Below are 60,948 nucleotides of genomic sequence, written 5' to 3' on the forward strand. Positions count from 1 at the left end.
AACACATTATTACATGCCTTCCAGGAAACTTTTCAGAAATTAGCAAGTACTTAGTATTATGAGTAATTTCTTAGTAAATTCTAAACCAATAAAATGGGTTTTCCAATGTTTGTATTTCTCAGCTTTGAGATGAACCAGTGGTTTTATAACATAACTTAAATGTAATTTAAAGCAAGACATTACAGGTGAATAGGGTGAAATTTTATATTAATAGATATCACCATGAAACTTCCTCAGTTGATTACTTACACAAGTATGAAAAAAATGCATTACAAGTTTTTGAAATTTGTGTGTTTAATTATGCAAATTAGATATAATCTCATTAAATATGCGCAATTTTGCATACATTTTCGGTAGATAGATCTGAACATATGGTGAAGCCAGGTGCAAAATTCTTTTTTTATTTTGTTCACACACAAAATGAAGAACACATTATTGCATGCTTTCTGGGAAACTTTTCAGAAATTACCAAGTACTTAGTATTATGAATAATTTATTTATAAATTATAAATCAATAAAACGGGTTTTCCAATGTTTGTATTTCTCAGCTTTGAGATGAACCAGTGGTTTTATAACATAACTTAAATGTAATTTAAGACGAGACATTACAGGTGAATAGGGTAAAATTTTATATTAATAGATATCACCATGAAACTTCCTCAGTTGATTATTTACACAAGTATGAAAAATAATGCATTACAAGTTTTTGAAATTCGTATGTTTAATTATGCACATTCGGTATAATCTCATTAAATATGCGTAATTTTGCATACATTTTCGGTAGATAGATCTGAACATATGATAAAGCCAGGTGCAAAATTCTTTTTTTTATTTTGTTCACACACAAAAGGAAGAACACATTATTGCATGCTTTCTGGGAAACTTTTCAGAAATTACCAAGTACTTAGTATTATGAGTTATTTATTAGTAAATTCTAAACCAATAAAATGGGTTCTCCAATGTTTGTATTTCCCAGCTTTGAGGGTTTTATAACATAACTTAAATGTAATTTAACTGATAATTGATTTCACTTTCGTAAAATGCAGATAATAAATTGTTCTTATCTAGCAGATAATTTACTTAATCCATTATCCCTCTTGTAGATACGGCTTTCTCTTACTATGCTGTTGCTGTGGTTAAAAAGGGTTCACAAGTGACCTGGCAGAACCTGCAAGGCAAGAGGTCTTGCCACACTGGTATCGGCAGAACTGCTGGATGGAACGTCCCTATGAGTCACATCTACAATCAGACTAATGAGTGTAACTTCAGTAAGTCATTACAGCACACATGAGAAATAACGAGCTCCTTCCTGTAAAAGTTTATGTTACTGTTTATGTTAGAATGTTGCCGCTCAAAAACTGCAGAAGCATTTTTATTGCTTGTAAATGTAAATGTATATTAAAATACCAAAAAGTGCCCTGACAATGCACCTCAGAATATTAATGCAGCATAACTGTATTGTTGCTTGTGTTTAGGACAGTAATATTAAACTTAAAACAAGAACATGATTGATTTGTGCTGTGCAAAAATATAAAATGGACTGAAATGATTTTGTAGTTGACAAAGTCCAGGCAGAAATGTTCGACTGTATGTAATGTTGTAATGAAGTGTTGCCTTTTTGTCCAGTTTTAATATCCACTACTTCATGTCCTTAGCTCAGTTCTTCAGTAGCGGCTGTGCCCCTGGAGCAGACCCCAGCTCTCCGTTCTGTAAACAGTGTGCTGGCATTGGAGAGGACAAGTGCAGTGCCAATGATGATGAGCCATACTATGGCTATACTGGGGCCTTTAAGTAAGAAACAATATTGCACTTATCCCATGTGAAAATCTGAAGTGTATGTGTTCAGTTCAGTTTTATTTATATACATGATTATCTCAAAGCACAGGTCAAGAGAGGAAACCCAGCAAGTCCTTCAATATGATAGTATGTATGGCAGAAACAGATGATGATTTATAATAGCTACACATTAGAGGAGAGGATGAACACCACATTTGTCGTACCTGTATGCAAGACTGGAGCCTGACCCAGTAGCACTTAGCTTAGCATACAGGCCTGAAAGTAAAAAGACACACTACAGACACAAATCAACATTCTCCACTTTCAGCAATACAGTAAATACTCACACTCAGAGTGGAGTAGTCCTCAAGGTTAAGTACCGATGTTTTGTCATTACAGATGTCTCGTTGAAGATTCTGGTGATGTTGCCTTCATCAAACACACAACTGTTCCAGAAAACGCTGATGGTAAGATCTGATGTGTTTACACATAAGTCCTGACAGTGATGTTTCTTATAAACGTTACTTGATTGAACTCTTCTTTTCAAAGGCAATGGTCCAGACTTTTCTCAGTCTTTGAGCTCTGCTGACTTTGAGCTGATCTGCCCCGGGAGTCAAAACCCTGTACCAGTCACTGAATTTGCCTCATGTAACCTGGCTCGTGTACCTGCACATGCTGTGATATCGCATCCAGAGAACCGCACCAAAATAGTCGGTATTCTCCAGGAACTGCAGGTCAGGAATTAATTTTAAGGTTTATTTAATCTTGAACTGGAGTTTTAAAATTATTCAGTCAACTGATTTATTTTTAGGGGATTATTTGACCTTGATTTTTTAAGTTTTAGAAGAACGCCTAACTTCTCCTCACTGCAGGATAATAATAATTTGCCTCTCAGGGAACATTCTTTCCCAAACCATAATACAATTCAGAAGCAAATTTTATCGAATTTCTTTCCCACCCTTATTATTATTTAATATTTTTTGTTGCATGCATGTGTAAAACCCTAGAAGGATATATTTGTATTAGATGGTGAGTTAATCACCTAGATGCACAAAACACAAAGTTATTATTTTAGCAAAACCCTGAATTACCTACACTGGGACATCAGATATAATGGTCCACCTAAGGCAGGGGTGTCAAACTCATTTTCTTTCAGGGGCCATATTCAGCCCAGTTTGATCTCCAGTGGGCTGGACCAGTGAAATAATAGCATAAAAGCCTATAAATAACGACAACTCCAATTTTTTTACTGCAAAAAATAACATTAAATGATGAAACTATTTCTATCCAAAACAAAAAAGATGTGAATAGCTGAAAAAAACTGAAATTTCTGAAGAAAAATACGTACAATTTTATCAATATTATGCCTCAACTTATGATTTATACATGTGCATTACAGATCAGATCTACCAAAGCACAAAACAGGCAGAATATTGTAAAAATTGCACTTATTTTTCTTTAGACATTCCAGGTTGTTCATATTTGTTCAGGTTATTGACATTTTATTGTTAAAGGATATCAGAATTTAATGTTCTTTGCAATAAATCAAAGAAAAAATTGGTGTTGCCATTATTTAGAGGCATAATATCATATTATTTTTCTCACATTAAACCAAGAAGAAAATTTGGAGTCGTTATTGCAAGGTTATTATGCTATTATTTTTGAGTCTGATGCCCTTGACTGTTAATATCTTCAGGGTAATTTTTGCATTTTGCACTTTGCAAATTCATCTCATGGGCCAGATTGGAACCTTTGGCGGGCCGGTTTTAGCCTCCGGGCCACATGTTTGACACCTGTGACCTAAGGCATAGTAATTAAATTAAAAAATAAAAATGGTATTTTGTGCAGATATTTCCTTAAAATATTCATATTTTTACTCTGATTTAGATTCATGAATGTCAATAACTCTAATTTGGAATTGTCCATTGCAGAACAGTTTTGGTCCTAATGGCACCAATACTAGATTCAGAATATTCAAGTCAGAAGGAGGAAGGAACCTCCTCTTCAAAGACTCCACCAAGTGTCTCCAGGAAGTACAAACTAACAATTTTGAAAGCTTCTTGGGAAATGAGTACATAAATGCTGTGAGATCACTCAGACAGTGCACTGCCAACACTCCAGGTCTGTACTTTACACTGCCATAATGTAATAGTAACTCTTATCATTATTCTCATTGCATACATCGCATTCTGTACTTTACGGAATTATATGTCTGATCTGAAGTCTTTTCTATTTTTTCTCTTAATAGTGCTGGAGACATGTTGCACTACCAATAACTGTCAAACGTCAACCAGTGCGAAATGTGACAACTGCCGTGCCTGAGACTCTTCAGTGATTTGCGTACCCCAACCTCACTTCACACACTCAACCCAAAAATTACATTATGTTTGCTTTAGACCAACAATATGATTCACTCCACTAATGTAATCTACAAATCAACAGGTTTTCTCAAATAAAATCTTGGCAGTGCTCTTTTGTGATCATTTATTTTCATATTTCTGTGATATTAGTCTGGATTGCACTACTTCATATGACCACAAGGCCATTAACGTCAATCTTATTAGTGTTATTATAATAGCAGTATTAAATTAAGGTAGATTTCTTGTACTGTATCAGCTGTAAATAAATAAAATACAGTTTTCAGCACAGTGCATTGATTGTAGCCAGTGATGCCTGTGGAACAAATATTGTATTCTATATATGCAAGTAAATCCCATTAAGTCTTAGCTACACTAAACATTTTATGTGGACCATTTTCAGAGAAGCTGCTGGAACGTTATACTTCCACTACAATCGCTGAAACTGGCTACTACAACAATGTATTACAGTCACTTTAACCGTCAAAGACCTAAACAGCCACCAGCATCAAAAAGCCTCTCCACATCTAAAGCCATTAATAACTTTGGAACATTTAATGCTATATCTGCATTTTAGTAATTGAAGTAAAATGCAGTTTCTCAGCTCTTGAGCAACATCAAATGTGTCTTATTTTGATATTGACAGGCTCCATAGTAAATTCAAAAACTCTGTCATGTTCTGCAACATTGGTTCAGTAAAATCCATTAAGTCTGACAAGTAACCATGGTTGTAGGTACTTGTTTTTGTTTTCAGTTAATGACATATTTTAATTTTTTTTCTTCAATTTTCTGTGTTTCAATAAAATAACCTTTCATGAATATCTACATTATCAGTGAATTAAATAAAGGTAAGTGCCTGTTTTCAGTGAAAAATCCAAAATTCAGAAGATATTATTTAAAGAATGATTACACTGGGTTACAATCACCTTGTTTATTTAACGCCACAGCCACAGGTTATGCAATAGTAGGGATCCTTTCAACATATATGACTGAAAAAATAAGTGTCTTGAGAGGAAAAAAAAATCTCATATGGAATGCTTTTAGTAAAGTTTTTTTTTTTTTTTTTTTAACTTATATTTTGTTGTTTCATTTTTGAAATTTTATAACACAAACAGTTGTCGTCCTGTATATTGTCCATTTTTTCTATCGATCTTCACAAGTTACTCGCTGTAGTTTTATGATATAAGTAAGTCTCTCCATTTTGTGAATTTCTTCCACAATGTCTTTCTAATTACACTGGGTTACAAAAAAATGTTTTTTTGCAAGTTGTCTAGGTTTTTTCAACTGAATTAGGACCATTTTGCACCGCTAAATCCAAAAATGACATCTGTTTTTCTCAATCAGGTCAGGTTTTTTTTGCTAATTTGATTTTGAAAAATTTGATCTTCTCACAAAATTGATTACATTTTTGTGACTTTATGAGTTGATTTTTTTATATAGTTCTCACCCAAAATAGGTTTTAAGAGAAAAAAAATCATTTTCTAACAGGATGTATTTATTAAGTGTTACAAACTAGCAGAATACGTCAGGCTTATTTTTGCAAGATCTTCTGTCAAAGCCATTTCATTCACCTGTAATATTAAAAAAAACAATCATAAATTGGCAAAAGTAAAATCTTCAGAGCCCGTTTATTGCAAGAAATATGAAAGAATTTTGTATCATATGATGTGAAAATGCCCATAAATGTAAGCAAAAATGTTAAAAAGCCAATATGTAGCATAGTTCAGAAAGCTGACCTGATTGAGCAAAATTAATGTAATTTTTGGATTCAGCACACCAAAATTATCCTTAATCAGCTCAAAAAACTTAAACAATAAATCCGTTGTTGACCAGTGTTATAAATCACTTAGATTAGTAAATAAGCTTGATAAGATTGAATGTAAAGCAAAAATTCATTTACAAGTCACAACAAAAACATTTCCAGCTCTTGAAGAGTTAAATAAAATCATTTCCGTGCAGTAGGAGGGGGTTATAGCTGAGGAAAAAAAAACTTTCATTCTCTGAGACTGAAGTGGGAAATCTAAGTAAGACCTGGAAGAAAAATCTTAAAAAACAGTAAGCCATGTTAAGTAAAAATATAAAGTCATGCAGAGCTTATCAGTGTAGTGCATCTGAATGATTGTGTGTAATTCTCCAATACAACAGACCTGGGCTCACATGTCCACATAAGAAATTATTAAACTGTATAAACCAGGATAGATCAAAGTATAAAACACTTATCCCATTAGACAATAGCTGCTGTGTGTACACTCTACAGCACATTTGTTTGCAGTCTGTTGTTTTTTTTCTGGCTGGCTGACTGTGTTTTATTGATTATCTATTACATATTATCTGACGTGTCACTCAGCAACATCCAGAGTAAAGACACTTTGTAACAACCAGCGTGTGAATAACATTACTGTCCTGTGCTGCTCGAGCTGACATTCATACATTATTTAATGAAAAGGAAACACTGTTTTTTTTATTCCTGTATTAAGCAAAAGTGCTACCAGACTGAACCAGAATGACTTTGATTTGACACTGGAATTTGTCCTGGCCATAGATTGGTGTTATGCACGTATATGTGTAAAAGCAAAGTGCTATTTTGTTAACCCTTAATGACCCAAACAACCACTGGGGACCAAAACCATCTACTGATCTAACTATTGTTCAATTAATCGTATCAGTTCGTGTAAATAATTTGTGTAAAATGCAGTTTGTCACCTTTTCGTTGTCATCAGATATGACCCATTTGGACGCTCAGAGGTTCCGTAGTGAACGTAGAAACAACATCATCTTCTACAACATTGACTCACCAGCAAAACACATGGAGTTGGATCAATGGCAGCGGATGGACACACTTGGTTTATGTTTAGTTATTGATTTCTTTGCTGAAAAAGTCCAGTTTTCTTCAGTTTTCTCTGTTTTTCGATATAATAAACCTCAACTTTAGTCTGAGTTTTTATGAACATCTACATGATCAGTGAATTAAATATAGGAAAATATCAAATTTTCACACAAAAAAAGAGGATAATATATAATAAATGGTGATAAATCATTTAAGAAAGGTTGAATAGAGAGAAAAACTCATTTAGGAACTACCATAAAAGTAGCACTGGGTCTTTATGGGTTAATAATCATATTTATTTTTCATTGACCTTTAAATCCTGCTGCTCCAGACTGTGAGTGTGACTGCCTACACATCTCTTGATGATGGTAGTCCTCAGTTTGCTGAATCAGACCAGATAAGCTGATAATCAGTGATTCCTCTCAAACAGACAATGCAGAAAGAGTTACAACAAACAAGCAGCTCTTCCCTTAGATGCGTGTGAAATTTGAAAAGGAATGCAAACGTGAAGGAAGCATTGTGTGTGCACTTGACAAGGAGATAAAAAGGAGGCATTGTGTTCCACTGATGATAAATCTCATCAAACCCACTCATGACAGTGTCACCCTTTCAAACAGTTAACAGAGGAGCATCCTGATCAGAAAACATGATGTTATAAGGTTATTTACAGTAACATGAAACTGTGACTAAACCTGTGTCGATTAAAGGGACTCAATCCACCCGATCAATCAATAAACTCATAGATTCGACATAAATTTGGACATAGATTCGGAATCAGTGGCATCTTTTAAGTCACTTCTTAAAACACACTTTTATAGACTTGCTTTTATGTAATGTTTGTCCCTTTTAATTTTATTTATTTATTTATTTAATTTGAATCTTATCCTGTTTGATTGTTGGTTTATATTCTCATACATGATGCTGTTTTATCTCACGCCTTTATTTTTGCATTGATTTAACAGCATCATGTTACATTATCCCTGCCGTCTTTATTCCGATTCATTTAATTTATTCAAAGTGTCGTGTTTCTGCATTGTTGAACACATCTCTCCTATTATGTTGCTTCTGTTTTAATGTTTTTACTTACATCTTGCATCCTGCTGTTGTGCCCTTTATTTGTCTGTCAAAAGCACTTTGTAAACTTTGTTTTTAAAAGGCGCTATATAAATAAAGCTATTATTATTATTATTATTATTATTATTATTACTATTATTATAAATTCACCATCTGTGGCCTTTATCTTGTAACACATTTGAGTGCTACAGTGACAACAGAAAGTAGTAGTAGTATTGTTTTTTTTTGTTTGTTTTTTTTATGTTTTATCCTTTTTATCCTCTGCTGTATAATGTCCTTGGGTTTCATGAAAAGAAAAAAAAAAGTTATTATTATTATTATTATTATTATTATTATTATTATTATTATTGTTGTTGTTGTTAATAATAATAATAATAATAATAATAATAATAATAATAATAATAATAATAATAATAATAATAAACAACTACAAACAGCTCATCTATCTGAAAACACTCACTGAAATTCAGTCATCTGCATACATTAAATTCCCTCAACGTGTGATCGATCACAGATTAACTTCCATTGACTACGTTCTGAGAAGCAGCTGAGAGATACTGAATGATCTGGGTCAACTTCTTCTTATGCAACACACAAACCCTTCAGCCAGTCACAGCTGACTGCCGCTCTTACCTTTTTACCCTTTCAGGACCGGCAGATACATTACAAACAAGCTATCACGTATTGTCATATCTTTAATCCTCCAACTTTTTCTGTGAACACCATCGCTTATGTATTTAGGCTTTGGTATGTAAACTGAAGAACTATTTGTAATGATTTACAGCTGATTTTACACAACACATGAGTTCATATTTTAATTCCAGATACTGTTAACCTTTAAAGATCCACAACTTTTTTTTTTTTTTTTTACTTTTATTGGAATTTTTTATCACCACTTATTAAAATATTATCCTTTACATTTTTTGTGAATATCAGGTATTTTATTTGATTTACTGATCATGTAGATGTCCATAAAAGAGTAGTCAAAAAGAGCAAATTCAAAGGTTATTATATCAGAACAGAGAAAACTGAAGAAAAACTGACTTTTTCAGCAAGATATATCATTAACTGAACACAAAAATAAGCGTCTACAACCACTGTCATTTGTAAAACTCAAAAAGTTTCAATGAGTCATATCTGATGACCACGAAAAACAAAGAAACTGTGATTTACCTGAATTGTTTACAATATTGATAGAATAAGGGCTTTAACTCTTATTAAACATTTTAGCTCACCAGCGGATGTTTAGATCTTTGAGGGTTAAGGTTCAGTTCAAATGTGGAGAATTTCCTTTGGTTCCACACAGGGAAACATAATATTCTTAAAAGAGACAGAAACATAATTTCAAACAAAATCATAATCAACAATAAAAATGGATGGTAAAATTTCAGAGACCTTGGGTTCAGTCACAATTTCAACAATTTAATACCACAATTGCACTGGATAAAATAAATATACTGTAAACTTTTTTATCATGTATTTATTGATTTAATTTTTTTGTCAAACCTGATAATCTGTATGTGAAGTATTCCTGGGACAGAGGAGAATGAGTTCATGGGTTTAACCTCACCTCTCCACTTTTTGTTCATTATACAAAAAAACGGTGGTAAAGGAATGACCTACTTTAGTATCAAATAAGTGAGTGTCATTGTACTGCTGTGTTTGTTCAGCTGCAAGTCCCTTTCTATCAACTCTGACCATTGCCCTGTACAGACTGTGTCCATTATCAGCTGGGGCCCTCATATAAAAGGTGAATATGAGGGGGGAAAAAAGTAGAAGGTAAAACTGCTGATTTATCTGTTTTGTTAAAATACAATCTCTGAATTATAGCAATGTACAGAGACAGCATTTCCTGCTGATTCATAGTACTATTTGTGGAGTGCATATATGACTATTTTTAACAACAGACTGAGAACAGTGTGTTCACAGTCACCCTGAAAGCCCAGTAGGTGGTTCAGTCAAAATGGATTTATTCAACAGAATACTGATAATAAACATATTATTTTTAAGTCAAACCAATAAAGAAGTAGGGCTCGAAAATAAACATGTTCAATGCCCTTTTCTCTGGGAGGTAAAAGATCCATCAGGCACGTCAGGCTTGTGATAGAGTGGCTCCGGAACATGACACATTGTTTTCACACATGGATCGGACACCACAGAGTCCAGTCCTGAATCCAACTGAGAACCTTTAGAATGTGCTGCAGAAGACATTAAGCAGCCGTTCAGCTATCCCATCATTTAATAAAATTGCAACTCTTGACAGAAATGAATGTTGTGATATTGGATAAGCATTGAACAGCATAGACAATGCCACAGTGAATGAGTCCTGTAAACAAAACTAAAGGCAGTCCAATGAAATACTGTTTGATTTTATTTTTCATTTTTGCCACACAGCGTATTTCAATTCATTCAGTATTTCAGTTAATTTATTAACAAAATAATTTAGAGCCAGGTCTGTCTTTCCCTGGTAAAACAGAGAGGAATCAGCTAATGGAGAAAAGGAAATGCTGAGTCGGATTATATAATAAATTCCTATTATGTAATAAAAGTTCAAAATGCAATAAGAATGTCACATCATCCTGTAATAAAGCTGCATTATGTAATAAACTGACGCATTTTGTAATAAACTATGTCAACGCATTATATAGTACATTTTTTCACATTATGTAGTAAGTTATTACAATTGAGAAATTTATTACAAAATGCACCTGACACATTTTTATTTAAAAAAAAAATGTAATAACATGGTTCATTATGTAATAACAATCCAAATTAATATAATTTCAGAGCAATTTAGAGGAAATTAGTCACAGGAGCTACAGGTAATGTAATCAGAACTTTAACCACGCAGTTTAAAGATTAATTTAACACATTACGTTTTCCTGAAAATAAAAATGTGTCAAGTGCATTTTGTAATAAATTTCTCAAATTGTAATAACTTACTACATAATGTGAAAAAATTTACTACATAATGCATTGAGTTAGTTTATTACAAAATGCGTCAGTTTATTCCATAATGCGGCTTTATTTCAAGATGACGTGACATTCTTATTACATTTTGAACTTTTATTACATAATGGGAATTTATTACATAATGTGGCTCAACAGGAAAGCACTGGGTTTTTTTTTTTTGCTTGTTTGTTTCATGTATGAAATCAGTTTTAGATGACCACAGTTATCTAACAACAGAGAGATTACAAATTATTTTTGTTTGCCCAAGATAACTTGCTTGAACCTGAGTTTTTAATTCCAAAGTCTTGCTATATTTTTGTAGTTGTTGCTGAATGTTTAAATCCTCATTAAATTCCTCAAAAAAGATAATGCTTTAAACAGGAGTTAGTTTTAAAGGCATTGATTTACCCAGAAAAAACAGTAAAGAAGTGAACGTCTATTGGCAGCAATTTAGAAATGAAGCCTAGATACTGGATAAATAACAATGAATCACAGGATGTTTGATATTCAGAAATTAGACTGACTAAAATGTACTGACTTAGTCATAGTGGGGAAAGGCTAAGGTCATGGATAAATAATGAGTAGTATTTCAGCAAAACAGAATATTGTGGAGAATCGGGAGTTCGAATAAATGTTGTATAAGTTAACGTTCAAATAGTCACCTATTTCACTACCAGTGTTGAACGATGTTGGTTGTTTTTTTTTTTTCCCACTTGTGGTTTGTTTGTAAGTAAATAGTAAATACTGACCTGACGGTTTTCTCTTTAGTCCCTCCTTATATTTCAAAGAGGCTAACAGAAGTTACTATAGGTTGTAATGCATCCTAATAGTGTTATATCCATTGTCATAGAGTTCAGTGCTATGTCAATGGATTTTCCTGATAAGCTTTGTTTCACAAATCAATGATCCTATTCTGCACCGGAATCTCATTCACAGTTGTATTTATTGATTTTATTTATATGAGGCTATGGAGTCATTATATTGATTTGATTAGCTGTTGTTTACCCTGCTAAAGTCCACGAATTTTTAAAAGTGTATTTTATAACGGAAACTTAGGAAGGACGTAGCACACAGAGCTGCAAGCAGAAACACTGTCACAGCCAATAAAAGAGAAGTGGGCACAGTGTAGTCAACTTAAGAAGGTAAAATAGTAGTTATCGGCAACAGCAATAACATGTGACTAAAACCCTTTGCTATTATTATGCCTAACAAACAGGTTGCTGTTGAAGGCAACACAACACATAAGTCTGATTGAGGAAGGTTCATAGTGAATCAAGATATTTTTCTGGAAACTATGATTTAACACCTCATTAAATTGGAATTAAGAATATTGAAAAATCAGACCAAAGTTAAAATTAAGTATTTCATAAATGTAAACAAAGACAGATGTGGTAATGATGAAAATTAGGAATTACCATGAACCTTAGCTCATGTATTAGGTAATGTTGACTCTGTCAACATTACTCATATGTGTTTCACCATGCAGCTGCACTCAAAGTATCTATCCATCTACATTCTAAGAAATAAAATGTTGGAATTGATTAAAAATGTTATGCAACTTCTTCCACAAAACATGTTTATTTAAATGTAAAAAGATATTGCAGTTAATTGCAAAGATAACCTACTACTAAATCCAAAGCAATTGTGTCAATAAATCTAAAGTAAGGTGTTCCTTTAATGCCACAATTTAAGAATTACATTTTCTAACTAGAAGCACTCGGAGAGCGCAGACCTCCACCAAGGCTGATCAGTGGCCCCCCCCCCGTGGGCCCCCCCACCCCCGATCACCACCAAAATTTAATCATTTCTTACTTATCCCATTTCCAACAAACCCTGAAAATTTCATCCAAATCTGTCCATAACTTTTTGAGTTATGTTGCACACTAACGGACAGACAAACAAACAAACAGACAAACAAACAAACAAACCCTGGCAAAAACATAACCTCCTTGACGGAGGTAATCAACACTATTGGATTGGATTTACACACATTTTGTAGTGATGGGAAGTCCGATTCTTTAACTAACTCGATTTTTTCAGTTCATTCGTCTGTTGCGAATTGATTCCAAATCAATTCCTTTGATTCACCAGTTAAAAAAATAAATAACATCTAGCAGGCATTGGTCTCAAACATGTGGTGTTAAACTACCACGCATATGTTAACCCACTGCACCACCTGACATGATTAAGTATCAGGAGGTCTAACCCATAATATTTGTGTTTTCCATCTATGAATTATCTATCTATCTATCTATCTATCTATCTATCTATCTATCTATCTATCTATCTATCTATCTATCTATCTATCTATCTATCTATCTATCTATCTATCTATCTATCTATCTATCTATCTATCTATCTATCTATCTATCTATCTATCTATCTATCTATCTATCTATCTATCTATCTATCTATCTATCTATCTATCTATCTACCTACCTACCTACCTACCTACCTATAAACATGTATTCATAACTTTATATTCCAGGTCTATTCTTATAGAAGCTGGTGTAAGAGACAACATTCTTACCTATTTGTTTACCTGTTCTCTTAAAGTAGATGGATAAATAATGATATAAATCAGGTACATTAAGTAAATTGTGTTCAAATCATACTTTTTGGAGATAGAACAGGATCAGACTACATTTATAAATAGGCTTTGCTAACACAACATAAGGAAGTATGTGTTTTAATGCACTACCTTGTCATTGTATTGTCCTTAAACACACATGAACATTATCAGTAATTCTATTTGTCCTCTAAGAAATAAAAAAAAAGAACTTTCATTATATTTTTATTTTATAATTTGTGTTTCATGCATGACATTTTAGTTTTATTCAGTCTTTGTGGTAATAGTGTAAACAGTGGTTAAATATTAGAAAAATGTTGGTGAATTTCCATTATGTGGAAATTTTGGATATGTAATCTCTTTCTTCTGTCATCTACACACACACAAAGGGACAAAGGTACTCACACACGAGCCAACATTAGGAAACCTGAGCAAACTGAGGCTTTTTTTCTTTTTTTTGCCCCTTTCCTATAAAAACCTCTCCTGTCTCCTTGTGTCTGTGCTCTGCTGTCCTGGAGTCCCCTTCGTCCAACATGAAGCCTCTCCTCCTTGTAACGCTGCTGGGTTGTCTGGGTAAACAAATTTTATTTTCCATGTGCAGCTATGAAAATTAAATCACATGTTTGAATTAATGTGCGTTTTTATTTCTAACTCTGCATCCACAGCCTCGGTGTTTGCAGCACCCGTTACTGTGAAGTGGTGCGTTATATCGGACGCAGAATTGAGGAAATGTTTGGACCTTTCAGCTCATTCCCCGATTTTCACCTGCGTGAAAAGGGACAGCGCACTGCAGTGCATCATTGCAATCAAGGTGAGTATATAACGTTATAAGGATATAACGACTTCGATTGGTCGATTCATTTAAGGTAAACTACTATCCTGGACCTTTGCATAATTAAAAGAAGCACTAATCATAAACATCTTCCCATTTTGACTGAATAAACTTTTAACACACTAAATTAAAATCATTTAAAAATTATTCCAAATTGCAAAAGTAAGATACAAAAATATTATTAGTTCATACAGTACATATTTGCAGTGTTAAAAGCTAAATTAAAATTATGCACAATGGTCCTAATTTGTTTTTTAAATAACTTTATTTATTTATTTTACAAACTTGATGTTCTTTTTATTCATATCAATATATTATTGCAGCACAGTAGTTGCATGAAATTACTTCAGTAGGCTTCAGTATTAAATGCACTGATGGAAAGTTCATGTTATTAGTTGTAATAAATGAAATAAAATAAAATGAAGTAAAATGCAAATAAATTTTATTTATTTATTTATTTATTTTTTTACAGGCAGGTGAAGCAGATGCCATCACTCTGAGTGGTACTGACATCTACACAGCTGGAATGAAAAACTATGAGCTGGAACCAATTATTGCTGAAGACTACAGCCCCTGTATGTTTCCTAATGGGCTCTTTATTGATATTTGCATGAGCAAGAAGATGTTCAGCATTTTTACAAGTATGATATTTGAATGTTATATGCTTTTTTTTTTTTTTTGTACTATCAGCTTCTGACACCTGTCACTACGCTGTGGCTGTTGTGAAGAAGACCTCCACATTTAAAATCAGAGATCTTCGGGGGAAGAAGTCTTGCCACACTGGACTGGGAGATGTTGAAGGCTGGAATATTCCCATAGGAACTCTAGTGTCCATGGACATACTTGAATGGGCAGGCGTTGAAAACGAGCCTCTGGTAGAGGGTGAGTGCAACCACTAAATCTCTGGTGAACCTTTGGTTATGGTTATAGTTGTCATTTGAAGAAATGTTTTAGAGTTGGAATAACCTGAGTGTTGCTTTTGGATTTTCAGCCGTGGGGAAATTTTTCCTGTCCAGCTGTGTTCCAGGGGCAACAGGGAATCTGTGTCATCTGTGCAAAGGAGACTGCTCCAAATCTGACAGGGACCTTTACTATGGTGATGCTGGAGCCCTCAGGTCAGTGTTGTAGTTATTGTAGTTAACTATTATATTTGTACTTCCATTCTAAATACTGTGATCTATATCAAACTGCAATCATGTAGACTTGTTATTACAACTAATGTTAATGCAGCTATGGTTTGTGATTGGTCTTTTTCAGGTGTCTGGAAGAAGATGCTGGAGAAGTGGCATTTGTCAAGCATGGCACTGTTCCAGGTCAGAATCACAAAGTTACCTATTTCAACAAGATATGGAACAGTTGTTTGATTGAGGCTACAAATGGATATTAAAAAGGACAAAGACAATGTGTAAAATGTTTAACTGACTGTTTGCAGATTCCATAAAGGCCAACTATGAGCTGCTATGCAAAGACAACACCAGAGCTCCTATCGACAACTATAAATCCTGCCACCTGGGTAGAGTACCTGCTCATGCTGTTGTCTCCCGCAAGGACCCAGAATTATCCGAGTTAATCTGGACGAGCCTCAACGCTGTACAGGTACAACACAAAGTTATTTACAGAGCATAAAGACCAGTAGAAGAGCTGAAAGTTTGACTAATCAGTACAGGAAGGAAGAAGCATTACAAGGATGAAATATGAACAAGATTCATTATACTTTCAGTATGTCTGTTTAAATTAATATACTTCATTTCTTTTCAGGGCTTCAACATCTTCTCCTCTGCACCATATGCACCTGCCAACAACCTGCTGTTCACAGACTCCACAGTGAGGCTTGTACAGGTGCCCTCAGACACAGATTCCTTCCTTTACTTGGGTGCTGAATTCATGAGTATCATCCGTTCCCTTAAGAAAGGTCCTGCCAATGCAAACTCAGTACACCCTCCAATAGACATAGAAACCATCAGACACTGGCTCATGTGTGTGTTTTCATTCATTCTTTAGAGCAAACCCCCAGCACTGTATCCACTTCCAATCCCATTACATGGTGCGCTGTGGGTCACGCTGAGACAAGCAAGTGTGATATGTGGACCGTCAACAGTGTGGACGAAAATGATCAGAATGACATTGCTTGCCAGACGGCCAACACAGTTGAAGAATGTGTGAAAATGATTATGGTAAATATAGATATATCATTAGCTTGACCAATTTTGCCCCATTTTGCGTGATGTGTCTTTACCGTCTGAATCTTTCTGTCCTTCATTGTAGAGCAAAGAGGCCGATGCAATGGCAATGGATGGAGGTCAGGTGTATACAGCAGGAAAATGTGGTCTGGTTCCTGTTATGGCTGAGCAGTATGATGAAGGTATAGTGCCTCATAGCATAAAAAACATTGCATATATTTCTGCCATCTTTTCTTCATTAGTAACATTTGTGTTATTTATTCAACAGCGAGGTGTGGTGCCACGGGAGGTATGTCTGCTATCTGTCCTTTCATTTCATATTTAATTTAATTTCTTCAACTAAAGTGCAAATAGTAAATTATTCTTATCTGGCAGACAGTTTGCTTTTATTAATCGTTTGCCTCTCTTATAGATCAGGCCTCATCTTACTATGCTGTTGCTGTTGTTAAGAAGAATTCTGGAGTAACTTGGGAAAACCTGCGAGGCAAGAGGTCTTGCCACACGGGCATGGGTAGAACTGCTGGATGGAACATCCCTATGGGTCAGATTCACAAAGAGACTCGTGACTGTGACTTCAGTAAGTAATTACAGCAAATACTGTCAGGGATCAGCTCATTCTTCCTGTAAAACTTTGCGTACATACTTTTTATCTTAATTTGGTGCAGCTCAAAAATGCAATAGCATCCTTTGTGCATATGAAGGTATATGTAAATACAAAAAAAGAACCCTGTCAATGCATTTCATTACTTTCCTACAACTGGATATCAGCCTGGTATGGTTGTGATTATGTTTGTGTTTAGGACAGCCAAAGCCTTTTAATATTAAACTTAGGAAAAGATCAAGGTAGATTTGTGCTGTGCAAAAATGTGAAATTAAGTGGAATAACAACTGTAGTTGACAAAATCCAGGCAGAAAAGTTTTTCTATATGCAACATTGTTTGGAGACTGGTTTGCTAATAACTACTAAATGTGTTTCATGTCCTTAGCTAAGTTCTTCAGTAGCGGCTGTGCCCCTGGAGCAGACCCCACCTCTCCATTCTGTACTCAGTGTGCTGGCAGCGGAAAAACTGTTGGAGATGAGGCCAAATGCAAAGCCAGCGCCGAAGAAAAGTACTATGGCTACGCTGGGGCCTTTAGGTAAGAGGCAACATTACAGTTAGTGTATGAAAATTTGAAGCATATGTAGGTTAAAGAAAGAGGGATTTTATTATTACAATAGTTACACATTAGAAGAGATGGTGGAAACCATATTTATCATACCTGTGTGCTATGTATGTATGACTGGAGTCCAACAAAGTAGCAGTTACCTTAGCATACAGGTCTGAAAGTAAAGACACACACTACTAGCCTGGCTGTCCAATTAAAATACAAAGACAAAGTAACATTGTGCTCCACTTTCAGCAATACAGTAAATACTCACACTCAGAGTGGAGTAATCCTCAGAGTAAAATACCAATGTTTTGTCATTACAGATGTCTCGTTGAAGATGCTGGTGATGTTGCCTTCATCAAACACACAATAGTTCCAGAAAACTCGGATGGTAAGAGAATGATACTGATCTGTTTACACATAAGTCATGACAGTGATCTTTCCTTGTAAACATAATCTGATTTTAATTCTAACTTTTTAAAGGCAATGGTCCAGACTGGGCTAGGGGTTTGAGGTCTGCTGACTATGAGCTGATCTGCCCTGGGAAGGGTCCAGTACCAATCACTGACTTTGCCTCATGCAACCTGGCTCGTGTACCTGCACACGCTGTGATGGCACGTCCAGAGAGTCGCAGTAAAGTACTCCGTATTCTCCAGGACCAGCAGGTCAGTAATGACTTATTTTAAGTTAGGTTTATTTTAAACAGCTAAAGCCTTTTAATATTAAACTTAGGAAAAGAACATGATAGATTTGTGCTGTGCAAAAATTTGAAATGGAGTTGAATAACACTGTAGTTGACAAAATCCAGGCAGAAAAGCTCTTCTATATGTAATGCAGTTTGGAGACTGGTTTACCAATACCTACTAAATGTGTTTCTTGTCCTTAGCTAAGTTTTTCAGTAGCGGCTGTGCTTATGGCATAAAAAGACACATGACAATACTGATTAGAAGTTAAAATAGGATTCCGTGCATGTATTTCCTTTACATGTGGATATTTTGATGTTGATTTGAATTCGTGACACTCAGTAACTCCTATTGTCTGTTACAGGCCAAGTTTGGTTCGAATGGCAGTGATCCCAAATTCAGAATGTTCCAGTCAGTTGACGGAAAGAACCTCCTCTTCAAAGACTCCACCAAGTGTCTCCAGGAAGTACAAGTTGACAACTATGAAAGCTTCCTGGGCAGTGAATACATGAATGCCATGAGATCACTCAGAGAGTGCAGTGGCAACACTCCAGGTTTGTATAACTTTGGGTTAATTCACGATTTTAGGGACTGTGGTTTTCTCATTACCTTGGCACATCACATACATCATGTAATTGTATGTCTGATCTGCATTCTGATGTCTTTTTTGTATTTTTCTCTTTATAGATCTGGAGAAATCTTGCACTTTCCATACTTGTCAGCAAAACAACTAGTGGGGAGAGTGGAAAATGTAGAGACTCCCCTCAGTGATTCATGCACACTTCCTATACTCAACCCCCAAATTACATTGTGTTTATTATTTTTGATCTGGTTTTAGACAAACAAGATTTAATCCACTACACATCCCCAACCAACAAATAAACAGTTTTTTTTGTAACCATGTTACACTGCCTGTGTTACTGAACCAACCAACTGTTAACAATTTACTCAGTTTTCTCAAATAAAACATTTTCAGTGCTTTTTTGTGATCTTTTATTTTAATAATAGTGTGATGTTGCAAGTGTGTATGTGAAAATTGTTCCTAATACTATTGTGGTCTGTACGGAACCCCCACAAATGACCATGGTGCCATAATGGGATTATAGTTATGATAACAGTAAGCATACAGTTGTGACATCACAGAAATGCTGAATAGTAACTTAACAGCCAACAAAGAAGCAGTCAACACGAGTCATGCACAATCAATTCATTTATTTCTTTAATAAATCAAAATGCAGGCTACTTACAAAAACACAAACGCCAGAGAAATGTGGTGTAGGCTGGGATAGTGCAGGTTGTGCCAAATAAATGAAATTAATAGAACAAAACAGGGCCTAACTGAGCATCTAAATAGAGAAAACAGAAAAACAAAAGAAACACCTAAACTTATCTACAAACTGCTGTCGCAAAAACATACATGGGTGGCACCAACCAATAAACCTAGTGTACTAAACATAAAATGAAGCTGTGCGAATGCAAAAATGTACAGGGTGCCCCAAACTCACCTACGTCCCGAACCTCACACCAACGGCCTATATTCTGTCCCTTTTAAATGAATAAAATACCATTTTTGCTTTAGTGTATCAGTTGTAGCCAATTATACCTGTGAAACCAATGCCTAATGCAGCTTTTTAAAAACACATTAAGTAATCTTTTACTTTCATTGTTAGGAGGTCCTTCAACACCCATTTGCCCCAGATTGGTTGGTGTGTAGTATCAATTATACTCTCCAAAGTAAAGATTTTACCATCTTTGCCTCCAGACCAAGGGGCAAGGACCTTGTGGTGGGAAAATCTGTCAAAAGAAAACTCCAAACTGGAGTCAAAACTGGTCTTTCTTGTGAGTTTATTGCCTCCTGCAGGAAGGACTCCCCCCAAACAAGAGCACAAGGCTGAGTCATAGGAGAGAGTAAGTGAGAATGGAGCAACAAGCCTTATATACAGATGAGGTTAAGACAATGACAAAAGCAAGATTACGGTCTTAGTGAGCTGACAAGCAGTCAAACATCATGAGGTAATCAAGGGTTCTCTGGGTTCAGAGGTCCTTCATATGGAGGCAAATATTGATGTGGTGATTTGGTGCTGGTCCTGTGTGACAGCATGAGATGCTTTGTGTTCTGATACACACAGCGGCTACTGTCCTTGATAACAGAGAATGTGCTGTGCAATTAGATATAGATAGTGTAGAATCGCTCTAAAAAATCATTTTCTTCGAGGACTGAGTCTGGTTTCATTCAGTTTTGTTTTGTTTTTTTTGTTTTTCTGGAACTTCCAGTAACTGATCTGATGGTCCTTTTTTTTTTTTAAGTTTTTCATATTAATAAGATCTCAGGGCAAAATGAAGCTGTGTCAAGCTATGATTGACAGGTCTGCATGACAGCTCACTCACCTGCCGAGTCATATATAGAGTATTTTTTCTTAGTGCATATATCAATTGTAGTTGTAGTTCAATAGGTTCCACTAGTAAGATGCAGTGCTTGATGAAGTTCACTCTTTTATCAGTAATCTATTACTTGGCATTAGGCCACCTCTAATCCTTCTGGACTTCCGTCTCTTGTGGCCATATATGGTCACTTCTGGCTCCAACACGACAACACAGTTTTGATGGTCAAAATCCCAAACTACTGGCTTCAAAACAGCATTTCTCAAACTGATGGGTCACAATGAGCTCAACACTAAACTGACAAACTTGTATTGGTGCCCATGATAATTAATAATTGATTATTGCCCCTTTGTAGATTTAAACAGCTAAAGTAATATAATGATGGACATTAACATTATATTCCATTTCCTTCTAAATCTTGGCTACACTAAACATGCTGCTTACTGTTTACAGAGAGCCTCCTGCAACTTAATGCTTCTACTAAAATCACTGAAACCACAGCAGTGGATTTTGGATCACAATTATCCTCCTACACCTACAGTACTGTGAAGAAGTTTTAAGCCACTTTTAGTCATGTTGTTTTTACACTATGGTTATGAGCATGATGTCTATTTCTCAGTCTCTTTATTAAAATACAACAAGAAAAGACATACTTGCTAAGTACAATAGAAGGTCACACTTAATAATAAATACTTCAGTCAGTGCTTTTCTCAAATCCTTGTTTTTAGTGCTGTTCTATATATCACTTGTATCTTGTTGCAGAGACTGAGAAATACACATATACATCATAATATATCATGATACATTTGCTAAAACAACACACTTTCTTTTGCACAGTACAGTATATCTCATTTACAGCTTTATCACACTGTACTCTCTGTAGACTGTAAAATTAATTCATCTGTGAAGTCATCATTTAAAATCATTCGAAGTGGTGAGCAGAGATAACAACACACGGTGAACACAATCACAAGATAGTTTTGTTGCAAATCAAGAAATTGAATGCATTTTAATCAGAACTGTCAACTATAGTTTGGCTCTTTAGTAAATGAGTTGGTTACTTGCCACACAAGTTCCTCTTCTTATCCAAAGGTTGTTTTTTTTTTTATTTCATTCATGGTTGTGCACTTCATCAGCAGACATTCAATAATCATCAGGTGAACAAACATATACACACCCATGCTCAAAAAGGAGCAGGATGAAGAAAATCTTATATTTCCTGCCCCCTTCTAAATAATAATAGCCTTAATGGTTAGCAATACACAACTAGCTATAAAATCCTACTGTATAAAGTCAGACAAACCAAACAAAATACATCCAAAGATAATACAAAATGAATCCAAAACCAAGTGCAAAACTACATGTCCAGGAAGTACGAAACAAACAAAACATGGGTAAATATATACCTGACAAAATGATGCAAAACAATTACGATACCAGACCAAAATAAGCAAATATCACAAGATGCAAAACAAATATGATGCAAAATGTAAAAACTTATAATTACTCATATAATTTCATTGTTCTGTCTTTATACACGTTTTTCAGTTGGAATATGTTTTCACAGTCCTTCAGCTCATTATAAGGAGAATTCCAGAGTTTAACACTAACCACTAATATACACATCTGCTTCAAAGTTGCACACTGGTGCTGGAAATGACCTTTCCTCCTATGCTCTTCATTCTCTGAAGTGAAGACAAGCATATTTTTTTTTTGTAATTTAGCTGGTAGTACTTTACTTTTGGCCTTAAACATAACAGCTAATGTTTGTATCTTAACTAGCTCCTGCCGTTTCAATAATCCAGAATTAATAAATAATATATTAGTGTGTTCCTGATAATCTGCTTTATGGATAATCCTGATAGCTCTCCTCTGTAAGAGATACAATGGCTTTGTGTTGCTCTTATACGTATTACCCCAAACTTCCACACAGTAGTTGATATATGGTAATATAAGTGTGCAATACAGTGTAAAAGTATTGAAAGATCAGGACATACAATGCTGCCCATAACATTTGAATATTTTTTGTTTTCAGACACATTCTTATTTTTATTGCTGTTTATACACGTCAATAATCAGCTTTGACCAGGTGTAAAGGCTACATATAGAGTCCCTGTTACACTTTATCTTTAAAGAATAAATCATATTGTCAAAATCATTTCAAAAGAAGAGGTACAAATAATTTATACCAACTTCATGGGCAGTGAAGCATTTGGCAAATGAAAATGAAAAAAATAAGCAAAGGGGTATTACAGGCAGAATTTATAAATCAACATGAACCCTAGCTCACACCTTATGCAATGTTGACTTTGTAAACATTACCTTTATGTCTGACATCATACAGCTTCTTTAAAACATTTATATCCATTAATTCATTTCTTCACAAGCCTTTGTAGAAACGGTGTCCTGTGAAAGCCACATCTCGGTCTTCTTGTCTTATCTATAAAATGGTTGCCGCAGCAGTCATTCTGTACAGGTTGTTCACCTATTTACTTAAAGTTGGCAGATAATTTGTCACATAAATCAGTTTGATAAAAGTGCATTTTCCAGGTCAGTTATGGTTATAGCGTCATTACCAAATTATTTGATTGTAGGTGGAACAGGAGTGCATTGAATTTAAAAAAAAGACTTTGATAATGCTGCTTCAGGACATAGCTGGGATTTTTCTTAATCAGTTGATTTAATGCACATTAACAACGTCCCTCAGTCCATCAGTCAGTGATTTTTGTTTGTCCTCGAAGAGAAAAATTTTCAAATACTTCAAATGAGTTCTTCTTTTCTTTTGGTATTTTAACGTCTGTGTGGCATTTCAGTTTTCATCTCTCGTGATGGTAATAGTGTACATAACATGCTTGTGAACTACAAACCACACAAAAGGACAAAAGTGCATGTACCCATATTAGGAAATCTGAGCAAACTGAGGCTTTTTTTTTGGCCCTTTCCCCTTAAAAACCTCTCCTGTCTCCTCTCTGCTGTCCTGGAATCCCCTCCGTCCAACATGAAGCCTCTCCTTCTTGTAGCGCTGCTGGGTTGTCTGGGTAAATAGATTTAATTTTGCATGTGCATTTCTGAACCTTAGATCATCTATATGTTCAATGAATGTGTATTTTTATTTCTAACTCTGCATTCACAGCCTCTGTATTTACGGCCCCTACTATTATGCCGGTGAAATGGTGCGTTACATCAGAAGCAGAATTAAGGAAATGTTTGGACCTTGCACGTCATAGCCCGGTTTTCTCCTGCGTGAGAAGGGACACAACATTACACTGCATTGTTGCAATCAAGGTGAGGAAATTGTCTTTTGTACGCACTTAATAGGATGCACTTAGTGAATATTCAGTAATTAATTATAAAGAGACATTGATAGATTATTTAATTAAAGAGGAAAGAATATCCAGATTCTTTCCATATATAAAAGAAATACTGCTCATTAACATGTGGGCTTTAGAAGTAAAATTTTAAACTAATGTGTACTGATGCATGCACCCTAAAACTGCATTCTACTTTTAATTTTTTTTTTTTTTTTTTTTTTTTTTTACTTAGGATCTCCATTAGTTATCACAGCTGTGACAACTATGCTTCCTGGGGTCCACACAAAAGCAAACAAGACATCCAAACATCTCAACAACCAATACTAAATGAAGTAACATAAGAAATGGACTATTTAGCTCATAATATATTACCAGTGGTTCCCAACCTTTTTTGTCTAATGATCCCATTTCAACATCACAAATTTCTGGTGACCCCAGACATTCAAAACAAAGGCTTTTCTTTCTTTCTTTTTTTTTTTTTTTTTTTTGCTAAAATTAATTTGTTTTTGATCATGTAATAGTTTGCTATACTGTGTTGCAAATAATGGTTAATTTTAGAGGACATTTAGTCTATATAATGTATATTATGATTGATTTGATTCTGATTTGAACTGATAAAGCACTTTGTGACTCTGTCTGTGAAAAGTGGTCTATAAATAAATTATTATGGACAGAGGCAGAAAAGCCAGGTGTAGATTTTTGCACAAAGTGAGAATTTTATTTTCCTTGGTCAGGATATGTACAGTCAGTCCAGCTTGTATTTACAAGGCTGACAATTAATACTGAACAAACAATAACTCAAACTATGAATTATGAAAGAGCTGCAGCATCTGAAACCGACCACAATGAACATTTGACAGAAAAACAGAACCACAGTGCTTCAGTTTCAGCTTCAGTTTGTCATGTTTTTTATGGATTGGGATTGTCTCTGTCAACTCACCATATATTTTTAATTAGTATGTTTTTATTTGTATATTTATCAATTACTAGAAATTTGAGGCAACACCATTTGAATTCCAGGTGACCCCATGTGGAGTCCCGATCCCAAGGTTGAAAAACACTGTCATAGACAAATTAGTTTTACATCAAACAATGAAAGAACAACAAAAGAACTGAAATGAATTGACTTTCAGTACGCTGATAAGAGTTTACAGTGTTTATATAATTAATCATCTTCATGTCAAGATAAAACTAAATGATTTCCCTCTGAATAACTTTTTTTTAAATTTATTTTTGAAGCTGATCGCAACTGACCTGAGGTAAATATGATGATGGATTGTTTCACTTTAGCATGGCCATATTTAGTACATTTTCTTTAAAGCATTTGTTTTATGTAAAGGGAACGTGAAACAGAACATAAAGCTATGTCTTGTATGATAATTATGTCTACACTGTGTAAATTAATGGAGAATGGAGGTATGTTGGGACAGAAGTTGAGTACATTTGTTCAATAACTGAGAATTAAATGAGACTGTTGCAGAGGCTGTAAAGACTCTCTGTCCATCAGGCTGGAGAAGCAGATGCCATCACTGTGAATGGAGGCGACATGTACATTGCTGGATTGAGAAACTTTGATCTGGTACCAATTATTGCAGAGGACTATGCACCAACAAGGGAAGCCACGCATGAAATCGTGCACCAAAAAAGTAATTTATTCACACAAATGAACAAACATAACAAATAAATAGTGTCATATGTAAATGGGAGAGGTATCTGTTATGTTGGTTCTGCATGGTCGAATGTGGTGAGAGTTGGTTCGTGCAGCAAACCAGGCAAAAAAGTAGGTGACGTCACGGCATGTAAGAGCAGATGACCCTCCCAACTACAGCTACAAGCAAACAGTCAGTGTCTGTGCAGCAAAGAATAGAGCATTAGAAGCACACAAGTAGACCAGGAGTTACTTGAGAACTGCTAAAGGCTGCTATATCCTTAAAACTGCCAATAGCCTGCAGAAATGTGCTCTGGCATTGCATGAACAAAGGTCACAAGGTAAAACATGAGTGCAGGATCCATTCACTGATTCAGTTTCATAGTGATTTAACAAACCAATGATGATTTGCATTTAAAAACATTACTTTGCACATTGTATTGATTTGGAAGCAATTTAGGCTTTATATCATTAAAAGTAAGTGGGTAACCAGAAATGTGAGAGTAGAGCCACATCATTTCTCAACTTCACCTTATCTCCTTTTGTTTGTTAATTAGGTTCATGTTACAGATTTGATCACAGTACAAAGTATTTTAATAAACATCTAAAAATGACTAATGACTAACTGTTCCTGTGGGTTCTTTTTTTACTCACGGCATTGATTAATGGGGGCGGGGGGGACTGGAACATCAGGTTATGGCTTCATGAGTTTGTTTAATCATCATCATCTGTGTTTTTTCATCTTGTTCTGGTCTAAAATGACAAAGAGAATGGGCATTTGACAGATTTGACTTGATTTTATACTTGATATTGATTTTACCAAGCTGAGGGATTTTTAATTCTTGATGACAATGGGATTGTGGGAAAACACAAGTGGGGGGCTTCCATATTGTTCTAGTAGTTTAAATACAACCCACAAGAAAAGCGATATTGAGCTTTTTGTAACAATGTTTATTTATTTATTTTTTTAAAACAGGGCCTTATTATAGTGTGGCTGTGGTAAAGAAGAACAGCAAATTTCGCATCAGAGGTCTTCAGGGGAAGAGGTCCTGCCACACTGGACTGGGAGACCCTGAAGGCTGGGTCACTCCCATGGGAACTCTAAGGTCCCTTGGTCTGATTCATTGGCCTGATGTTACAAATAAACCTCTGAAGCAGGGTGAGTTCAATCAGATCAGATTTGACTGTTTTGGTGAACATTTGGTCAGTATTGTGCTGCCATAGGCTCATAGCCTGATTAAAAGCATTAATGTGTGTACATTATACACACATCCTGTCTCCTTAAACTTTAAGTACTGGAGGGGTAATTTTAATAAAACGTGCCTTTAGACCTTAATGCTGGTAAAAATAAATAAATAAATAAATAAAAATACTTCTAACAAATCACTACGAACAAAATGTTAAAATGTTTTGGATAGTGAAATGGCCTAAATCTTTCTGAAGTTCTGACCCTGGCATTACTTTTGGATTTCCAGCTGTGAGCGAATTCTTCCACTCCAGTTGTGTCCCAGGGGTGATAAGTAGCCGTAACCTGTGCGACCTGTGCAAGGGAGACTGCACCAAGTCTGACAGGGAGCCTTTTTATGGCAACATTGGAGCTTTCAAGTCAGTATTACTCTGTTGGTTCATCTCTGTTAACTCTTAAGTCGCTATAGATTTCTGTACCCAATACTGTAATCTGCATCAGTCGGCAACCATTATATGGACATTTATGAATATTATAGTAACTATTTTTCGAATATTTTGACATTTTCTTCTTGTGACATTCTCTTTATGGGAGTATAACATACTGCTGATCTAAATCTATCGTATTAATGCAAATATGGTCTATAATTGATCTTTTCCTACAGGTGTCTGGAAGAAGATGGTGGGGAAGTGGCATTTGTCAGAAATGATGCTGTTCCAGGTCACTCATAAAATTAACTATTCCAATAATTTGATAATTTATTGACTTTTATTAAGTAATTTAAGCTAGGCAAAAAGCTTTAAATATATTTTACAACTAATCTTTAGATTTAGATATATTTACATTCATCTCTAAACCAAACAAATAACCACACTGCTCTCAGTATAACCTGCAGTGTATCCTATATGTGTTCTTATCTCAAACCACTGTCAACAGAAAGTGGTTACATAGCTCCACATATAATCACCAAGTTAAACATAAAACAGAGGGAAAAGTATAAAAAGAGGTTCAAGGAAAGTAGGAGCACCATACCAACTACCAAAATGAACTTATGGATCGAAAATGGATATCAAGATGGAAGTTTGAGTTTAAAAAAAATACTATAATAAGCACATATTGAAATAAAGAACAAAAATATCTTACCAGTTTTATATAAAATGTTTAACTGACTATTTTCAGAGTCTGAAAAGGCAAGGTATGAGCTGCTATGCCAAGACAACAGCAGAGCTCCTATCGACAGTTATAAATTCTGCAACCTGGGCAAGGTAACAGCTCAAGCTGCATTCATACACTGTTTTTCTGGTTCTCGCCCATGTGAAAGTGAATGTGTCTTATCTGAGCCAGAACTGCAAAAAAAACCCTAAAACACATCAGACATTGTATGCTATTCATAAGCACACTGCATAGCATCATTACATTCATGATGAGGAAATTACCAGCAGCCATTGTTTATCCGTAAAAGTATAGGCTCGGTGAATAATTGGTTATTACACCTTATTAAAAGGTCACTTAATTAAAGGTGAAACAATATTTACATACTTTGTTTGAGCAAAAGAAGCACTAGTCTGCACAACATTTAGCCTGAAGAAGTCGACTCTCAATCTACAGTAGCAGACATACATATGAAATCTTGCTTAAGAACAGCAATGTTACTGTTTGCAAATCCTGCAGAATGGTCCCATTGTTCTTACTTCTACTAATTGCATATCCTACTTAGTTCATGACAGTTGATCAGTACATGCACCTACAAAATGTATTTTGTTACAGGAATTGAGTAAAATTACTTTGGTAGCCTATTGCATTTAGTCACCAAAAATTGAATGCATCCTGGGATTGTTGGAAAGATCATCCTAATGGAAATAAAAACACACCTTCTCTCTAACAGGCTGGTGAAGACGATGTCATTACCACTGACGACCAAGACTGTATGTTTCCTAGTCAGCTTTCTTTGCTGATAAAAACATAAGCAAAATAATGTTCTAATAGTTTGGTTTTCTCTGAGTATTATTTCTTTTTTGCAAACCACCAGCCTGTCACTACGCTGTGGCTGTAGTAAAGAAAGGCACAACATTTGGAATCAATGATCTTCGGGGGAAGAAATCCTGCCACACTGGACTGGGGGACTTTGAAGGCTGGATCTTGCCCGTAGGAATTCTGCTGGCCAAGAGTCTAATTAGGTGGTCAGGCATTGAAGACACACCTCTGGAGGAAGGTGAGTTAGATCACCACACGTAAACAGGTGGTCAGGGTTGTATCACTGCCATGGATGACATAATTTGGTACATTTTGTAGATTTTAGATATCTTATGGAGTTGTATACATGATGGGTGCTGCATAGGCGGATTGATGCACAAGAGTATAAATTGAATATGAAAGGATTCGCTTTTTTTTTTTTTTTTTTTTAAATAAATACACACATTCAGATCTTGAAGCTAAAGACTGACCAAAAATATAAACATGTCCAATTTTCAGGGTGTTCTGTTTACCTGATCAAAAACACCCACATGTGTATATTTCATATGTTTAGCCAAACTTGAAGGATTTCCCTAGTTTGAAACAAACTTCCCAAACTATATAGTGAGTTAAAATACTATAGAAAAACTGACTGAAGAAGTAAATATAAATTACATGATTTAGGGTGGTGGAATAACCTGAGTGTTTCTGAAAAGTGTTTCTATGGCCTTATTTTTGGATTTTCAGCTGTAAGTGAATTTTTCCAGTCCAGCTGTGTTCCAGGGGCAAATGAGGCAAGATGGGTAGGCAGAAATCTGTGTCATCTGTGCAGAGGAGACTGCTCCAAGTCTGAAAGGGAACCTTACTATGGTGATGCCGGAGCCTTCAGGTCATTTCCCATTTCCCTACTTTGTATCAGAGTGCAAGCATATAAACATGATGTGGACTAGAAATATATTTGGACATTTTCTTCTTATGTGATACTTGTAGCACATTCTTAGAATACATCATAATGCAGCAGCTCAAGGTTTGTGGTTGGTCTTTTCCTACAGGTGCCTGGTAGAAAATACTGGGGAAGTGGCGTTTATCAAGCATGACTCTGTTCCAGGTCAGAATCACAAAATTAACTATTCCTGTGTTTTACTTTTTTTGATTCACTTTTGTGATAGGGAACATTTGGTAATATCTGTTTCATGTGAGAAAAGAAGATGTTTTATTGTAGTTATAGCATTATAACACAGTGTTTTTCAACCTTGGGGTCGGGACCCCACGTGGGGTCGCCTGGAATTCAAATGGGGTCACCTGAAATTTTTAGTAATTGATTAAAAAAAAAAAAAATACTGATAACAAACATGTGGTGAGCTCACAGAGACAATTGCAATCCATAAAAGACATGACAAACTGTGAGTCTGAAACTGCAGTACTGTGGTTCTGTTTATCTGTCAAATGTTCATTGTGGTCGGTTTCAGATGCTGCAGCTTTTTCATAATTTATAGTTTCAGTTCTTGTTTGTTCAGTATTAATTGTCCTCCTTGTAAATCACAGCTGGACTAACTGTACATATCCTGACCATGGAAAATTCAATTCTACCTTTGTGCAGTAATCTACACCTGGATTTACTGCCTCTGTCCATAATAATATACATTATATAGACTAAATGTCATCTAAAACTAACGTTTATTTGCAACATAGTACAGCAAACTATTACATGATCAAAAACAAATTAATTTTACCCCCCCCCCAAAAAAAAAGTCTCCGTTTTGAATGTCTGGGGTCGCCAAAAATTTGTGATGCTAAAATGGGGTCACGAACCAAAAAAGGTTGGAAACCACTGTTATAACACATTACAAGTCATTTTAATGGTTTTATTTGAGCTTTTAAAAGGGGCTAAGCTCACTTCTTCAAAATATGAACAAAATCATTTCAAACTGGCAGCATACATATGTATATATATATATATATATATATATATATATATATATATATATATATATATATAAAAAAGAACAAGACTGATAAATACAATATTTAACTGACTGTTTGCAGATTCCGAAAAGGCCAACTATGAGCTGCTATGCAAAGACAACACCAGAGCTCCTATCGACAACTATAAATCCTGCCACCTGGGTAGGGTACCTAATCATGCTGTTGTCTCCCGCAAGGACCCAGAATTAGCCGAATCAATCTGGACGAGCCTCAATGCTGTACCGGTACAACACAAAGTTGTTTACAGTCCATTAATACCAGTAGAAGAGCTGAAAGTTTGACTAATCAGTACAAGAAGGAGGAGGCATCACAAGGATGAAATATGAAAAGGATTCATTATACTTTCAGTATGTCTGTTTGAATGAATATATTTCATTTCTTTTCAGGGCTTCAACCTCTTCTCCTCTGCACCATTTGCACCTGCCAAAAACCTGATGTTCACAGACTCCACACAGAGGCTTATACGGGTGCCCCCAGACACAGATTCCTTCCTTTACTTGGGTGCTGAACACATGAGTATCATCCGCTCCCTGAGGAGAGGTCCTGCCAATGCAAACTCAGTACACCCACCAATAGACATAGAAACCATCAGACACTGGCTCATGTGTATGTTTTCATTCATTCCTCAGAGCAAATCCCAGACACTGTGTCCAATACCATTAATTGGTGTGCTGTGGGTCAGGCTGAGGTAGCCAAATGTGATACCTGGGCCGTCAGCAATATGTACTATTTTGATGCAGTAGTAAGCATTCACTGCGAAATGGCCAACACAGTTGAAGAATGTGTGAAAAAGATTATGGTAAATATAGATATATCATTAGTTTGACCAATTTTGCTCCACTTGGTGGAATGTGTGTCTATTGTCTGAATCTTTCTGTCCCTTGCTGTAGCGTAAAGAAGCTGATGCAGTAGCAGTGGATGGAGGTCAGGTATATACAGCAGGAAAGTGTGGTCTGGTTCCTGTTATGGTCGAGCAGTATGATGAAGGTATAATGTACTGTATCATACATTCCTATGATTTTTTTATTACCTTCTCTACATTAACATTTGTGTTGTTTATTCTCAACAGCGATGTGTGGCACTTCTGAAGGTGAAGGTAATAAATCTGTCTTTCTTATGATCTTTGTATGTTATTATTATTATTATTATTATTATTATTATTATTATTATTATTATTATTTTTATTATTATTAGTGTTATATAAAAAGTTTATTGTTGGTATTCATTAGTGATCGAAAATGTTGATGAAGTTAAAGAATTTGCACAGTTCTTTTCACAAATTTAATATTTTTTTCATGCCAAAGAGGTTATGTTTTCACCAATGTTTGACTGTTAGTGGCCTATTGTCGACACTTTTAGACAAATCATAGATAATTTTTCTGTAAGTATCTGCTGTCATTGACAAGAGATATTTCCATTTTGGTTATTCTGGGTCAAAGGTCAAGAAAAGTTTTTGAAAAAAATCAGATCTCTGTAAAAACTCATCAGACTTTAATCAAATTTACTGAATGCATGTATAATGTCAAGAGGCAATGCAACAAAAACTGGAAAGGTCACATTAGGGGATTTAGTGACAAAAATAACAATATCTCTCAATTTTACACAGAGATTTCTCTCAGATTTCTTTGGATCATTCAGTTCCAGAACATTAAATTTATAGTCATTTTTAGAATACTGTCTACTGTCAAACTTTGCTTAGGCACTGCATATGTGAAGTAAATTAGAATTAAATCAAATGAGTTTTTACTCACTAACAAAATGATTCCTCAAATACTGTGGACACTAGACTGTTAATAGACAAACCAGTAAAAATATAACCTCCTTGAACAAAGTAAATAAAAAGTAGTGTGGGCACTCTGGTGCACATAGCAGCAATTTGACTTTTTACACCCAAATATAGTAACAGACTAGTTTTGGATAAAATAGACTGTTTAACAATATTAACGCTGGTGCAAATATCATATAATTGTATGCCTATACATTACCCAGGGTTAAATAGCTGCCTTGGCTATTCCATTCCATATGCAAGTATCAAGGTACAAATAACATCTGCCAAACTATAAAACCATTAAAAATCTACCGAATTACTTAAATTTAACTCACGGATAATAAATTGTTCTTATTTACTTTGCCTCATCCATTTATTTCTATCGTTTCACTCCAGTCTCCTCTTATTATGCTGTTGCTGTGGTTAAGAAGGGTTCAGCTGTGAACTGGGACAACTTGCAAGGCAAAAGGTCCTGTCACAGTGCCACTGGCAGAAGTGCAGGCTGGAACATCCCTATGGGTTACATCTACACCATGACAAAAACCTGCGACTTCAGTAAGTACACCTCCACAGCATGTATGGTGAATAAAGAGCTCCAGCTTACATATAGGAGATGAAGAGGAAGAATGAGTGAAACCTTAAGCACTGTCCCTGGAAAGACTAAGCTTCTCCAAGTGGTTTAGAAGTATGCTGTAGTCACCTGTTTCAAAAGCTACACTCAAATCAGTCAAGAGGCCGCTACAATGGTATTAATCAACAGTAAGGAATAGGTTGTTGATTATACCAATATTTAGTAGAACTTATGACAATGATACAATTTCTGAAGTTTCTGATGTACAGTTCAGTGTACCCCAAGGATCAGTCCATGGTCCTCTGTTTTTTGCTAGCTATTTGCTTACATTTAATGAAATCATATGCAAGACAGGTATTAATAGTTACGATGATGATACACAGCTTTGTGTGCCTGTAAAGCCAAAGGAACATGTTAAGTTTTGAGGTGGTGTCTTCCAGATATTACAAAAATTAAATGATAAAGAATAATGCTATTAGTAGCAACATAGGTATTTGTATGAAAATCTGAATGTTTATGTCTGGGGTGTCAAACTCATTGTAGTTCAGGGGCCACATTCAGCCCCATTTGATCTCAAGTGGGCTGGACCAGTAACATGATAACAGTGAAAAAAGAACAATTATATTATGATCAGGTTTACATCTACAAAGTTTCCTTAAAAATCTGAATAACATGAATTGAAGAACTTGAATTGTCTTAAGAAAAACAAGTGCAATTTAACAATATTATGCCTCGGTTTATCAGTTTATCATTTACACATGTGCATTACAGTCGCACAAATCATTTAGTAACAGGCAGAATATTGGTAAAATTGCATTTACTTTTCTTAAGACATTTCTGTTTGCTCAAATTTGTTCAGGTTATTCACATTTTTATAAAAGTATAGTTTGGTAATGTAAACATTTTCATGTAATTTTACTTTCATACAACAAAACAACAAAGAGAAAATTTGTTATTGTCATTATTTATAGGTTATTATGATAATATTTTACTGGTTCTAACCCACTTGAAATCTAATTGGACTGTATGTGTCTGTATGTGGAACCTGAATTAAAATGATTTTGACACCACTGATTATAAATATCTTCAGTGTAATTTTTGCATTTCACAAATTCATCCCGCGGGCCGGATTGGACCCTTTGGCGGGCAGGATTTGGCCCCCGGGCCGCATGTTTGACACCTGTGGTTTACGTTAACAAATGTTTTATTAATGTAAGCTTCACCGTTAAAACCTTAGAGTGGATTTTGATCCTCACATGACATCTCAGCCTTATATCAAAGGAATTATTAAGACTAGATTTTCAATAAAACTGACTGGTTGATGGGGCACCGAAGTGGTTGGTAGAGCACATTCCACATGGCCCAGAGCTGTAATGCAGCAGCTTTTGAGTCCCAGCTCCAGTCCCTTGTTGTTTCTTGTTTCTCTCCACTGTACGCTCTCCAGAAACCTAATTGATTGTGTTTCATGTCCTTAGCTAGGTTCTTCAGTAGTGGCTGTGCCCCTGGAGCACAGCCCACCTCTCCATTCTGCACTCAGTGTGTTGGCAGTGGAAAAGTTGTACGAGATGAAGCCAAGTGCAAACCTAACTCTGATGAGCGATACTATGGCAATACAGGGGCCTTTCGGTAAGAAGTAATGGTGTAGTTACACTGTGTGGAAAAAATAGCAACACAGCACACAGTGAATAAGTATACATGCTAAAATGTCCAACTCACCCACCTCAACCTCCCCTGGGGTGGTTGCTGAAAGTGGGATAGACCCTCCTTGGAACCTGCTCTGAGGTTTTGGTTAACAGAACATTAACTCCGACAGAGTGACAGTAACATTGGATGCTACCTGCCATAAAATGGTAAAAAAGAAGAGGCAGTCCATTCTGAGTAGAAACATGGAGACACGTTTTATTTTGTTTCCTCATCTGTCCTGGTCAGTGTATTTCCTGTTTTTACGTCTCTTCCCCCACTCATCATGCTCCTCCTCAGTTGTTTCCTTCTCTCACTTGCAGTTTCCCTCATTGGGACGGGCTCTGTGTCCACATATACTCAGCTGTTCTCCATTCTACAATCATACAGTCCATACATCTCACCTTCCCTTTGTTCCCTGTCAGTTTCTAACATCACACATGTTATTCCTCCATGTTCCTCCCATGATTCATTTGTGCTGCTTTTGTATTTTAGATTTCCCACCTTCTGAACACTTTAAGATGGAATCCCAGTTATGTTTTATGTTTTCTTTTTGTTAGTAAACTCTTCCTTTGTTCAAACCTAACTTATACAGTAGTTAATTTCTGCCGTAGAGTCCCCCTAAATCATATATATTGGATCTTTAAAGGTTAGGTTACTCCTATAGATCCACCTGCTCAGAGTGGAATAATCCTCTGTGTTAACTATGTATGTTTTGTCCTTACAGATGTCTCGTTGAAGATGCTGGTGATGTTGCCTTCATCAAACACACAACTGTTTTAGAAAATACTGATGGTAAGAGAATAACACAAACTTTTCCAAATCATTAATTCTTTTGGATTCATCTACATCATCACAGTGATGTTTCCTGTAAACATTATTTAACCTTAACTCTTCTTTTTAAAGGCAATGGTCCAGACTGGGCTAGGACTTTGAGGTCTGCTGACTATGAGCTGATCTGCCCAGGGAAGGGTCCAGTACCAATCACTGACTTTGCCTCATGCAACCTGGCTCGTGTACCTGCACATGCTGTAATGGCACGTCCAGAGAGTCGCAGTGAAATAGTCCGTATTCTCCAGGAGCAGCAGGTCAGTAATTTAATTGAATTTAAAGGTTTACTTTAGGCTCAGTTGCACTTTAAAAAGAATTAAATGAACTGATTTATTTTTATGGAATTATTTTGCCCAGATTAGAAAACTTTTAGTAGAAAGTTTAATATCTCTCGAGCGTACTCTAAAAATGAGTAACAATTGTAAATCTAATTGTTTGTTACAGGCCAAGTTTGGTCCTAATGGCAGCGAGGCTACATTCAGAATGTTCCAGTCACATGGAGGAACGGACCTCCTCTTCACAGACTCTACCAAGTGTCTCAAGGAAGTACAGGTTGACAACTATGAAAGCTTCTTGGGCAGTGAATACATGACTGCCATGAGATTACTCAGAGAGTGCAGTGGCAACACTCCAGGTTTGTAAAACTTTGAGTTGAGTCAGGCTTTAAAGGACCATGGTTTTCTCATTACCATGACACATCACATACATCATGTAATTGTACATCTGATATACATTCTGAAGCATTTTTTCTTTTTTTTTTCTTTTTTCTCTTTATAGATCTGGAGAATTCTTGCTCTTTCCATACCTGTCAATAAACCAACTACTGGGGTGTGTAGAAAATGTAGGCTCGAGTCTGAGACTCCCCTCAGTGATTCATGCACCTCAAACATTCAACCCCAAAACAACAGATTATTATTATTTTTTTATCTTGTTTCAGATCAACAAATTGACCACTACAACCAACAACCTTTTTTCATACTGATCATAACTCTACCTGTGTTACTGAACTGAACACCTTCCTCAATTCTCTCAAATAAAACCAATTTAAATCTGTGTTGTGATCCATTTTTTCCTGAGTGTGTAATGTCTCAAAACTGTATCTGAAAAATCAAAGTTCATACTATAATATTAGGCTGGTTTGTGCAGGCTCACATAACCTTGGGGGTGTTATAGTATTATTAGTTCTGTTTCTAGCAAGGAGATGAAAAACTATTTAGCATGTTTCTGTTTTTGTGAGATTATACAAAAACATTTGTGCCAATTTTTAGGGAAATTGGTGAAAGTCTAGAGTGAATCCCTTAAATTTTTAAAAGCAGATCAGATCCATAAAATGGGGTTGGATTCAAATGCTATCCAAGTACAGTTGTTATTAATAAAAAGAAATTTGTCATTCTTTCACCTTGCGTAAATAAAATGCATTTTTGCGGAATGTTAACAGTGACTGCTAATTACAGTTGTCACATATTTAACCCCTGTCTGAGCAGCTGAAATTTCTTGTCACAGGGTAAATTTTCTACAACTTCAAAACATAACAAAAAATTTAATTACAATACACTGTATAGACAAACCATTATTGATTTTTTTCCCTAATGACCCTAAAAATCTATGAAGCACTATAGCTGCCAAAACAGTAATCACTTCATTGTCACTGAAGTCAGTCATGTTCACTTAAGCAGTTAATTGAGAAAATAATCATGTTGCAGTCCTATGTATACATCAGCTTTTCATTTTATCATGCAAACTCACAGTTAAACTGTCATACCACAGATACTGCACATACACACAATACTGCAAATATTGCACATATACAAACACCACATATTGTTTTGTATTTTCTTATTTATGTTATTCATTTTGTGTCAATTGGAATTTCCCCTCTGGATGATGAATAAATGTCTAACTTATCTATTTAAGAAAGTCAGATTAGTTTAATTATCATTCCTCACACCTGTTTATTTTGACAGAGAAGTCACAATTTTAATGGAAATTTGAATTTCATTATACCCCAAAAAAATACAAAACTGATGATTTGACTTTTGTTCCCTATACTGGGGAATATGATCTGTGGGTCGAAGCATCTCTGTAGCACCACAATGCTCCACTTAAAATTTTACTTTTATTATAAAATTGAAGTTTGCGCGTCCTATAAAGTCAAGAGGAGCCAAGTGTTATTAGTTTTATGTAAGGAATTATAGTAATAGAAACCACCCCATCTCATCTGTAACTTTATTTTTAGAAGTGTAACGGACTGAAATTAGCAAGAAAACATCCATCACATCTTGCTGGAGAAATTACAGTTTCTTCTAATAAAGGTCCAATGATTTGATCTTCACTCATAAATACTAAATATAAGCTTAATATTAGGCTGAAAATTTTATGTAATACTTAAAACAAAAAAAAAAAACAAAACACATTTTCTCTGTAGAATTTATGCAGTTTTCTGGCTGTGATATCCACCATTGATTAAGGTGGAGGTGGATAAAGACTGAAATAACTATATGACTCCCATTTTATTTTAGATAGGATATGGTTTGGTGAATTGACGTGTCCACCAAGTTCTTTTGTAGTAGCCCATAACTGTGTCTTTATGATGCTAGACATCAGTGAAAAGAGGCCACCACAGGCATATTTACCCCCATTTTTATACCATTTTAGGAGAGATGATAAAGGTAGAATATTCTGTTAAATCCTGCTAACTGGTCATATTTGACATGACTGAATGATAGACACCATAATAAATAAACATTTTGCGAGTTGACTGGAAAATAAACAGTAGTCCTATGGACGGTAACACCAGAGTCTCCTGAATACAAATAGATGTAAGTATTGATACAAATAAACACAGAAAAATCTATGTTACTCATCATTTAACCTCCTGAGACCCAGTAAGTACAAGTTTGTGTATTTTTGCATGAAAAAATGTCTTGATTGAAAACAGCATGATGCAACAATTTTTTAGATACATTTAATTTTTTTTTTTTTTTTTTAATGATTTTTTAAATAAAGCTGTAAGGACAAAAATAACTAATAGCTAAGTCTAAAAAGGTTAAAATTGACTTCAAAAGTATTAACCTTATGTTTACAAACAGGATAGTATTTGAGGCAGATGGTTGTTTCTCAATCACACAGAAACCAAACTATATACATATATTTTAAACAGGACATGAGGACATGTTTTAAGATCACTTAGGAAAGATTACTATTAATATTCGATCTAGAATATCAAATTCTTCTAAGCCAGCCTTAATGAAATGGTCTGAGCTCCTGTATCACATGACCAAGGTAACGACATCAAATTTTAATTTTCCCGGAAGTTACCCATGCGACTTGGAGGCTCACCGGCTCCATAGACCAGAAACATCGCACTATGGCCTGGCTCTGAGCGTCTTCAAACGCTAGTGTGTATATACCTAACCGGCAATCCGTCACCATCGACGCCTTGATCATGGACCTCCGGTCCAGGGGCTTTTTGCGGGTCCATCGGAGTTGTCAATAGTACTCCCGAAGTACTATATTACTTGATTTTGAGCACTGTCACTTTTGCACGCCCGGGATTTAAACCGAAGTGACAGTAGTGGCACTCACCCCATCTGCCGGTTAGCTAACTAGCTAGCTTAGTCAGTAGCCAAAAGGGCATTACTTTTCTTTTGGAGTAAAGGACAAGGAGACTACAACACCACTACTTTTATTAACAGAAGACAGGGTGTCTGAGGCTGAGGTGCCCGAGTTCCCATCAAACAACACATTCATTACTCATTCCTGGTAAGAAGAAGTCTTATATGCCGGTGTTAATGCTAGCTTGTAAGTGCAGCCGAGCGGGGCTTCATTTTTGTCAAAGACACACTCGCTAGCTACCGTTAGCTGGTCGGACAGGCCCTGCCGGCTGTTAGTCCACACATAATTGCTACTAACTTATTTTACCCAGAGTACGGAGACAGATGAAACCGACTTACTCTAAATTTAATGATATTGTTCATCGGTTGCCTAGATTCGAGGCTTTGGTTGCACTCGTTACGCTAATCTATCGTAGTAGAAATGACAGGGGCTTTTGGGCTAATCTCATCAACGCAGGCTTCATGAGGTACCGATAGTTAACTCTAGCCATCGGGCTAAGGTGGCTTTAGTATTTAATATTATTTATCGATCTAATTTATAGATTTGTGCTAACAGTCTCATCACAAATATTGACCTCGACCGCCTTTAGCATACTGATATGTAAAGTTGAACGTCCAGTTGCTGGTTTCATTTGTTGGGCCTGTAATTAAATCCACCTCATAAGACAGGGCTGGGCTAAACCGCTAATGTTAACCAACAATAGCTTAACTGTAACCTAATCGCTGTCAAATGTTGCAACTTTCCTGCCAGGTCGGCTTTTTTGCTGTGTTGTAGTCCGTAATTGTAAAGATACTGTCAATAAACACAGTTGTACAACCACATTTGAGTTCCGAGTACATTAAGGTTAAACGTGGACTCGTTCCCTCACATAGCGTAGCTTAACTAGGCGAAATGACTGATGGAGGGACACGTAATGTTAGCCGACTTCAAGCTAACGGGTTAACCTGCTTCGGACAGGAATGCTTCCTATTAGCGGGCCAGTGAAGTGAGTTTCATCCATATGTGGGTGAAAACAAACGTAAGGCTATATTTCAGAGTGTTTGCCATTATTAATAGCCCGTCAGTCTTGTTAGCCGTCATCGCCGGTAGAACCATATGGCAGCTTTTTGCACTGATGCTCCGTTTAAAAGAAGCATGGCTCCAGCTAGCAGCTAACGATAGTTCCTGTGTCAGCAGGTGGATGGTGTGTGACACGTCTGCATGTAATGTCAGTTTTTGTTAATACCTTGTTAACTTGGATATACCATTGCATAGACAGTAATCACTTATATTGATTAGGAAAACAGTATTTTTTTTAAAAAAAAAGTGGTACTGCTTTTAATGGAACAAAGCAAATGTTGCCAGCATTGGTAAGAACATAGAAGCCACTGGTAACTGTACATGACCTTTGACCTGAGGTATCCATTTTCTCAAAATTACTCACAACCAGACTAGTGGAAGTCACTCCTAAGTTGGAAGCAGATCTCAAAACCAATTCCTGATGGTATTTGTCCCTGCAAGCATTTTTCCTAACAGTCCTTGTCCATCGAAAACATGTTCCTAATAATGTACATTGATGAGTCCAAAGGGGTTCTGCAGACTGTCTTGACCAAAGAATACAGTCAGACTGGTGTTTTTAAGTGATATACAAGCTGTCATAGCACTTTAAACCTCTGCAGATTACTGTTGGTTGAGAAATTAAGTCCAATCTGAGTAAAGAATTTGATGTGTATTGACACTTATTACTCATCAACACAAAGATGAGCCACGCAATATGTAAGACAGCAAGACTGGGAGGTGGTGGTGTTATCACAGGCAAAACTGCAGACCACACCCACAGTGCTAGGTTAGATGTTGCCACACTTGCAGTTCATGTCTCCACAAGAATGCTGTCAGAATCAGACCTGTATTGTTAGGTTTAATAGAGATGAAGTACTTTTATCTTTCGCTTTTGAGATCTTTTAGTATATGATTTAGGTCATTTTTAAATGTTTGTAAAATAAATAAATAAACTTAATTTCATTAGAATAAACTCTTTGAAGTATTTTATATTTCTTTCCTCTGTCCTTCTTTTCAACAGTAAGGCTGGCAACAGAACGCCACCCTGATGCAGAACCATAAAAGAACGTGAAATGAATAAACCACCACAGCCTATAACGGGACCCACTTCTGTCCCCAACCCTGCCCCTTCCCCAGGACTGACACAGGTGAGAGTCACTGACCCGACTGAATCCATGTTCTCTTAATAGGATAAGGTTTGGTAATTTTCTTATGTTCCCCTCTTAAGGCTGCCTACGGCCCTGGACAGCCCCCTTCTCTTGTGTTTGCCACCCCTCCACCTCCACAAATGAACTCTGCTCCACCTCCAAGACAGGTATTGTTCATAGCATGTTTTTTTTTGTTTTTTTAAATAAGGTTTTGCATTGTTGGAGGTTTTGTCTTGTATGAGAACCATACTGCTCTTACCTTCTTATTCTCTTACATAGATTTCTCATGGCTTTTGCTATAAGGCTTTGGCTAAATGTGTGTGTGACCTAGTCACCTTTCTCTTTGAATGTCAGTCTTGAATTCTTTCCTCTCTTTTTTGCTGTCCTCCCAGTTTGCTGCAGGGCCCCGTACTTTACACCAACAGGTACTAACATCGCTTACTTTTACTTAAATCCCCTCTGTCTTGTAGTGCAATGCATGTTTTCAGTTCTGAATGTTCTATAATTATACAAACAAGATGTAGTGTTGACTTTAGATGGGTATACTGTTCCTGAATTCAAGTCCCATGGTTGACTACATGTTTTCATAAAAACACACTAAGCTGTGGCACTTATAATCATAGAGCAGCATTGTTTTAAAAGCAGACCTTCACCCACTTATTTATTTATTCATCCTGTATGCTCCCACATCACAACTTTTTTCCCCATTCATGAGTTGTTAGAATTACCTTATAACTTGGCCACTGTAAAGAAATTCAAGACATCAAGTTACAATTTATCTTTGCATTTTCCAACACATTACACTGTTGATACATCTCAGTGGTCTATTAAAGTAATTAGTTCTTGGTCCCTGCAGCATACTATCATTGCTTGCATGCTCCTGCAAATAGATTCTATTCTAACCACTTAAAATTGGGACCTGCAGGAGTTTCGGGGAACCTATTTTTATGCAGACCTGTAGAGAGTTGCATGTGTTGTTTGAACTTCCGGTTCATGGATGAGAGATTCACTGCCGCCTTTCATACTTCTACTCCTTACACTTTGTAATCTCAGTCTTCCACATTGTGTCTTGTCCTCATTTTCACCTTAATCTCACTCCCTCTCTTGCTCTCTGCTCATGTGTTGTGCGGCTGAAGGGTGGATACAGAGCATTACAGGTAAAAGCTTTTCTCTTGAGCTTCTCTTATCTTGGGCTAACTAAGGGTCAGAGGGAGCCATTAAATTCAGTACAGTTTATACTTAATGTAACCCAAGAACTGAACATGCTGTGCATATTGGCACTTGATGTCAGTGGATTCCTTCAAGCTGGAGTTTGGTGTGTGTGTGAGTGTGCCTGTATGACTGGGCACACACAGAGGCAAAATTGCCATTTTCATTTGGTGTTTTCAGGCCTTCCATGCTTAAAACACCAAGAGCACATGTAGAACAACATGTTTGTTAGTGCATAAACACACTTCATCTTTCTTTCCCTCTATGTTCTCTTTGTCTGTCCCTCAGGGTTACTATCAGAACCGACCAGCTATGGCCACCAGTGCACCAAGGGTACAGACAAGCAGTGGCCCACGACCTGTTGCTCCTCATGTCTACCCACCCAGCTCCCAGATGATGATGATTTCCCAGCAGCAGCTCCCCTTTGCTGGGTCCCCTCAGGGTTACTTCCTTCCCCCTGGACAGGTGGGCTTATGTTAATAATCACAAACATATTAATATGACAGATCCCCAGCAACCAGTCAACACAATACTGTGTTCTTATCCTACAGTATTTGAAGTTTTATGTAAAAGCAGCTTCATGATGCTGGGTATTCAGTACCATGAAGCTGCTTTATCACTGGTCTCTGGTAACACTCGATTTTGAGAGGCATGTTGTTAACTGCTACATTACAAACCACATAATCAGAAACAATTGGTGCTCTAAAATGAGATCAAATAGTCTCATACATGTCAATCACAGTTGATAAATAACAATATAATGTAATAATTAGAGCAGATTTAGACATTTTGGAAAAAACTGGTAGTTTCAAAATATTAAGAGGCTAAAACTATGCCACTATAAGCATCTAGGGCATAATATGTCTTTAAACATCAGTGTGGATATTTAGTTTTAAATAATAAGTGGTTTTATAACCTGTTTTTAAATGAATGAGTAATTTTGCTTATTTCTTTGTCACATGATGAACAAACTGCACATAAAAGGCACAGCAGCATATCTCTTGGTCTTTATTACTTGTCCCTTTATTTAGTTACTACTTAAGGTTTGTCCCTGGGAGGGTTTTTCTTTGTCACCTGTCGTACTTGTTATGAGGTTTGATCCTTGAAAAGTGTTTAGAAAGGCTTTTGTAATATGTGAATACTTGTTGTAGTAAAAAAAAAAAGTAATATGTGATGTCACAAACCAAACGGTTTTAGTTTTAGATTCTCACAATTTCAGGAATTAATTTGGACTCTTTCCAAATGCTTTTTTGATATAACAGAATAAGTAGTTGAATTTGAAAATATAATTTGACACAAGATCATTTATGTTTTACTTTTACTGAATAAAATGTATTAATGAATGTTTCTAACTAGTATGTATTATTTTCTGCAGTACCGGCCCCCATATATGCCAAACACTCAACAGTATCCTGTGACAAGTGGTACAGCAGGCTTCTACCCAGGAACTAGCCCTGCTGAATACCCAGCATATGGTAAGGGTGTGTGTTTAACACCTGCGACAACCAGGCACAACCATGAACATGGTTAGCACGTAATCAGTGTTAACCCAAACACCAGAATCTCACATTTAAGACTTTATGTAGTCCATATGTATTTCGGTCCCCTCTTACATTTTTACTGATTGTGTCATGGTTTTGCTTGACGTGTTGGTGTGTTAAATGTCTTTCTAAGTCAAAACAACACAGCTGTATGTGGTGAACTGCCAGTTGCCTGTGGTCTGGCTTGACTCTGCTTTGGCTTGTGTTCTTTCTATCTGGGGTCTCACCTGAAACTGCCTTACAGGTACCATGAAATGAGTTAAAGGGCTGAAATTTTTGGATGCATGTCCACAATGTTAGATTGCAATTGATGTACTCAACATGGAAGATTTGCACATACTTGTGTGCCACCATGGAGTTTGTATAAAAGTCTGTTGTGCTGGGACCTGGTTGTTTGTTGATGTAACCAACTCCATTTCTAATCTAATGGTGGAAAGGAGCAGACAAGAGATGCTGAACTTGGGAACAAGAGTAAAGATTTTAGTGGAAAGATTGACCCAGATCTTTTAACATACAGATCAGTGTAGAGGTTCTTCTCATGGATGTAGGTAATCAACACAGTCATTATCATAGAAATTGAGTTGGCTAAACCCAAGAAAATACAAAACAGACTGGAGTGCAAACTTCATTTACCACACAAGCTTGTGTAAAATTTACATGTGGAACCCGTAAAGTTAGAATAGTATGCATGACAAGATTTCAGAATGGAAGTCAGAAGTTTGGCTCGGCCACTGTGCTTTGGGAAATAGAGTTGAAATAATGCCACACAAACATGAACCATTGACCAAGGCAGTTAAGCACATTTTTCTAGTTGTGTTTTTTGTCAAACATTTGACTGTTTATTTTAATTGACCTAAAATTTCATATACACTGCAGAGTGAAGGATGGCACTGCAAAATTTATTACAGGAAGTACAGCAGCAAAAAAAGACTACTCCAATAAAGGCATTTTTCATTTCATGGGACCTTTGTAACACCCTGCTTCCCCCTGAATCTTCTCATTAACTCATTCTGCATCTGTCTCTTCCTGCCCTCTCTGCTTCTTTCCTCCCTCTCCCGTCCCTCACTCCCTTCCTCTTTTTTGCTGCGTTGGTTCAGAGCCCTCTCTTGCTGCGAGGGAGAGGCGGGGTGGTGGAGGGAGAGGGGCTGGGCGAGAGAACGGCCGTCTCTCTCTCCACGGTGCTCCTCTCACCTCCCAGCGCTACCCCGGTGAGTAGTGTGTGCTTGTGTGTTGGTCAGCAGGCTTCAGTGGCTAAAATTCTGTGTGGCACTTCTTGTCTCTTACTGTTGTCAATATGTTTTCAAAACTATTTTTTTTTTCCTTTTTAAACGTATATACTACATCTAAAGTGTAGGTCTTATGGATCTATACAAAATAACAGGGGAAAATTGTAAAGTAGGGGCAACTGGCAAGCATGCAGAAGAACATTAGTTCTACTTAATATTTTAATTAGGGGTGGGCCACTGTTTTTGAATATTAATTTAGTTCACACAAATATAATAATGTGTCTTAAATATACTCTAACTTTGGTTTTACAGGCACCCTGTAACAGGCTCATCAGTCATAGTCAGGACAGCGCTGGGTTGCTCTTTGTGCATGATTTTCAGCCGGAACATGATGTATATGTGACCCAGGATTCAACTCGCTGTCTGGCCTGGAACTGAGATAATTAGCATTTGCTAACGAACCAGATTAATGTAAAAGTAGCCCACAACATTTTTCACCAGATTTGACGTTTTTTTTTTTTTTTTTAGCAAATAAGGTGTTTTCACATCAGCAGAGTTAAAGATAATGAACCTGTGAGCAGCACAGGTAACTGTTGAGCTAGTCTTGATTAGCTCTTTTGTTGTCACATAGGCAGCAGAGTCAGTCAGTCACTGTTAGTGTTTCAGCCCATTCATTCTGTATCACATCTGTACAGTCCACTCTTGCTCTATGTCCAATACTGTACACACTAAAAATGACTCATTTTCTCTGTTGTTAAGCTGAACGTTGATCAAATAGTCCCTTACTAGCCGCATACTCATGACTGCAAAATCTTAATACACAACCACATCCTCAGCTGATTAAAAAGTTGAATACTGGTGACTGACAAGCGAGTATTGATTAGTACTTTTACTTGAAATGAGCATCCCTAATTTTTATGACCCTGTGAAGCATTTCAAAATATTAGTGTTTAAACACTCAACAATCAGTGTAATAGTGTTGGGAATCCTTTGTGCCATCACATAGTTTGCTTTGTCAAAAGGACATCTGTTGGCCCAGATGTCTTTTTCTTGTCTCTATTCTTTCCTGTATTACCTGAATCTATAGCTAATCGGTTGGACTAGATATCTATATATCAATAAGTAGGTGTAGGCTGTCATAATTACAGAATTATATGAGCCGATCACAAATATATTGGATAAGCTTCATAATAGCTTCCATTCACCTGTAGAGAAGCAACACAAATGTTATATTTCATCATCTCCTACATCATTTTCCACAATTTGAGGTCAGACTGGCACACTTTAAATAATGTCCTTTGGAGTTGCTTCACCTTGATTGGTCTCGTTAATGTCAGTAATTTCTTTGTGTCCTCCAGTATTAGGCTTTGTATATTTCAGCTATCTGTGCCAGTTCTGCCATATGCAGTTTTTATTTACAAAACTTAAAAAATAAAAAAAAATGCTGTTTTTGTATCCCTATGTTCCATACCAATAAATGAAATAAAATCCTCTTCCTAAGGTGTATTATGTAGGTATTAATAAACTCTTGTGGTTTGCTCTATACCACTGTATAAAATAAATAAAAAATGTTGTATAACTGTTAATTTGCTCAATACAAATTCCCACAAACTGCAGCAAGAACTGAAAATAACTACAATAACTACAAGCAGATCTTATGATTCCTTTAATATTATTCAGTGGTCATTTTACTATGAGCCGGTTGCATGTGTTAAATTTTGTCCCTCTCTTTCCAACTTTACAGCTGGAGCATACTATTCAGCACAGCCGCAGTACCCTCCATCTGTCCAGCCTGCACCAGTCATAATCAACCCCGCTCAGCAACAGCAACAGGCTCCGCCTCCTCAGCAACCCCCAGCACAGTCACAAGGCCCATTAAAGAGGGAACGCAAACCGGTAGTGTGTCACAACAAAAGGGAATCACACCTCTTGTCTGAGGTGAAAAAATGAATGGAGGGAAAATGTATTGTCCTTTTCAATGCGGAACTTTCCTTTTTACCTCAAAATAACAATAGTATTTAGTATGCAGGGTTTCAGCTATAGATCACTAGTGACTGGGTAGTTACATACTCTTGTATTTATTGTTGGATGCATGTGTTGTTGACTCTTACCCAATATTTTTCATCTCTTTTACAAAAGATAAGAATACGAGACCCCAACCAGGGTGGGCGTGATATCACAGAGGAGATCATGTCAGGTGGACGGTCCACCACCACACCAACCCCCCCACAGGTAAGAGTCATTTTGGGAAGAGGAGTTTTGACTCAGCCAAGTGAAAGATATAGAACTTAAATGGAATGCTTGATTAGTATATTATAATTGTCTAATGTTCTTACATATGAAGTATGGAGTTATTGAAATTAAATACAGAAAGGATTTTAACTAGAGAATTGGTTGCTATAAAACTGATGCTATTTGTCAACTCTGACATAATATAGCATGTTCCTTTTAGTATTGGTGTGGCTTAATTTGGATGTTTGGTGTAAAAATGTAAGGGTGATCTGTAAATCTGCCTAGTATACTTTGACTGCGAAGGTACACTAATTTAAAAAGATGGTTTTCAATGTTTCAAACATTTTTTTTCAAGTCATGACTTATAAATGCTTGTATTTTATGATAAAACACTATCAGATATAACATCACCGGAAATTTTAATTAGTGTTTAGAGCATGCTTTTGAAAATGCAAGAGTGCTTTTAGTCCAATTGGCAAAACCCTCAATTGAAAAGGTGTGATGATGGGTTTATTTATTTAAGTGGTATCTGTTCATTTCCGTATTAAGAAGTGGTTTAAATGAACTTTCAATGAACTATGTCTTCTGTGAGTTTAGGCCTCTATAGCTGATGTGAGTCCACCACAGACCAATGGTGAAGTTCTACAGCCCATCAATACAGTGACAACAAGAGGTGAGTACACTTTGGTTTTCATAAAAATTAGAATACTTTCAAAAATAAATACCCTGTACTCATGTTACATTGTGTCTTTTCCCATCCTAGAAGAAAATGTAGACCTTCCTGCTAGCTCTGAAACCCCACCACCTCCAGCTAATGCAAATCCAGAGTCTGTGGAGGAGGCCAAACAGGAACCGGACAGCCAGGTGGCACCAACTACTGACCTAGCCCCCCAACCTGTAGCCCCTACATCAGCTACAGAGGCACAATCCTTATTGATAAAGGATCAGCAGTCGCCCTCTTCACTCTCTGAAGCAGCAGCTTCCCCTGTTGAGGCAGTAAATACAGATGATAATAAAGTCAGTGACACAGTAGATGCTCCTGTTGGTCCTTCAGCATCATTAGCAGCACAAGAGGTCCCTGTTAAAAAAGATGAACCGATTGTCTCAGCTCCAGCTGAGAGCTCACAAGAAAAGGAACAAAAGACATCAGAGGAAGTGAAGAAAATTGAAAAAGAAGAGCAGGAGTCTAGTGCCATGATAGAGCCTGCAGTTGAGGTTAAAGCAGTAGTTACCCCTGTTAATATGGCAAAAGAAGAAACCTCCTGTCCACCTACAGAGCCAGTTACTGAAACCTCTCAGCCACCAAACTCAGTACAGGAACCTGTTTGTCCGGTGACCCAGAATGAAACCCCCAGCTGTGATCCTGAACCTGAACCCACAGTGGCTGAATCAGCTGAGCCTCTTCTCTCAAACGGTCTTCCTCAGGACATTGAGGAAATGTCTGAGGATACGACATCGCTAGACACTAAACCCCTTGAAAAGCCTGAAACTTCTCTATCTCAGGAATCCGCACCTGTGGCCAAAATGGCAAAGCCAGCCCAGGAAGAGGAGGAAGAGAAGAAAGAAGAAGTAGGGAAGGAGAAAGGTGAAGATGCCCCATCAACCTCTGTTAGCTGTCCCACAGAGGAATCTACTATGCAAGGTATGGTAGAATTATTTGCAGTTATGGATGTTATGTTGGCTGGATTTGTGTCAGATTTAATGTAGACATTTTTGGTTCTTCCTTAAGCTGCTACGTCTGTGCCAAAGAAGAAGAAAAACATGAAGGAGCTCAACAAGAAGGCGGCTATTGGGAACCTCCTGGATGCCTTCACAGAGGTGTGTATATAAGATTAAATTAAAGAGCAACAGAAGAGATGGTTTACAGTTTTGCAGTCACAGGAGAACTGCAGTATTTTTGTGGAAGTGTATAGTTAAAGTACTGTATTTCTTCTTAAAAGAAAGTGTGTTTTTGAACTAAGGCTGAAACATCTCATGTTTTGTTCAGGAGCAGGATGCCAAGGCTTCTTCTGAACCCCAGACCACTCAGGCTGACCCTGTCCCAGCTGCTCCTGCCGAACCTCCTACCAAGGTTGTGGATGAGACCTGGGAGGAGAAAGAGGACAAACAGAATGAAATCGATGGGCCTAAACCCACACCTGAGCCCACGGAGCAGAAATACCAGTACAAAGAGGGTAGGTTATTGTGATACTTCAGAAATAACTTCAAACTTGAGACTTGAAACTGCAGTTATTTTTATTTGAACACACACATACCTCTCAGTTTATCAAAACTATGCCTCACAGTAGCTTTTTTGCATCTTTCAGAGCAATGGAAGCCGATAGACCCAGAGGAAAAGAAGAGGTACGACAGGGAGTTCCTACTGGGCTTCCAGTTCATCAGCGCCAGTATGCATAAACCTGAGGGGTTGCCTGTCATCAGCGATGTGGTTCTGGACAAAGTATGTAACATTCCATTCTAGTTTACAAGTTGTATTTTACAAGTTTTTAATGCCAGCTTAGCACAACTGAAGTGGGCTGATACCATCTACTGACACTAATCATGTTCAATCACCTGTGGCTGGTTTTAGAACATATTGTTACAAATATATTCCTCAATATTTATGGGCTGAAACTCACCTGGTACAAACAACCACCATCTGTTCCTCAGTGAAAGTGTGTCTTAATGTGTTTTCTGTGCTTAGGGTTGAGAAAAACTTGGCTGAACGCTCAGTCTTCTTTTTTACTAGAGTTCTTGCACTAAAAATGCAAGTAGAGCAGGGGTCTCCAATCCTGGTACTCAAGGGCCAGTATCCTGCATGTTTTAGATATTTCCCTCTTCCAGTACAGGACGGTACAGGCTTCTGCAGAGCTTGATGATAGGCTCATCATTTGAATCAGGTGTGTTAGACGAGGGATACATATTTAACATGCAGGATACCAGCCCTCGAGGACAAGGATTGGACACCCCTGAAGTAGAGCAAATAAATCATTGTACTTCATATTTTGAAATGTTATGTGTACAAAAAAAAAAGCCCGAACAGACAACAGATTGGAAGTATGGAGAAACACTGCTGTAGAAACTATACCTTGATGAACTGGTGTAAACTGGCAAATTTTCAGAACACTGCATACAGATCCTTCGCAAATAGATGTATGTTTCACCTTGTCTCATTGTGAGCCTCTGCTCTGAAGTGAGCTAATGACTCAGGGCTGAATGCTGATAGACATGATTCTTGACATTGTTGTAAGCCATGTTGTTTCTTACTCTGTGCCTTTAGGTGAACAAGACTCCACTGCGACCTGCTGACCCAGCTCGATTGATGAGTGTTGGTCCTGATTTCACCCCCTCATATCTGGGTAACCTTGGGAGCAGATCAGTGGGAGGACCACGAGGCCCGGTATGAGATTTGTGCTACTTAGAATTTTTCATGTTTACCCTAATTATTATTGTAAGTATTTATTTTACTGAATAAAGTGGTTTACCTCATCTCAGTCCTCATCTCTCACCCAATTTTTAGCCCCCTGGACCACGTCGGTCTCAGCAGGGTCAACGGAAGGAACCGAGGAAAATCATCAGCAGCATGTCTCTCAATGATGATGTCCAACTTAACAAGGCTGAGAAGGCTTGGAAACCCTCAGTAAAGAAGTCTACTCGTAGCCGTGGTGTGGAAGAGCCTGAAGAAGATGACCCTGACCAGGCCAAGACTCAAGAGTTGTTCAAACGCCTCCGCAGCATCCTGAACAAACTTACTCCCCAGAAATTTCAGGAGCTGATGAAGCAGGTGACGGAGCTGACAATAGACACAGAGGAAAGGCTAAAAGGAGCCATTGATCTCATCTTTGAGAAGGCCATCTCAGAGCCAAACTTCTCTGTGGCCTATGCCAACATGTGCCGCTGCCTTATGGGGGTAAGTCAGTGACTGTTTCAAAGCTTGCACTATTTGTTGTAGATTCTGACACTCTGTTGCTCCAATGATGACTTCTGTTTTGTGCCACGTGTCTGGGCCACTGAATGCTCATGATGGTATTGAGGTACTGAAGGAATGCATTCAGATTACTGTTAATGTACAGATTGTACTTAATTTTTATTGTTTACACTCCAGTTGAGTATTTGAGTACATCTGTTATTGGAATAAATTCAATCTTGCTAATGTACTAATGTTTTTTTCCCTCATAGCTCAAAGTCCCCACCTCTGACAAGCCAGGACATTTTGTGAACTTCCGCAAACTACTGCTGAATCGCTGCCAGAAAGAGTTTGAAAAGGATCAGGATGATGATGAGATCTTTGAGAAAAAGCAGAAAGAGTTGGAGGCTTCCAAAGATGTAAGAATTATTTTATTGTCTCTATTACAACCACAACCACTTTATTTTTGCCTCTACTTAATCCCAACACAAAGCATACCTTGACACCCAATTGTTTTTGCCTTTAGGATGAGGAGCGTGAGCGCTTGAGGGTGGAACTGGAGGAGGCTAGGGACAAAGCTCGGCGCCGTTCACTGGGTAACATAAAGTTTATTGGTGAACTCTTCAAACTGAAGATGCTGACAGAGGCAATCATGCACGACTGTGTAGTGAAACTACTGAAGAATCATGATGAAGAGTCTCTGGAGTGTCTCTGCAGGCTACTTTCCACAATTGGAAAAGACCTGGACTTTGAGAAGGCCAAGGTAAACAAAAATGTAATGTTTCATGAACATCAAACAGTGAAACAGAAACGGCGTCTCTGATGATGATTCAGATTTTTGTGCCACGTGTCTGGGCCACTGATTCTTAGTGATGGGATTGAGGACCTGAAGAGACATTGCTTTATACATAAAATCTGTCTTAATTTTTAACAAATAGAGTCTTTTACCCACAACTCAAAGCACTTGGCCTTGTGTTCTTGGCAGCCTCGAATGGACCAGTATTTCAACCAGATGGACAAGATCATCAAAGAAAGAAAGACCTCTTCTCGAATCCGTTTCATGCTTCAAGATGTCTTGGATCTCCGAAAGGTAGCGCTACATGTCACTGTTTTGAACATTCCTTCAATACAAATATCTTCTCTACTTAACTTCAGAGGTTTTGTTTATTGATTTGGAATCAACGATTTATCGGCCTGAATGACTGTCAGATTTGACATCTTCCTTTTTACTTTTCTGAATCACATCCACTAAGTTAATTTGTAAATGTGCTCTGATTTAACGGCCTCTCAGTGTTAGTTGTCACGAACAATGATCTGTTCACTGTCTGACTGGTTACATGTCTGGTGTAATAGCTTAGCAACACTGAAGTGAGAAAAGAACTTCTACTCATGTGTGTATTTTTAATTCCTATAAATCTTTCCAGTTCAGAGTGAGGATAAAAACCCAAGAAATATCAAATTGTACTGTCATCTTAAAGGTTTTTTAGTATTGTTGGAGTTGACCACTGTTTCATTGTCCCTACATTTCTGATAATCACCATTATTAGCAGTAATACAATGCAGATTAGTGACAATCATAGAACAGTGTAACATTCTTATGTCTCATCTGTTGTCCTCAGAGTAACTGGGTACCTCGTAGAGGAGACCAGGGTCCTAAAACAATTGATCAGATCCACAAGGAGGCAGAGATGGAGGAACACAGAGAACAGATCAAAGTTCAACAGCAGCTTCTCTCAAAGAAGGAGGGAGGAGGAGGAGGCGGAGGAGGAGGAGGCGGTAGGATGGGAGGTGGCATGGGGGGCCGTGGCCCTCACACACCAGGAGGTGGCCGGGTTAGCCAGCCTCAGGATGAGGGGTGGAACACAGTACCCATCTCCAAGAACAGACCCATTGACACCAACCTCCTTAGCAAGATCACAAAGGTACAGTCCAAGTCTAACACGAGGGTTCCACTACAGTTCATCTCATTAACTTATTTTGAACGTTACTCATCCAGTGGTTTTCTTTTTGAATTAACACCTGCTTTTTAACTGTTTTACATTGGATAGTAAGACTTTTCTGTGGTCAAGAACACTTATTTTGGGGAAGCCTGAAGCTTTCAAAACAAATTGTCCTGAACACCTGCATGAATAATGGTTTTGGCATTTCTTTCTAGTCTGGTGCTCTGGACTTCAACAATCAACTGTTGGCTCCTGGAGGCAAAGGCATGTGGGGGAGCTGGGGAAAAGGCAGCAGCGGAGGAACAGGAGCTAAACCAGCAAGTGGAGACCAGGGTAATGAGGAAAGAAAATCAACAAATACAGTGGATTAAAATATATTTTAGTGCCACAGTGTTAATCTGTTTTTTTCCTTACTTTAGATTCTGGTCGTCCAGCTACCAGCACACTCAACCGCTTCTCAGCCCTGCAACAGTCTGGGTCATTGTTGTCTTCATCAGACTCTGATCGCCGAGTTCCCCAGAGGTATCCAGCAGTTGTGAATATTTCCCAAACAAGTGATATCATCTCTTGCTTTGCTGCTATTGTCTGTGGCTTCATAATTTACAAGTTAAATAACCGAAAACACTTTATATATTGTGTTAAATAGGAGCTCTGACTTTTCTAAAACTATGACTTTTTGCGTTTGAGTTTAGAATATGTTCTTCCTGCCCTCTTACTGTTTCTGTACTCTTAGCATGTTGTTACAGTTCATTATGACACTGTTATATTAGCACAAATGCAAATTATTTACGTGTTAGTTTAATGTTAATCCAAGACATGTTTTAATAGAATCAGGAGTGCCTTACTAGTGTGAAAAGTTATAAAGATGTTCTAAATTTAACAGATTTTAATCTTGATCTTAAAATCATATTTAATTTGTCAACCTCTATCTTGCTCTAACCTTTTAGGTCAAGCTCCAGCCGTGAGCGCGGTGGGGACAGAGAGAGGGGCGATCGTGAGAGGGATCGGTTTGACCGATTTGATCGCAGGGAAGGACGGGAAGGTCGCGATGACAGAGGCAACAGGAACGAAATCACTAAGAGAAGCTTCAGTAGAGAGTCCCAGGAGCGTGGAGGACGAGGGGGAGATGGCCGTGTTTCAAATGAGCCCGTGCGTCGTGTGGCCAGCATGACTGACGACCGGGACAGGGGAAGTCGAGACAGGGGAAGCAGAGACAGAGGAAGTAGAGACAGAGGAAGCCGGGATAGAGGTCCAAGCAAAGATCTACCAGGTATAAAATCCACCAGACTTTACATGAATGTAATAGAAAGTTGACTTAAATAATAGACCAATAATGTAAGTGGCATACTCAGCAAAACAGAGGAACATGTCTGCAACATGATTCTTACCTTGTGCTGGTATTTTTTATTTATTTATTTTTTTACTACAGTTAAGCGTGAAAGCGCCCCCACTCCTCCTCCTTCTCTTCCTAAACCTGCCTTGAGTGAAGAAGAGGTGGAAAAGAAGTCAAACGCTATAATTGAAGAATACCTCCACATCAATGACTTGAAGGTATGAACAGAAAAAAGAACACGTTCTAAGCTAGTATAACATATGACAAGAAATGCTTGAAATATGAAACAGCTGAGATGCTCAACATGTCTTTTTGTCCTTCTGTTGTTGTAGGAGGCATTGCAGTGTGTGTCAGAGCTGAACAGTGCCTCTCTGCTCTACGTATTTGTACGGACTGGCTTGGAGTCGACACTTGAGCGCAGCACCATTGCTAGGGAGCACATGGGCCTGTTGCTGCACCAGCTTGTGAAGGCAGGGACACTGCCCCCACAGCAGTACTACAAAGGGTGAGGGGAATAATCTGGCCTTATGCCTCAAAGGTTTATTAAGTGTGCAGACCTAGAAGACATCAGAGCAAGTGTTTTTTTTACATGAGTTTAATGTGGTCTGATTATGTGGCTTTAGGCTACTTGAGATCCTGGAGGCAGCAGAGGACATGGCCATAGATATACCTCACATCTGGCTTTACCTGGCTGAACTCATTACCCCCATGCTCCACGAGGGAGGCATCCCTATGGGACAGCTCTTCAGGTGAGTGCTGAAAAACCACTTAAATTCATGATAGCAATGCCCAATTAAAACAGTTGAAACAGAGACTTTAGAGCCCAGTTCAACCTCAGATTCACCAGGAGTCAGAAATTATTTTAGAAGTGAAATAATAAAGCTAAGAATACATTTTTCCAAAGAAAGCAGAAATCTTGATTCTATGTACTTGTATCTTCAGGGAGATCTCAAAGCCTCTTGTGCCTCTTGGAAAGGCTGGTGTCCTGTTGGCACAGATCCTCAAGCTGCTCTGCAAAGGAATGGTACGTCAGGGGCACCATAGTTTGTCAATGCATGTCCAAGATTGAACAATAAACTGTTAAAAAGCATTATTGTAGTCTGTTTACTACAACACTATAATGGAAAATACTTTTAAACCATATTCAGCAGATGTGTTTGTGTTTGAAGTTGAGTATTCTTTGGACTTAATGTTTGCCTTTTTGTTTTTGGTTGTATATTAGACTCCTAAGAAGGTTGGAGCCATGTGGACAGATGCTGGGTTGAACTGGAGAAATTTCTTGCCCAAGGACGAAGACGTCAACAAGTTTGTCACTGATCAGGTTTGTGAGCGGAAAAAGATATACAAGATTTTAAAATGCGTAGTTCATACCTGTTAGAGTAGTTTGACCAAAAACAGCTTACTATTTTCTAAAGACTGTCTTCTATATTAAATTACTTTCAGAAAGTGGAGTATACCACAGGAGAGGAGACGGAGTCTAAGGAAACCAGTAAAAAGAAGGTTTTCAGTGGAGAAGAGCTCAGCAAACAGCTGGATAGACTCCTGCAGGACAAAGCCAACAACCAACGTATCAGAGACTGGGTTGAAGTGTGTGACTGAACCAGTGTTTAAACAAATTTTTTCTTTTATAGTTAAGTCTTCTTTAGACTTGCATTGACCACATAGGCATTTTGGATCTAACATTGTATTATTTATTCCAGGCTAACTTAGATGAACAGCAGGCTGCTTCCAACCAGTTCATACGAGCTCTGATGACGTCGGTGTGCCAGTCCGCCATCATCTGTAAGTATGACTAATCACAGCATGTAGAGAAGAGGACTGTCTGTGTTCGGCTAAAATTATCCACGTTATTTTGCAACATATAATCTGTGTTAGTCATGACCGGTTTTTCTTTTTTTTTTTTTTTTTTTTTTTTATATCGTAAAGCAAATTCCAGGCAGATGTTTCAGGACAGTTTGATGCACCCATTGTTCTGCAGTGAACACGTGTTTCTTACTGGTTTGTATAACTCCTTATTACTCCTCCACTTAGGTGACAACCCATACAAGGTGGATGCCGAGCAGATAAGCCAAAGGGCCCGGCTGCTGCAGAGGTACCTCTGTGATGAGCAGAAAGAGCTGCAGGCCCTTTACGCTCTTCAGGCTCTGATGGTGCACATGGAGCAGCCAGCAAGTGAGTGCCTGTAAACAGACAAACATACCTTTAAGAACAGTAGAGCAGAAAATGCTTTACAGTTTGTTAATTAAGCCTCAAGACACAACTGACAAGCTTCAATATATTTTCTATGTGTGATTAAAATAAGCACAAGCCAATTAATTTTAAAATAAGTGTGTGCTTATATGATCACATCAGGTCTAGGGTTGTGGTATTAGGTTTGATTAGCAGCAGCATCTCCTTGGCAACAAAAGTAAACAACCCATCCTCTGATTCCTGTAATACTTGTGATTTGGTGACTTCAACCACTTAAAAAAGGAAATTGAACACTCAAATATTCCCTGTTTAGTCTACAATGTGTAATATTTCCACAGTAAAAAACCTAAAGAGGCTACACTCTGTATTTTGTTGTCTTAATTGTGTTGTTGATACAACCTTTACAATGTTCAAATTCAGAGGAACTCATAATTTCATTCCTTACAAAGACGTTTTGAATATAGTCACTTAATGTCACGTAGTTACTTAAATTTGCTATTAGTACTTTAATTAGAATGAATTGACATAATATGAATAGACTTCAGTATTATATCAATTCAAATTTAATACATGACCTCCTCTGTAAACATAATTTATGCCAGAGTCATGACAAATACATGGGAATGGAGGTGAAAACAACTCACATGATCCCATTTTATTTAATAGCATCACATAGTACTATGTTATATTTTTGATCGAGAAACTCTAAACAGCAATAATTAATTACATGCTGTGTGATTTTTAAATACACTGTGCCGTCTTAACTTTGGGTGGTGTTAGACTTTTTTTAACAGAAAACGGGCTTTCTTAATGTTCTCATTGCCACCTGTGCTTTGCCGGATTTCATAAGACAAAATGTCTGCTGTGAAAACGGTCTGTTGTAGACTTGTCTTTTATTGTTTCATAAGTGTCTCCGCAAATTAATTTCTCAGCTTCCATTTGTAATTGTGATAACACTGTAGTGCCAACACTGCAGAATCACACAATGAGACAGAAAAGTCTGTTCTGTTGTGCCAAACACTGATAATGTACGTCCAGCACAATATCTACACCAAACTACAGCCTATGCAGTAGTTGTGTTATTTTTACCCCACGTTCTCATGCTCTACACCAGGGCTCTCAAACTCATTTTCTTTCAGGTTCCACATTCAGTCCAATTTGATCTCCAGTGGGCCGGACCAGTAAAATAATAGCATAATAACCGATAAATAATGACAACTCCAAATTTTTGTCTTTGTTTTAGTGCAAAAAAAACCCCATTAAATTATGAAAATACTTGCTCTTAGAAACTATTCAAACTAAAAAAGATGTGAATAACCTGAAAAAATAACAATTTCTTAAGAAAAATAAGTGCAATTTTAAGAATATTCTGCCTCAACTTATCATTTCTACATGTGCATTATGGATCGGATCTACAAAGACACTAAACACTGAGTAACAGGCAGAAAATTGTTAAAATTGTGCTTAATTTTCTTTAGACATTTCAGGTTGTTCGTATTTGTTCAGGTTATTCACATTTTATTGTTTCAGGATAGTTTGTAAATGTAAATATTTTCATAATTTAATATAACTTTTTGCACTAAAACGAGAACAAAAATTTGAAGTTGTCATTATTTATAGGCATAGTGTAATATTTTTTTCACATCAAACTGAGGAAAAAAATATGGAGTCATTATTTCTTGTCGGTTATGCTGTTATTATTTTACTGTAGATCATATTGGTCTGTATGTGGAACCTGAACTAAAATGAGTTCCACAGCCTTGACTGTGGAATTTTGGCACTTTGCAAATTCATGCCATGGGCCGGATTGGAACCTTTGGCGGGCCGCATTTGGCCCCCAGCCGCATGTTTAAGACCCCTGCTCTACACAGTGGGTGAGGTATGACATAGGGCTGATGAGACCTCCCTCTTATTTTCTTTGTAGACCTGCTGCGGATGTTCTTCGATGCCTTGTACGATGAGGATGTTATTAAAGAGGAGGCCTTTTACAAATGGGAATCCAGCAAAGACCCCGCAGAGCAAACAGGCAAAGGTGTGGCCTTGAAATCGGTCACCGCTTTCTTCACCTGGCTCCGTGAGGCCGAGGAGGAATCCGACAAGGACTAAAAGACTGAAGTGAAAGCTGCTGCCCCCTTTTGACAAGGCATGGGTGTGACAGGCGGCTGTGCGGAGTCATGGACAATATTGCCAGAGAGGCAGACTCTAATCAATCCTCAATGAGGATAAATCTTTGTTTTGTTTTGTTTTTTCTTTCCTTTGAGAGATGGACTCAGAAAACAATCATTTCTCTCTACCCTCCTTCTCTTGCTTCCTCATTATGTCCCCACCTGCTTGTCACAGCAAGTGTCCTCATCAAATAAACTTGAAATCTGGTTCAGCAGGATTGCTTGGTAACGAGGTGTGAAATATGCCACATCACTACGCAACGTTTGTTTTTTTTTTTTAACAATGAATACAAACCAACTGGCTGCTTTTTTATGGTTCTAGATAAATATGATGCCTAACATCCTATCTGATAAAAAAAAAAAGACTAATTTAAAAAAAAAACAGAGCGTGTGGTGTAGTTCCCTGGTGTGGGTATCATGCCATAATGTGTTAAATCCAAACACAGCTCATATGTATTTGCCCATTACTTAGTGTGCAGCATGACTGAAGTGTGTTTCTAATAATGACATGGGACAAAACGTCGATGGACAAATGTACATTGCTAACTAATCTTAATTTGACAGATGGAGTTTTTAAGCAAAGGTTGTCTATTTTCTCTTCCTGTTTCCTATGATTGGACTCGCAGAGGACAGAAATGTGGAGGACTGATATTGACCTTTGACCTTGACTACTAGGGGGTGGTCTTAATGCTTCCTCTAAGCCATCCTCTCCCATCCCCAGTAGTGAACCACACTGACTGACTCTTCATCTTTACCTCTTCTGTACTTCAACCTGAGCTGTCGGGGAAATCCCTGTAGAGGACACTTAAAGACCCAATCACCGTTAAAACTTGAAATCTACAGAAATTGACTTGATGAAATATATAGAATTAAAGAAAAAAAAAACAGAAATGATCCGAAAGCCTTTTCTACTTAAAGTGGAAACTCATTTCAGGAGCGTTCTGTAAATATATAATAATAATAATAATAATTAAGGTTTTTTTTTTTTCAGTTTTATTTTTCAGAAACAATAAATTGCTGATGTAATTGCAGTGTATCCTTTCCAGCAGAAACCACAGTTGTCCAGATGCAGAGAGGCGCTTTAGATAATCCATTGATTATTAGTTTTCTTGGAATTTTTGTAAATATTTTTTTTTCTTTTTGCTTTCTTTATTTAAGAAATTATTGCTTCTTTTGCATCTGAAACTGGAAAGATGAGTTATTGGAACATTGCAAATAAAGGACTTATTAAGTTGCTAAACTGTTTTGATTAAATGTGTTCGGGGAATCGTTGCACTGAAAGACAACACTGCGTTTGTATACTGATTTTTGCCCTTATTTTTCAAGAGAAGGAATTGCTAATTAAACGAGTTTTCTCCTATTGTTTACAGGCAGTAGTAAAACTAATATATTTTCATTCCAGTCATTCCAATCCATCTTTTGTCCCTCCAAACATCTTGAAACTTGGAAAAAAAATCTTTCATTCTCACCAGAAATGTGGACTAATCTCTGGAGTTGTCCATCTCCACCAGCTGACTGTAAACAGGGCTTATGTATTACAAACTACAGTAAATTAGTTTTTCCAGTTCTGCTGTACGCTTGTGAAAGAAATGAAATATCAAAATATCTTACATCTTCATTGGAAAATACTCCATACAAAAATAACAAATTCAGAATATGTATAAAAACAAAACACAGTGTTCATTAATATCCACAGTATTCTGAGTGGAA

General features: G+C 37.0%; 3 protein-coding genes and 2 non-coding genes across 14 annotated transcripts in view; all 5 read left to right on the forward strand.

Annotated features, from left to right (window-relative positions):
- tfa (transferrin-a) overlaps positions 1–4,248 on the forward strand; it is an 8,316-nt gene extending 4,068 nt beyond the window's left edge. Inside the window, exons 5-10 of the mRNA XM_030159695.1 lie at positions 1,104–1,268; positions 1,656–1,791; positions 2,176–2,243; positions 2,326–2,510; positions 3,708–3,897; positions 4,025–4,248. Of these exons, the coding sequence (XP_030015555.1) occupies positions 1,104–1,268; positions 1,656–1,791; positions 2,176–2,243; positions 2,326–2,510; positions 3,708–3,897; positions 4,025–4,098 (818 nt within the window). The 3' untranslated portion in view covers positions 4,099–4,248. The remainder of the gene's footprint in view (positions 1–1,103; positions 1,269–1,655; positions 1,792–2,175; positions 2,244–2,325; positions 2,511–3,707; positions 3,898–4,024) is intronic.
- A 9,840-nt stretch (positions 4,249–14,088) lies between these two features.
- LOC115437365 (uncharacterized) lies at positions 14,089–36,729 on the forward strand. The gene is made up of 35 exons (XM_030160593.1): positions 14,089–14,128; positions 14,221–14,366; positions 14,860–14,962; positions 15,078–15,269; positions 15,379–15,502; positions 15,645–15,700; positions 15,820–15,995; positions 16,146–16,299; positions 16,389–16,561; positions 16,653–16,808; positions 16,985–17,144; positions 17,554–17,704; positions 18,040–18,107; positions 18,200–18,381; positions 18,764–18,953; positions 19,087–19,132; positions 26,730–26,899; positions 27,216–27,345; positions 27,591–27,646; positions 28,106–28,191; positions 28,812–28,851; positions 28,956–29,138; positions 29,627–29,768; positions 29,932–29,987; positions 30,926–31,089; positions 31,252–31,405; positions 31,495–31,664; positions 31,756–31,852; positions 31,935–31,961; positions 33,030–33,188; positions 34,680–34,830; positions 35,612–35,679; positions 35,791–35,972; positions 36,160–36,349; positions 36,493–36,729. The coding sequence occupies exons 1-35, from the start codon at positions 14,089–14,091 to the stop codon at positions 36,528–36,530; spliced, it is 4,380 nt and encodes a 1,459-aa protein (XP_030016453.1). The 3' UTR covers positions 36,531–36,729.
- Positions 36,730–39,040: 2,311 nt separating this feature from the next.
- On the forward strand, positions 39,041–60,478 carry eif4g1a (eukaryotic translation initiation factor 4 gamma, 1a). Of its 10 annotated transcripts, none has more exons than XM_030159773.1 (33): positions 39,041–39,477; positions 41,394–41,516; positions 41,597–41,683; positions 41,909–41,941; positions 42,653–42,673; positions 43,014–43,190; positions 44,101–44,200; positions 45,364–45,474; positions 47,237–47,430; positions 47,632–47,724; positions 48,322–48,397; positions 48,488–49,366; positions 49,454–49,542; positions 49,712–49,898; positions 50,031–50,164; positions 50,984–51,103; positions 51,224–51,613; positions 51,883–52,029; positions 52,137–52,373; positions 52,596–52,700; positions 53,230–53,532; positions 53,766–53,883; positions 53,970–54,072; positions 54,498–54,820; positions 54,980–55,101; positions 55,216–55,388; positions 55,507–55,632; positions 55,826–55,907; positions 56,106–56,204; positions 56,327–56,470; positions 56,584–56,665; positions 56,915–57,055; positions 58,998–59,179. In XM_030159773.1, the coding sequence occupies exons 2-33, from the start codon at positions 41,442–41,444 to the stop codon at positions 59,177–59,179; spliced, it is 5,253 nt and encodes a 1,750-aa protein (XP_030015633.1). In that variant the 5' UTR covers positions 39,041–39,477; positions 41,394–41,441. The 10 variants fall into 10 exon arrangements, with proteins under 10 accessions (XP_030015633.1, XP_030015636.1, XP_030015637.1 ...); XM_030159774.1 differs by having other exon boundaries at positions 39,042–39,477; positions 41,390–41,516; positions 58,998–60,478; XM_030159778.1 differs by having other exon boundaries at positions 39,042–39,477; positions 41,390–41,516; positions 47,237–47,388.
- LOC115438042 (small nucleolar RNA SNORD66) lies at positions 51,673–51,749 on the forward strand. Its single transcript, XR_003938020.1, has one exon. It is a non-coding gene; the product is annotated as a small nucleolar RNA SNORD66 (small nucleolar RNA).
- On the forward strand, positions 52,428–52,504 carry LOC115438043 (small nucleolar RNA SNORD66). Its single transcript, XR_003938022.1, has one exon. It is a non-coding gene; the product is annotated as a small nucleolar RNA SNORD66 (small nucleolar RNA).
- Positions 60,479–60,948: the final 470 nt, after the last annotated feature.

This window comes from Sphaeramia orbicularis, chromosome 17, assembly GCF_902148855.1.
Source record: "Sphaeramia orbicularis chromosome 17, fSphaOr1.1, whole genome shotgun sequence".
NCBI classification, from domain to species: domain Eukaryota; kingdom Metazoa; phylum Chordata; class Actinopteri; order Kurtiformes; family Apogonidae; genus Sphaeramia; species Sphaeramia orbicularis.

Coding starts and splice junctions, on each gene's coding strand:
- LOC115437365 (XM_030160593.1), top strand. CDS start 14,089: ATGAAGCCTCTCCTCCTTGTAACGCTGCTGGGTTGTCTGG. Junction 28,192..28,811: donor AATTCTGCAACCTGGGCAAG/GTAACAGCTCAA, acceptor TCTCTCTAACAG/GCTGGTGAAGACGATGTCAT. Junction 35,680..35,790: donor TGTTTTAGAAAATACTGATG/GTAAGAGAATAA, acceptor TTCTTTTTAAAG/GCAATGGTCCAGACTGGGCT.
- eif4g1a (XM_030159773.1), top strand. CDS start 41,442: ATGAATAAACCACCACAGCCTATAACGGGACCCACTTCTGTCCCCAAC. Junction 42,674..43,013: donor GTGGATACAGAGCATTACAG/GTAAAAGCTTTT, acceptor TCTGTCCCTCAG/GGTTACTATCAGAACCGACC. Junction 56,666..56,914: donor GTGCCAGTCCGCCATCATCT/GTAAGTATGACT, acceptor TCCTCCACTTAG/GTGACAACCCATACAAGGTG.